Below are 72,089 nucleotides of genomic sequence, written 5' to 3' on the forward strand. Positions count from 1 at the left end.
GGTGATCCTTTATCGCCCTATCTTTTTCTCATGTGTGCAATGGGCCTCCAAAGCTTGCTTCATTCAGCAGAGATGGAAGGGCATATCCAGGGTGTAGCTATCTGTCGGAATGGACCTAGGGTCTCTCATTTATTTTTTGCTGATGATAGTATATTGTTCTATCGTGCAAAAGAGGAGGAATGCCAGAAGATACTGGATATTTTGGCTATTTATGAGAGAGGGTCTGGGTAGAAAATTAATCGAGACAAAACTAATATTTTCTTTAGCTCCAATACCACTTCAGACATGATGGATCAGATCCAAGCTATTCTGGGTGTTCCTGCCATTCGCCGGTATGAACAATACCTGGGTTTGCCAGCTCTTGTGGGTAGGGCTAAGAAACAAAGCTTTATTTATATTAAGGAAAGGGTGTAGAAGAAACTCCAAGGGTGGAAGGAAAAACTTTTATCTCAGGTTGGTAGAGAAGTGTTCATCAAATCAGTCATTCAAGCGATTCCCACGTACACAATGAGTTGCTTTAAGCTCCCAAAAGGATTGATTAAGGAGTTGGAAATCATGATTCGTAAATTTTGGTGGGGGTATAGCGGAGGGAACAGGAAGATTCACTAGGTTAAATGGGATAGACTTTGTGAGGCTAAGGAGGTTGGTGGTATGGGGTTCAAGGAAATTGAGAAATTTAATGATGCTTTGCTGGCCAAACAGGTTTGGCGGATGATTAATAATCCGGAATCTCTTTGCCATCATGTTTTCAAGGCAAGATTTTTTCTGAACTGTTCTATTCTTGAAGCAAGAGACTCTATTGTGGGATCCTATGCATGGAAGAGCATTTTGTGTGCTAGGGATGTCATTCAAAGGGGGATGGTGTGGAGGGTGGGGACGGGAGAGAGGGTGAGGATTAAGGAGGATAGGTGGTTGTCGGAGAAAACAAATGGATTGGTTATTTCCCTGCTGTCCCAAGTGGCAGCGGAGACAAAAGTTAGCTCTCTCATTGATCAGGACCAAGTTAGGTGGAGGAGGTGGTGCGAAATTTATTCCTTCCCCATGAGGCCGATTCAATTTTGGCCATACCGTTAAGCTTAAGGTGACCCCCTGATCGTATCGCTTGGAAACACATTCCCTTGGGTTTGTTCACAACTAGCAGTGCATATAAGCTAATTGTATCTTGTGAGTCCATGTCCAATGCAGGTAGCTCAAGTGTAGAAAACCATAAGAAGTTTTGGAAGAGTCTTTGGCAACTTCGGATGCCAAACAAAATCAAAAATTTTGTTTGGAGGGTGTGTAACGAGGCGCTGCCAACAAAGATGAACCTGCACCACCGGCATGTCACAGATTCTAACATTTGTGACCTGTGTGGAGAGTTTCCTGAGGATACCGTTCACGCTATATGGACATGCAAGGAGGTAGTTGGTGTTTGGTCATCCTTGGATTGGTTCCACCAATCTGTCCTTGTTCAGCCCGTGAATTACAGAGAGTTGTTGGCCAGGTTTATGCCAAGTCAAGATGATTACAAAGCTGAGATTTTTGCCATAGTTGGGTGGTACGTGTGGAATAGGCACAATGCCATTCACTTCAACCGAGCAGTCTGGCTTGTGGATAGCATTCGCATGGAGGCTGGTAGCTTTCTTTAGGAGTTTCTTCAAGCACGAGAGGTTGAGTTGAGTCCTCCACGTTCTCAGGTGATACAACGGTGGCGACCTCCTAATCCGTACATCTACAAGATCAACTTTGATGTTGCGGTCTTTCAAACTTCGAACCTGGCAGGTGTGGGAGTGATTGTTCGTGACAACAGGGGTGATCCAATTAGGGCGCTAACCATGCCTGTTCCTTTCAGGCAATTTGTGGCAGAGCTGGAGGCTTTGACATGTCAGAGGGCGGTCCAGTTTGCTTGAGAGATTGGCTTGGCTCAAGTGGTGGTCGAAGGGGACTCTGTTACTGTCATTGAGGCGCTTAAGAATGGTACGGGTTAGTTTGCCAGCTATGGGAACATCCTTGATGACATTCGGTTCCAATCAACTTGTTTTCAATATGTTGAATTTTTGTATACTAGCCGTGTATGTAACTCTGTTGCTGATGCGTTGGCTAAGAAAGCTAGTTCTGGTGTTGGGCTTCAGGTTTGGTTAGAAGATTTACCTGAAGACATTGTCCCCTTGGTGGTTAGAGATGTTCATTAATTTTGGTATTGAATAAAATGCCCAGGCTTTTGGTCTGGTTTCTCAATAAAAAAAAAAAAAAAATTAAAATGTTTTTTTTATAGGAATATTAAAATGTTTTATTATTATTATTATTTTTAATTTGAACGAATGAGAACTTTTGCTAGTGGGGTATTTACATTAATGGCCCTAGTCCTACTTTCTTTTTTCCTTTTTTATTATTTATTTTTCGAACGAATTAGGAGACACTCCATTTTCTCTCTGTCTGGGCTAATGTTGGGCCAATATGGTCTTGGTTGATGTCTAACCCTCAGGACTCAAAGCTGAAGCTAAAATCCAATGGACCGCAGCCCAATTAATTGGGTGCTTATTGGTTTGTTTTTTCAACGAGCTCAGCCCGCAAGTACTCTTTTTGGAATCGAGACTTGTTCAGGAAGTCCGGAAGTGCAAGGAAAATTCCAACTGCAATAGTAAAAGGGGGAAATTTTAATTAAATATTGCTTTGTATTTTTACCTTTAATTTTGGGGTAAGTAGGATTTTTTTTGACTTGAATTTTTGAAATTTTAGTGTCTTATGACCTTTTGTATCGCTCAGATTTATTATTACTTATCTTATCTAGTACAATTAATTTCGATTGAAAATGTATTAAGGTCACACAGAGACACAAGCATGCTTGTTTCAAAGACAACAAATACCTATATCTTTTTAAAATGTGGCAAGCAGAATCACATTTCTCCCACAAAAGTTGTTTGCTATTTAAGTTATAATGTGACCACTACACAACCTTGGTGCAATGCTCACTCCACAAGTATAAGTGTTTATGGGTTGTGGGGGGCAAGGGTTGGAGTATAAATCTTTAGAAAGGAGTTTCACACACATATACATTTAGATTATACAAAAGTAGAATTTCTATTTGGTATAAAAAACAAAAGTTATAATGTGGCAAGTATATTCACATTTCTCATTTAAAAGTTGTTTGCTATTTAAGTGATAAAGTTGTAAGATATCTAATTTATATTCAATGCACCATAGGTGCTCATTGAAGTTGTCTTGCACGATTTTTTCATTCCCTTCCAATTTTTTTCACTAAATAATGGGGTAGATTTGATGTTTCAATCACTGTTGGAACAGTGTAAAACACAGGTTGTTAAGATCTACATCCTTGTGAGATGGAGGGAGTGTACTCCAAGAGTACGCAATAATTTTTTCTCAAAACACATGCACACACAAAGAACCAGATGTTGCTAAAAAAAACGTAATTAAGAAAAAAAATTCAATAATATTTATGTGCGTCAAGATTTTTTATTTTATTTTTTATCTTGATTCTCTTCTTAATATTGTAATGGATACATATAGTGAGATAGGCAATGGGATAGTGTTTTACGCCTTGGAGCCCATACTTGCCTTAATTTAAAAATTAAAATTGATAAATATCTTACCATTTGATCAAGATTCAAGACAGGAAAAATTCAAAAGAGGTTATCTATCTTTAGAGGCAACTCGATATATTTTGAGGTTTAAAGTAATAAATTTGTAATAATTTTTTAATAATTAAATATTAATTAAATATCTCATAAACAAAATATATGAATTAAATATTATTTATTTAATATTCTATATTTTTTCTGGGTTTAAAAAACCGCCATTCTTGTTTTTTGAGATGCAAAATTGCTAGTTAAGTTTTTGTATTTAGGTTTATTAACATCTCTTTTACAAGTTGTTGGGAAAAAAATTGAATGTCATTGCACTAATAACAATTTTTTATTTTTTATTTTTTTTATAATTAAAAAAAAAAACAATTTAGGGTTTCAATTAGTTTAGATTTCTACTTACTCAATATTTTGGGGGTTGATTTTCTTGAAGGTGAGGAAAAAAAAGAAAAAAAGGCAAAACCCACCCATATATTCTTCTTAAAAAAAAAAAAAAATCAATTATCATTCTACAATTCAACAAAATAGTTTGTTTGAGTGCACTCACATGTAAGAAAATAAAAAGCTGAGAAATTAATATAACAGCGTTAAACCAAACCTTTAAACTTATAAAAATAATAATAAACCAATTATCATTTTACAATTCAATCAAATAGTTTGTTTGAGTGCACCCACCCGTAAGAAAATAAAAAGCTGAGAAATTAATATAACATCGTTAAACCAAGCCTTTAAACTTAAACTTTAGGGTTAAGTTGCATTCTCAACCCAAAAAAAAAAAATTTACATTAAAGCCTCATTATTTGGATTCTCTCCAAAGTCCAAACTATAATCTTTTGTCAAAATATGTAATGGGATATTATGGTATGTCATTCCTACTCTTGAATGAGACACTTGTGTTGGATTAAAGCAAGTGACAAGATATCAGTATCTCATATTTAGAGAGTTAGAGGGATTGAGGCAACTAGTGAGATGTTAGCGTTTCACATTTATCTCCGTGACACAAGTTGTTTTGTTTGGCTGATTGATCTTAGGTAATAATGATTAGGTGAATAATTGGGTTAGACCAAGGTGATTGGTGAGATGTTAGCACTTAGCAGCTCACATTTAGATTGTTGCTTAGAGGGAATCATGCAATTAGCGAGATGTCAGCACCTCACATTCATCTCTATAACATGAGTTATTGTGTTAGGCTGATCTTAGGCAGGGATCAATGTGTCTAAAGGCTCATTTTTACAACAGGGAATGTTATTAGGCATTGGTTACATTGTGAAAGTGAATATCAGCCTTATATGTGTAGATGTTTAAGCTACCATGTGATCTTTGGATTTTGTGACATATTTCACAAGAATTAACTATAAGATAACTCACATACTTTCAATTTTTCCTTTAAGTAAGGTATTTATTCCCCTTTTGGGCTACGTAGAACCATGTAGCAAAAGGTGTGATCTAAGAGAATCAATCATAACTTCCAATATGTCACTCACATTTCAAGTTCCAAATATTTTGGTCTATGTTATTTGCCTCATTTATCTGAATTAATTTGGACAAATAATGGTAGAAATATTTTTAATTTATTCAAATAACTTAGTTTGGATTAGTACTAGTTACATTAGTTTGGATTAGGATGAGTTATGATTAATTTTATTGATAGATGAAGTTAGAATTCATTTTTAACTATATAGAGGTTTCTCTTGTATATATTCATATGCTAACAATGAATAAAAAACAATCATGAATTTATGAATTAAAAATTGTTAGCTAGTCTAACTTGGAGGTCTAATCTCCCTCGAAATAGTCCATTTATCAAATTAGGTAGTCTTGGTTCTCTTGAAGCAACTAGTACAAAAATTGGGTCCATAACAATTGGAATTAAAATCGGTTATGGAGGACCTTCACATGGAAAGATTGGAAGCTATTTTTAATGTTTTAGACCCCAGTTGTCTCAGATCTAATCAAGTACTAGCCAAATAATTAATTAGATTAATTATGCAATATATTTGAATCAATTAAACATAAAACAAGCATAAATCAGATGAACACCAAGAATGATGACCCAGGAAAACTTTTGAAACTGTGGTTTCAAAGCAAAAAAATTGGAGAAGATTTAACCTAAACAATCATCAAGGCAACATATCCACTAAATAGAATTAAAATTTGTATAATAGACTTAACCCTAAATCTACTGCTACCTCATGTAGTACTTACTGGCATGACCACAAGTAGTTCCGAATCCACAGACTCTTCTATTTTGCATTATTGCACACAAACTCTCATGTTTGTGACTCAAAGATTTAGATCAGCAACACAAATTCTCCAGTTTGTGACTCTGAGATCTCCACTCAAAGATTTAGATTAGTACCTGTGGTTAACTGATTTCTCTATGGTTTCATATAGATCTGCATTATGGAAACAATAACACCATGTTAATCTTTCTCTATGAGCTCTTGAACTCTCACGGGTTGAATAGATGGAGGCTCAGATCTACTTTGAAAGTTCCTAGTATAGTGAGATTGAGAGAAACTTGGTTATACAAACCCTAGCTGCATAAACAATGATTTCTCTCTCTAAAAAGCCTTACTAGGGATAGCTTATGATGTCCTTTAAATAGCACAATAAACGGATCATGAATCGGGCTTGAAACGAGCAAGTTATGGGCTACATTCTCAATTGGTTGAGCTAGGTGTCAAGCTTGTAATCGAAAATCTCGATCGGTCGAGCTAGGTGTCGAGCTGGTGTTGAAGTGATAGAATCTTTGTTTTCTTGCTTTGAACGTGATTCTTTCTTGATTTGAACTTGGGTCTTTGTCTTGGAAAATAAATTACACCTTTAACACACTCAAGACTCACCAAAACAATATAAATGGATTACATTTGATCACGATTTGCCAACCCAAAAATATGGACTCTACAACTATGGTCAGTAAATTGGCTTCAGTGAATTCAAGATACCAGCCAGTGTTCAAAGAAATGCAACACATGCTCGCTAATGCTTGCCCGCTTTGATCAAATTGTGGGTTATCAAAATCATGATCAAGTAAATATCTCCCACAATTGAGTTGAAACGGGGAGATCCAACTAGGGACTAACAACCTCCAAGTTGTGTTAGGAAAACTCGAGTTTTCATCTCTCAAGCACAATGGAGGCTCACAAAATATTGGAAAATATTGAAAATCTGTAAAAATCAGTAAAAATGTCTCAAAGGGTGGACAAGTATTATCACAATATAATAAAAAAGTTTCAGCCTTTATATCTCTACGTCACTCATCGAGGAAAGTTCAATCCATGTCATTTCAATATAAATGGCTTGAAGAATTTGAGAAAACAAAGTATGTCAAATCCAAAAGATCGACATTAAAAAAAAATAAAAAATAAAAACTCTAAGAGAAGTGCTTCTTGGGAGAGGAATAAGAAGAAAAGGAAAAAGAAGAAACACCGTTGAGGACTACGTGTCAATCTCGAACGCTTGTCCATGATTATCTTGCACCACACCGTTATTTAGCATTATTTAGTAATACTCTATTGTTGTGTGGGTTTTATGGGCTTGTCTTGTGCAATCCATACTTGTGAGAGCTCCAAGTACACACACCTCTACCTTGTGCATTCCATACTTACGAGCTTTAATATCATTTGTTAGGAGATAAACACCTAGGAAATATAACATATAGAGATATACTTAATCCGAAAGGCCTTAGTGTGTCTCAACTATGTTATGAGCTCAACTATATTATATTAATTACTCATTTCTCATTATTATTCAATGTGGGACTTCATTCACACGTGTATACCCAATACAACACACAAAACTAAAATAATTTTTATGTAATTCTACCTCTTTCTTCTTGTTATCTATCATTGTGGAAGTTGCAATCGAGCGCCACCCCAAGTTTGGATGGTTAATCAAGGTGTTGTTGGATGTCTTGTCGTCCTTCAATGTGACAATGACCAATCTTAACCATTACTAATAGTAAAGTAATAATCAAAATCATCATTTTATCATTTTTTAAAAATAATTCAATAATTATAATAAGAGATAGAAAGGATTTGAACCATAAATACCAAAAAGTGTAAATTAAAATACATGATTCTTGGCCTCTCTTTATCATATTGACTATATTAAGGTTTGCTTCGATTTTCCTTACTTTCCATCCCCACCCAATAAAAGGGGCTTTTGTTATTATGACTTGGACCTCTAAGCGCTATTTAGAACTTTTGATTTGAATAATTAACCCCTAAAATTTAAGTTGATGAAAAATTAAATATTCTATTTTCATTTATTTTTCCAAATGTATTTAATTAGTGATATATACTTTTTTTTTCCTTCTTCAATAATTTGATAGTTACAATAGGGGAGGAGAGATTGAAACACTAAATGTCTTTGTTGGAAACACCAGGAAATGCCAAGTAGTTGAACTACAAGGCTCTTGGCACGTGATATGTACATATTAATAATAACATTTAAAAATTATCGACAATGTAATAGAAATTATATGTATATCAAATGATTTAATCCACCGGTATTTATTTTTCAATTATGTGAGTATTACGTGATTTAGCTTGATGACCTAAGTACACAGAGGAATCCCTTAAGGGCTGTATTTTTATAATAAGAGTGAAGTACAAATTCTTGTTACAACGAATCCAACATGAATATATTATAGGCTAAACCCAAAATTAACCATAGACTAATCATGGTTGAGAAACTTGTAGAACAAGGTTGCATTTGGGATAGCTTATACTAGGCAGCTTCTTTTACTATATAGCTTATTTTTCCTACTATTTATGAGTTTCATTATATTTTTTGGTACTATTCATGGATCCTATTATACTATTTCCGCTAATTTTTAGCTTTATCTACAGTATTTTTAGTAAAAAGTTTTCAATTTCAGTTAAATAAATTGTTTCTAAACGAACCTCAAGTATAAGACTTGATTTGCACACAAAGTAGAATTAATTAGGCTTGAACTTATACTGCATTCATTATATAGTTGTTCTCTACTCACAATTGCATTATTGTTGGGGGGGGGGGGGGGGTGGTTGCCGCAAGAAATTAAAGTTGGTACCAAGATAGATGAATGTAGTTCCCCGTTGCTGCCTTTGCTAATTCTTGAGTGACTATGCTCACCATTACATTTTACGCGTTAAGGAGATGGCTTTGAAGACTGAATTAATCTTTTTACATTTTTTTTTTGTTTGTTTATTTTTTTTTTTTTAATAATATATTTTTTACCTTTTTCATGTACAACGTTGGCAACATCATCAACCGACTTTTTAGGGACAATAATCACATGCATGATTGACCGACTTATAAAAAAGAATAGACTCCTTGACCAAAGTCTGTCCTTTAATATTCCTTAGTTACTTAGTAATTAGTACAGCTTTTGCCGTGGATCTTCAAACAAGTTCTTCTTTTAATACAATAGGTGGTACAACAAATTTCTCTGCTGGAGCAAACAAGTTCTTCATTTTAAAAGTGAAAAGTTTTGTTTTAGACCCTCCAAACAATTTATACTGTGAAATTAATAAGCTTATTGCATGAGTTTATTATATATTCCCCACAAATGTTAGTAAAATAGTAAACTTGCAACATAAAATTTTTGAGTGCATCAACTTGTGTAAAGAAAGAAAAAACCAATATATATGAACAATCCACCCTCGGACAAGTCCGAGGAAGAATTTATACTTAACTCGTGTATCATTTCATTATATTAAGAGTCATCACTTCATTAATTTCACGCTTGGATCCTACTTAGTATTATAGTTGACTTAGGAAGTCCATTCTCTTACAAATTAATTGTATTGGGCTAGAAATATTGAGTACCACTATTCTAAATAAGTTTGGGCCAATATTTTGAGCTCTTACAAATATCTATATATTATATCACATAAATGGAATTTTTTTTAATTAAAAAAAAAAAAAAGGCTTTTGAGAAGATCAACTCCTTACTCTTATCAATTTTATCTCAAAGGGTTAATTCTTCATTTTATACCAATACACTATGAGAACTCTCATAAAGAGTCTATAAAATAAAAGAAAGAGAAAAAGATTAAAAATATGAAATGCACCATTCTCTTTATCACCCAAAAAAAAAAAAAAAAAAGAAAAGAAAAGAAAAGAAAAGGTAATCACTGTTGTTCAAATGTCTAGAAAAAAGGTAATCACCGTTGTTCAAACGTCCAGAAAAAAGGTAATCACCGTTATTCAAATGTCCAATTTCACAAAGGATTCTTGAATATACTTTTAAGTCTAAAATAAACTCTAGATTTAAGTTTCAAGAATTTAGAAAAAGCGTGTTCTAGAGTATTTTTTATTAGTGTCATAATTTTTCATTCATTTTAATTTGAGATTAATTTGCATGTTTGTCTAATAATATTATGTATAAGGACCAGATTCGAGACTTAGTCCAGGATGAATGGACTTAGGCCCAAAAAGCCCAAAAAAATGAATTTGTAGAGAGTGGGTTAAAGAACTAGGCCCTAATGAATTTGACAATGACTAGTATGGATGTAGAAGATGATTAAGCAAGAACAAAGAACATAGAGCTAAATGAATTCACCGTCTGAGAAGGTAAGTTTTCATATAAATCAATTAAACAGAGTACAAGTGCAATTTAGATTGCTCCAATGCCTTTTCTCTATTCCTCCCCCCCCCCCTCTATTTTCTCCCCTCCTTTATCAATGGAGGACCTCTTACATTATATAGGTCCCTCAGGATAATCTCGATCCTACATTTGTTGATTATTTGAGCCACTACTAGAGTGCTTGTTCCATCAGACATCCCTTCTGGCCTTCTGTTAGTTGTGGTAGCCAAGACAACACTGTTCAGGGGTATTCTCCACATAAATAAGGCCAAAAAGTTAGCTGCAAGGCAATAAATGCAGTGGCAACAGCTTTCCTTTAGATATTTCCTAACTCTCATCCTACTTGTACGTTCATGAGGCACATCCCTATCACTGGAGCTTCCTCGAGGGTCACCTTGACTTTTTAGGAGACATATTTGAGTTGTGCTTAGTCTATCCGAGGAGACATTCCTCCTCGAACATATTTCACTTATTAGATTCTAAGCTTGACTTTGCCACCTCCATTTATTTGTCTTCGGATCACCATGCTTTTAGCCAGAGCCCAAGGCCCAATATGTGGGCTGGGCCCTTGACCCTACAATAGCCCCTTAAAATTCCGGTTTTCCCCTTTCATCCGAGAAGAAAAGTGGGGTTTTGATTCTTTAAGATTTGACACTTAGTAAAAAAAAACGAATAGATGTCACAGAGTGTTAACTTCCCCAAAGTATGTAGTTTGAGGAGTGGGTCAAGGACGCTCGTAATGAGGCCAAGGCTAAAGCCCTCTCCCGTGCTGATGTTGATAAGTCCTTGGGGGCCCTTAAACAAAAATAGGCGAAGCTGTCCGAGAAGCTGACAAGTCTCGCCTTAGTGCCAAGGCAGGTCTAAAGACCGTGGAGAGGCAGGTTGAGGACTAGCGTAAGCAGCTACACATGACCGAGATAGAACTGGCCACCTCGAGACAACTAGTCTTAGATCTCAAGGCTGACCTAGAGAAAGCTAAGGATGTAGCCCGGGTGTCCAGGGAAACTTCTGAGGCCGCGGTGACAGTGTCCTACAAATGTGGGGTGCTGGAAACAGAGACTCGGTTAGCATAAGAGTTAGTTGGAGTGTGTAGGGATTATTGCGCCGAGACATTGGTCGAAGCGCTTAATCGGGCGGGAGCCCCTGCGGATTTTGAGCTTAGGAAGGCTGGGAATGTTTTCATCCCAGAGGACATCCGGGAGGTCCCAGCAATGCTCCCTCCTCCTGAGCAGCTATCCACTGTCCAAGTCCCTCCTCCTGATGCTGATAAGGACCCAATAGAGGCTGGAAAAGGTAAAGAGGTTTAGCCACCGGCCGAGGCCAAACAGTCCGAGTACACGCTCACGATCAAGGATGTGGTCTCCACGGCTAAAGAAACGGAGTCCAAGTCCAAGTCCAAGGCTGTTGATCCCGAAGAGAAACCTCCTCTGGCCAAGGCATAGACATAGGATTATCTTTTGTAGTTTTCTCTATGTATTATCTTTTGTAGTGGCATTCTGCCATTAGATATAATGTACTTTCTTTTTTACTTAATGGAAAGACTTTTTCTTTTTTCTCTATGTGCCTTTACTTTATGTGTCTTTTAACTTCAATTGCGAGCAGCAGTTAACAACGACTAATCTTTTAATCGAAAGTCAACAGTAATACTTTGGTGATAATTTAAATGAATTGAATAAGTACCAGTAATGAAGAGAATTATCACATACCTCTATTAGAGACAGACAACTTTCGTTTTGTTTAACACTTAGGAAAATAAATGGAAGTGCTAATTTACCCAAAGCAAGTGGTCCGAGGAACCAGACGTAGCTAAGGTTCTGTTTAACACTTAGGAAAATAAATGGAAGTACCAATTTATCCAAAATAGGTGGTCCGAGGAACCAAACATAGCTAAGGTTCTGTTTAATCACTTAGAAAGATGTCATAGAGTTAGGGGTGTTAATTCGTGTTCGCGGGTCGGGTTCGTGTCGTGTCGAGCCATAAGTACTCTATTATATGGGTTGACCCGAACCTGACCTGTTTAGTAAATGTGTCAAGAATTCTCAACTCTAACTCGACCTGTTTATTAAACAGGTTGACCCAACTCGACACGTTTAACATGTTTAATTAATAAGTCATGTAAAAGTTAATACAAATAACCCGTTTAATAACCTGTTTGATTAATAGGTCATACACAACCTAAATAATCTATTATCAATTTCTATATATCTAAAATTAAATTACAATTACAACCATAAATATAGTAATAAACATATAATTACAACAAAAAATTAAGCAATAATAACAAAATTTAATATCTTTCTTATCTAAACGGGTCAAACAAGTCAGAAGGGTTCACATGTTGAACATGAACCCGATCCGTTTATTAAACGTGTCAGCCGTGTCGACTCGAATATGACCCGAACCCATTTAGCCTTAACCCATGACCTATTTATAAACAGGTTAGTCATGTCGGGTTCACGGGTCGTGTCAAATTTTGCCACCCCTACATAGAGTATTAATTTCCCCAAAGCATCTGGTCTGCGGACCAAAGCATGACTAAGGTTCTGTTTAAACACTTATAAAGATGTCATAGTGTTAATTTCCCTAAAACACCTGATCTGAGGACTTAGGCATGACTAAGGTTCTGTTTAAACACTTATAAAGATGTCATTAGGGATGACAATTTTTCCCCATCCCGCTTAACCCGCCCCTCCCCACTTCGCCCCGCGTGGGTTTTCCCCGCCCCGCAAAGGCGGTAGGGCGGGGATGGGGCAAGATTTTAGCCCCGCACCACAGGGCGGGGCGGGGATGGGTTTAGGCTTTTTAGACCCACCCCGCCCCGCCCCTCCCCATCCCCGCCCCGCCCCGCCCCGCCTTGCGTTACTGAAGGTTATAATTGTAAATTTTTCATATCCTAAAACCCTACTATTTAAACAAACATATTAATATTAGCATATTTTATTCTACCCAATGTGATTCTCTGCCTTTATTTTGTTAAGTGTTATACTATGAGATTTTTATTTATTTATTTATTTTTTAATGATTGTCTTGTTAAACATTTGGATATATTATTCAATTTTTTTCTAAAAATTGATTTGATTTGATGGGATAAATTTAGTTGTAATTTCAAGTATATTTTTATTAATGAAATAGGTTTCATTAAAAAAATTGTACTAGTTGTAAGGCAAATTAACAAAACGTAGAGTTTTACGGGATGGGGTGGGGCTTTGTGGGGCCCCAAGGGGCGAGGATGGGGTGAGTAAATACTCCCCATCATGTGGGGCGGGGCGGGGATGGGGCAAGACAAAACCATGCGGGGCGGGGATGAAGACCCCATCCTTCGGCCCTGCCCCGCCCCATTGCCATCCCTAGATGTCATAGAGTGTTAATTTCCCCAAAGCATCTGGTCTGAGGAGCTAGGCATGATTAAGGTTCTGTTTAAACACTTATAAAGATGTCATAGAGTGTTAATTTCCCCAAAGCATCCGGTTCGAGGACCCAGACATGACTAAGGTTCTGTTTAAACACTTATAAAGATGTCATAGAGTGTTAATTTCCCCAAAAGCATCTGGTCCGAGGATCCAGGCATGACTAAGGTTCTGTTTAAACACTTATAAAGATGTCATAGAGTGTTAATTTCCCAAAATCTTCTAGTCCAAGGACCCAGGCATGACTAAGGTTTTATTTAAACACTTATAAAGATGTCATAAAGTGCTAATTTCCTCAAAGCATATGGTCCGAGGACCCAGGCATAACTAAGGTTTTGTTTAAACACTTAGAAAGATGTCATAGAGTGTTAATTTTCCCAAAGCATCTGGTTCGAGGACCCAGACATGATTAAGCTGTTTAAACACTTATAAAGATGTCATAGAGTGTTAATTTCCTTAAAGCATTTGGTCCGAGGATCCAGGCATGACTAAGGTTCTGTTCAAACATTTATAAATATGTCATAGAATGTTAATTTTCTCAAAACATCTGGTCCGAGGACTCAAGCATGACTAAGGTTCTGTTTAAACACTATAAAGATGTCATAGAGTGTTAATTTCCCCAAATCTTTTGGTCCGAGGACCCAAGCATGACTAAGGTTCTATTTAAACACTTATAAAGATGTCATAGATTGCTAATTTTCCCAAAGTATCTGGTCCGAGGACCCAGGCATGACTAAGGTTTTGTTTAAACACTTAGAAAGATGTCATAGAGTGTTAATTTTCCTAAAGCATCTGGTCCGAGGACCCAGGCATGATTAAGCTGTTTAAACACTTATAAAGATGTCATAGAGTATTAATTTCCTTAAAGCATCTGGTCCGAGGACCCAGGCATGACTAAGGTTCTATTTAAACACTTATAAAGATGTCATAGAGTGTTAATTTCCTCAAAACATCTGGTCCAAGGACTCAAGCATGACTAAAGTTCTGTTTAAACACTTATAAAGATGTCATAGAGTGTTAATTTCCCCAAAGCTTCTGGTTCGAGGACCCAGGCATGACTAAGGTTCTGTTTAAACACTTATAAAGATGTTATTGAGTGTTAATTTCCCTAAAGTATCTGGTTTGAGGACCTAGGCATGACTAAGGTTCTGTTTAAACATTAATAAGGAATGAATAATGGAAAGTACAATGCTTTTATACAACAAAAGAACATATTGACAAATGGAACTTTCATTAATAATAATACCTTTTCTAAATCTTCACATTTTGCCTCCTCGGTTCGTCCGTCGATAAGCAACACCAGAGTTTTTGTTTGCTATAAACCCCTTTCAGCAGAAATAAAATATATATTAATTTTTAATAGTGATTTTAGAGATACAATTTTCTTTTACATATGTGTTACAAACTAGTGTGTTATCAATCACAAAAGTAATTCACACCTTTATTTTTTTTTATGTTGTTAAAGTAGAGCTAATTACATTCTTTGATACCATAGCTTTTGAATGGAGTCTATAATGTGCTTTTGTGTTAAAATCTCTTTCCTTCTCTTTTGTGTGTGTGTTTTTGTTTCTTAAAAAAAAAAAAAGTATATTCTTTGTCACATCAGTTAATATTTTTTTTTTTTTTTTGGTAATAACATATTTTAATTATTCATTTTATTGATGAGATTTAGTTTTCAAAAATTGTGAAAAAATATAATGTTACATCACTAAAAAAATTTTATGTTAAATAATAGAATAAATAAGTTTAAATAAGGTGAAGTTATCTATGCTTCTACTTATTATTTAAGATACTTCTCTTACTTGGACTCTAACTTTTGGTTGTACCAAAGTATTCACCAGTTTAAAAAGTTTAAATAATAAAATTAGAAATTAAATTACTAATTCAAAAACTCCTAAATTTTAGATAATTTTAAAAAGAAAAATGTTTTGTTCATTCACATATCTTGTAAGTATTTCTTTCCAAGTATCGTCACCTAGCATTTACTAGCAGTTTCAATGTTTCGCACACATCCCACGTTTTAATTAAAATTAAAAAAAAAAAAATACAACAATTTACAACTACACCTAGGGGTGGCAATTTGTATTCATGTGTCAAGTTTGTTTTGTGTCGACTCATGAGTATTCAACTATATAGGTCAACCCTAACCTGAAATGCTTATTAAACAGGCCAGGATTTCTCAACCTTAACACAACTCATTTATTAAACAGGTCAGTCATGTTGACCTGTTTATCAAATTTTAAAAAAAAAAAAAAAAAAAAAAAAAAAAAAAAACACTAAGTTTAGTATTAACCAAATTGATATGAATTATGAAAAACCAAAAACAAATAAATATTTTTCATATAAAATTTAGAACTAATGGGTAATTGCATCATAAATAATTATTCAAAATTAAAGCATATATCAATATGTCAAAGAAAATAAACCACAACAACTAATAAGTTTATATACCTATGGTTTGAATGATATATTGGTAAAATGTCATTTAATTAAATCAGTTAGATAGGTCAAACAAGTTTCATGTGATGGATACTAATCTAACCCGTTTATTAAACGAGCCAGTCGTATCAACTCGAATATGACACGAATTCATTAAACCTCAACTTATAACCTACTAATTTCATGTCGTATCGTGTCGGATAGTTTGCGAGTCGTGTCCAATTTTGCCACCCCTAACTACACCAATATTATATCTCTCTACTCCTTTCTTTTAATACTATTCAATTTTAGAAAAGCATTCCAACACGTAACAACCGAAAAATAAAAAATAAAAAATTTGGTGCTCCCAAAAAGAAGATGCTAATTATGTGGTTGGTTCCTAATGAGTTTTTGGTTGGTTTTTATTTTTATTTTTTGGTTACTTCACTTTTTAAATTGTTATTTTTTTAGAGAGTTTCAACTTATGACGTTCACTCCTGATAATAGCTTTTTATCATCATACTATGACACCAATCAGTTTTTGGTGTAAGCGGGATTAAACTCTAGATCTCTTATACAACTATTAGAGACTTTACCAGTTGAGTTAACTGGAACCGATTATTAATTTATGTTGAATTTGTTATTTTGCTGAAAAACCATTCCAGACTAAAAATTTCAAACATCTCACTCAAAATCTAACACTCTGATTTTTCTTTCAAGCAAACGATCAAGAGGGGTTCTTTTTGGTTCTTGACGATGAAGCCTGTGGTGGTGCGTGAATTGAAGTGAAAGATGAACATATATAGGATTGAATTTTACATTGGATTTGGGGTTGAATTTGTGGCAGGGTTTATCTTTGTTTCATTTTTCTGTTTCTGTCAGTGAAAAAGATTGTCATTGAAACAAAAATATGTATATATTAAATCGCACAAATGGAATTTATATATATATATATATATATATATATATAAGACTTCTGGGCGGGATCAATTCCTTACTCTTATAAATTTTATCTCAAAGGGTTAATTCATTTCATTTTATACTAATACAGAGTCTGACAAATAAAAGATAGAGAAAAAGATTAAAAAATGACCATTCTCTTTGTTCTCCCCCACCCCCCCCCCCCCCCCAAAAAAAAAAAAAGGTTAATCACCGTTGTTCAAACGTCCAATTTTGCAATGGATTCTTTCATATATTTTGAAGTTTAAAATAAACTTTAGATTTAAGTTCCAAGAATTTAGAGATATAATAGCGTCTTCATATGCACTTTGCGTATATTGTTCTAAAGCTCTTTTTTTTTTTAGAGGTTTAGTATCATAATTTTTCATTAGTTTAAATTTGAGATTTACATGTTTGTCCAATAACATTATGCATTTACAAACTAATGATATAGTTAGAAGTGCTATGAAGTTAACTCTAATAAATGAACACCAAAATAACATTGAAATTATATGTTCATGTGCAGATGTGTTCATTTTTTGGAATTAGCCTCATAATATTCCTGGCTATATCAATTGTGGGGGTCAAAAACTCAAAGGGATTAAAAGCTCTTGATTAGCACAACTAATTTCTAAGAAGGGGTAAGAGAAACCCACAATAGGAGGATAAAAAAAATAAGGGCAAATTACAATTTACCCATCTGTGGTTTGGTTGAAATTTAAGTTGCATACCTGTGATTTCAAATTTGACACTTTACCCACCTACGGTTTGACTGAAATTTAAGTTACTTACTTGTAATTTGAAATATCATGATGCAAGTGTTCTGTTTGATTCTTTTTTATTTGATTGAATCTTGTATTTTTATGTTTTTTGTGTTTTTAGAGGAAAGAAACATAAAAGTGAAGCAAAATCACATATTTAACCATGTTTTTAATAAATATGGGTTAAGGAAATCTAATTGAACTAATCTCAGGTGGGTAAAGTGTCAAATTTCAAACCACGGGTAGGTAACTTAAATTTCAGCCAAACTACAGGTGGGTAAGTTATAATTTTCCCAACAAACAATTAAAAGACAAAGGTGGAAGAAAAAAAACAATTTAATTGATAAAAACTGTTTCCCAAGGTACAAAGTGTGAATCAGAGACAAATACAAGTTATTTCTCTCTCTCTCTCTCTCTCTCTCAATTTTTTCAAATCCCTTCTTTTGTTGACTGTCTCCTTTAATCCTCTCCTCCTTCCTCCTTTCCAGCTGTGCATCTCTTAGCTAGCTAGATAAAAATGAATGTTTATCCCATTAGACACCTCTCCTGCCATCTTTTAATCAATTAGGGAGACTTTTAGGGTTTTTCTACTGTTCAAGCCAGCCATTCATCAGTTAATGAGGTTGACAATAGGTAGGAATACCTAATTAATGCGGAGGTAACTGTTACGTTGGGCTCTACTCCGTCTTCTTTGAAGTTGTGTCCTCAGTAAATCCGTTAATATCTTCTCGGTTGGGTGTTCCTTGGATTACCCTTGTAGTTGATCTAGATTGGTTATCACCTCTCAGGCTTGGGCTTTTCGATGTTGGGATTTGGGCTGAGTTCTCATTTCGAGAGTGTCTCTTCAGTCTTTCTTCTTTGGCCCTAAGTCCATGGGATGGCCATGTCCAACTCCCAGCATCAATAGTTTGCAAATGCATAATATTATTAGACACGTGTGAAGCACATACAATGAGGCTAGTATACCTTTAATTTCTTGAAACTTAAATCAAAAGTTTATTTTAGACTTAAAAATATATGCAAGAATTCTTTATGAAGGTAAGATATTCTTTCGCATTTGTTTACATCCATAAGTAAATGTTTGGTAAACTGTAATAGTCATTGTAACGCAATGTAATAGTTATTTTTATAGTTTAGTTATTCAGTAATTTGGTTATGTTCTTATATATTACATGGAATGTCATTCTTTATGAATAGTCATCCTCTAAAATGAGGAATAACTATTTTTCTCTAACGCTCCGTTGGTTTCGATGGAAAACTTTGTGTAAAGATAGTTTTTCGTGTTTTTCAGTGTTTGGTAGCATAAAAAAAAATGAGTTAAAGAAAACTATCTTTGGTCAACATAAAAAGTATGGTTTATTTTTAGACATTATTTTTCATTAAATTTTTTTGGAAAACAACTTTATCTCACAGCAAGCTAAATAAGGGAAGTTAGAAAATTATTTTTTAACTCATTTAAAATTGCTACCAAATATTGGAAAATGAGATAGTTTTATAGAAAATTTTTTTTGAAAAATTACTCATTTTCTAAAAACATCATTACTGAAAAAAATAGAGCGTAAAATAAATGTAATAGCTATTCCTTAGTAAGTGTAATAATTTCTAAAATTAATATATTTTTAAATAAAAATTTTCTATAAGTGCATAACAATTATAAAAATAAAAAAATTATCAAAAAATAATTCATCTCTCTCTCAAATTAAAAAAAAGTATTATTTTATAGAAAATATAATTATATAAGTAAGATAGTTTCTAAAATAGATTTTAAGTTTTATTCTATTGTGTTACAACTCACAAAAAAACTTATGAATATTTTAGTTATTTTATTTAACACAATTTTTTTTAATAAAAGATATAAATTTTACTCTAACTTAATGTAAGTATATATGTGTGTGAAGTTTCCTCCTAGAAATTTAAACCCTGGTCTTTGTTTTTCCACACCTCACAAATACTTATATTTATAGAGTGACCATCACGGCAAGGATGCGCGGTGATACACATTTTATTTATAGTAATAAAGATTATCATTTCTATCATAATTTCCATTAGTGTACTAAACTTGCTCTTATTTCAGATACATATTCATAATTAATGCAAAAATATATAATTATTAAAAAAAAAAGAAAAAGAAAATTTGTCTACGGTTTAAAAGTGAATGTAAATATTAAATATTAAAAAGTAGATATAAAAAATGGATTTTGAGAGAATAAAAGTACCATTTGTGAATGCTACTACCTACTACTGCATGACAATTGGCTGTAAATTAATTACCCTTGGGTGGCAAGATTTCCTTTTATGAACTGTCCCTGACCCCACCCATTATGTTTACGCGCTTCGCACGCCTGTGCAAACATGTGAACCAATTATTAGTCAATTGTAATTTTTTTTGAATGTATTAGTCAATTGTAATTGACAATAACATTCCCAAAAAGTAGATCGGTGCACCAAAAGTCATTTGAGTCACTTTAAACTAAAGCGTCTTTTTGAAATTGGCCACCTACTTTCTCTTCCGCTTTATGATATTGACAACTGTCCATCGAATAGATACATTTTTTAAAAATGATAATGACCAGCCAGTGCAGATGTCAATCCCTTGCAACTTTTGCCTCCTAAGCATGGTAATCTTCCTCGTCACTGATATAATCCTTTTTTTTCTCGGCTGAACGTTGAGCCAGGGTGATCTGGGCTGATGTCAACCCCAGAATTTTATGATCGATCGACGATCATAGAGCCCAAGTTCGGTGCCTATGGTCTCTGTACTCTCTATATCCTGTGCATCACCAGGATATATGATTGTCTAGCTTTCTAGATCCATTTCTGTTTTACAATAAAGTTCATCCATATTAGAGTTGTACAATAAAAACCGCTTAGACATCATTTAAATTGACCAAAACCAACCGCAAGATGAGGCACTGCATTGCCGACCACAATGGAGATGCAAGGGTGGTGCTGCACTGCTCCCATTTTTTAATACATGCACTACATTGCGCCTACTAATATATAAATTTTAATTTATTTTTAACATGAATTATATATAGTTTAATATATATTTAATATATATAAAAACCAACCAAACTACACTGCATCGCACAATGACCGATTTATTAAGGTAAGGTGTAGTGAGGGTTTTGGGCAAACCGCATTGCATGATGTGATGCTAAATATAATCCAAAACTGCACCAAACCGCACTAAATACACCCTAATCCGTATATGAGATTGTTTTTCATTTATGAAAATAATAATAAAAGATAATTTAGTTTAATTCTGCTTGTTATTCTTATCAATGTTACATACATCATGTTAGCTTAAACTTCTCTCATGGTTCGTCTGTTATATATTATTAATATGTAACTCATGCTTACACACGAGAATATTGATGAATTGCAGTGGTGCTATTGATATTAGTTTGAGTTATTAAACATATAGGACATAGTTCGATCAGGACATTTGGAGGTACTAAAATGATTCTTTCTTTCAATTTTCATGATATTGATTATATCAAATTTCTCATTATATTACTATTACATATATAATTTTAAAAATCACTATTAGATACTACATATACAATATCAATGCATAATTATTTTCTGAGAAATTCTACTAAATACAACACAAAATTAAATAATAAATTGGTCAAATAGTATCTCCTAAATTGATTGAAGATAGGTGCATGAGATCGTTCAGCTCAATTATAATTTGTTACGTTCAATATCTTCGCATCCAAAATATTTGAATAGAAATAGTATAAAAAAATATTCACATTAGTTCAAAGAAAAAATAATAACAAAAATCTAAACAATTTAATTTGTATGAAAGCTAACAAAAGAAAATTTCAATTTTGATTCTAATTAAATTTTCTCTAAACCTTATTACCTAGTTAATAATCGACGGTACATAGTCATGGTATATTACATAAATGACTAATAAATTTCAATTGTTTTTAGTTATACAGAAAAAAAAAGGCCCATAAATATAAAATTATTCAAACTTTCTCTTTCTCTAATTTTATATATAGAGTTAGGTATATGATTAGATTTTTTATGGTGTTTATTTTTTTTTTATTGGAATATATAGAGTTAGATATATGATTAGGTTTTTTTTTTTTTTTTTTTTTTTTTTTTTTTTTTATGGTTTATTTATATTGGACTCCTTGTTTTCTACCATAAATTAACTCATTTGGTACAAAGATTTAAAAACTTAAATTAAATGGGATATGTGGTGCAAAATTAAAGTCTAATTGAAATCCAATTTTTACATTGAATTAACTCACTTAGTACAAAAATTTAAAAACTTATGGTCATTATTTTGTAATAAGTACAATAAAGAAGAGGAGGGTATTGTCTCATAAGCTTAAACCTAAAGTTCATCTCAAAAGAAATATAAGCTGGCATTGTTCATACAACTACAAAAACAGGTAATTATATGCCATAAAAAATGTACAAAGTTTAGCTACAAACTAGTTGTAGCTTTACTCAATAAAATAAATATTATTACATATTTTGAAAATCTAACTATTGAATTACATATTCTTTACACTTGTAATATACATGCCAAATTTTATATCAATCATATATTATTTATTATATGATCTATAAGTTTAAATTTTATGCATAATTTTAAATTACAAAAACTTGTAATTTAAACAATTCATTGATGATATAGCTATGATCTTTAACTTTCTAGAAATTTTTGCAAGTTTGGAGGATACAAAAAGAATATGTAATATAATGGTGGATTTGTTAAAATTCACTTTCAATAAAAATATATTGAGTACAACCAATTTTGTAACCTAAGAATACAACTAATTTTGTAAAAAATTGAAATCATTTGAATGCTAAGCGTGTGTTTGGATTTGGCATTTTGCCCAATCCGTGCGTCTGTGTTTTTTTAGTGGGTCTCATGGGTACTGTTCACGGACCTTCAAAAGTCAGCAAAACAGAGATTTCTAGGTAAATTTGGATCCTACATACTATTCACTCATTTAAAAATTATTTTACTACAGTATTTTCAGCAATAAGTTTTTAGTTTTCAACAAATAAACAATATCCAAACACACCCTAAGTATCAATAGATTTGTTGCTCCCAAAAAGTAACCGTCGAAGCAAAAGTCTTTGATTTAGATGCAGAGCGTATTTGGTAATACGTAAGGAATGCTCCTAAAGAACTTTAAGGTAATTATAGAATATAGAGTTTTAATCTAGCAGTTTTTGACTTTGTTTAGCCGACTTTGAAATAAGCTTTAGTGGTATGCTAAATAGCTTTTTCTTTCCAGTTTGGAAAGAGAAACTTTGTAGATATAACTTTGGTGTCAAATTTTGATATAGTTGATTGTGAGTGGTGGGTTTAAAGTAGTGGGTCCATATGAAAACGATAAATAACAACTCACAATTAACCACATCAAATTTAGCAAAAGTTATAGCACAAAAGTTATGGTCTTAAAATAATTCCTTTAGAAAAAGCTGGGTTTGTGGAACTTTTATTCAACTATTCTTTTTGATAGATTTACCTAACTATATATATATATATATATATATATATATTGTTTCTAGAAAACTATGATTTTCTAGGAAAAGAGACCTAACAATATGGAAAACTATCTTATTATTATTATTATTATTATTATTATTATTATTATAGATGGTCGTGATGATGTTTTTATTAAATATACATTTGTCACTAGTTGAATTATTTGGATTCAAAGCGATGAGAATATGGTCAAGATTAAAAACTTGCAGATATAGTTATTTGTTAATATTATATCAATTAGTAACTTTTTATTAAATAATATTTTGAAAACTATTTTAACACATGCATGCCAAATTAGTATTAATTAGATGGTATTTACTATTTGTTCAATAAGTTTATTTATTGTAGCATTATTCTAAAAGAATAATGCTACAACTACAAACTATTTTATAACATTTTTACAAAATGTTGATGTGGCTAACCTTTTATTGGTTTTCATCTAGACTCACCATTAATATCAATTTTTCATTTACTAATAATCACTTACCACATCAGCAGTTTATAAATTTTTTTGTAAAATAGTTTATATCTTTAGCATTATTTTAAAATTTTAAAGTTTAAGAAACTTGAAATTAAATAGTTTATAAATGCAATAGTTATTGATCACTGATTATTTTGATATTCTATAAGATTGTAGGTTTGAGGATAAAAATGATTTTTTTTTTTTTAGAATAAAAATAAATTCAATTGTGGACTTATCAAAAAAAAAAAAAACTATATATTATATGTGGGGCGTCCAAATGATTTATGGGCCAGGCCCATCTACCCGGGGAGAATCCGAAGGCCCAAGCCGAGGAGGGCTACGGCCCAAGCTCGACAAAATAGCCTATGGATACCGCCGAGGACAGCTCAGTCCTCGGCAGACCCAAAGTCCCCCCTGAAAGAAGGGTAAAAACGGTATAGGACTGAAACTAGGAAGAAAGATCTAAAATATCCAGGGAAAGCTGCCCTTACTGCCATTCAATGCTCTGAACCTGACAGAGCCGCATTCTTTGGCTTTTACAACCACCCCCAACGACTTTGAATATGGACTGATGGGACAAGTATCAATCTTGGAAAGTTTAACCCTACGCGTGGACGAAGGACAGTGGACGCGAGCTAGTATAAAAGGAAAAGTAAGTAATCTATAGAGGGGGTTGGGAAAAATGGCCAAAAACCAGAGCCTCCCAGCCCACCTCCAGGAGAAAAACTCCAGGGGTGAAGGAAAACTTAAACTCGTACGAACACCGCGAAAAACCCACCGCCTATCAACCAGGGCTTAGCCTTTCAAACCCACGCTCTACAAATGATATTGTTAGGGGCCTTTTTACGTGCGAACCCAACACTGTTACGGTCCGCCACGAATTACGTCCTTACAATTGGCGCCGTCTGTGGGAAGGCTTGTGTGTTGGTATAGGATGTGGGTCGATAAAGTTTCTTCGTTATTTCTAACCGTTGGTTATAGAGTTCTAGTATAAAGTTCTGCTAGGGGCTACGTTTCTTGACTAGGGGCTTGGCTGAGGAGCTAACTCCCTTAAAGCCAAGGTCTCCCGTAAAGAGCAAACTAGGTACTTGATAGCGTTAATCGTATGGATAAACTCTAGGGGCTTGGTTGAGGAGTTAACTCCCCTAAAGCCAGGATCCCACACAGAGGAGAAAACTAGGTTTTGGACAGAACCAGGGCATTGTATGGTCCACGGACTCAAGCCTATGGGGAAACCAACTACCTGGATGAGAGAAAACTAGGTTTTGGACAGAACCAGGGCATTGCATAGTCCTCGGACTCAAGCCTATGGGGAAACCAACTACTTGGATGATGGAAAACTAGGTTTTGGACAGAACCAGGGAATTGTATGGTCCACGGACTCAAGCCTATGGGGAAACCAACTACCTGGATGAGGAAAACTAGGTTTTGGACAGAACCAGGGCATTGTATGGTCCACGGACTCAAGCCTATGGGGAAACCAACTACTTGGATGAAGGAAAACTAGGTTTTGGACAGAACCAGGGCATTGTATGGTCCACGGACTCAAGCCTATGGGGAAACCAACTACCTGGATGAAGAAAACTAGGTTTTGGACAGAACCAAGGCATTGCATAGTCCTCGGACTCAAGCCTATGGGGAAACCAACTACCTGGATGAGGAAAACTAGGTTTTGGACAGAACCAAGGCATTGCATGGTCCACGGACTCAAGCCTATGGGGAAACCAACTACCTGGATGAGGAAAACTAGGTTTTGGACAGAACCAGGGCATTGCATAGTCCTCGGACTCAAGCCTATGGGGAAACCAACTACCTGGATGAGGAAAACTAGACAGGATTGCATAGTCCTCGGACTCAAGCCTATGGGGAAACCAACTACTAGAAGGAAAATCTAAAAAAAAAAAAAAACTATGGCACATAAATCTCGAAATCCATCCAAAGAGAACTCCGCGTTAACAGATGGGTTAATACCTTGATTGCGCGGATTCCTCGGTCTACCCTCAGATCCCCAGTATCAAAGGGGTTGATGTGATACGGCGCAACATATTACCCAAAAGCACAACCAAAGCCCCTCGATACTCGGCTACCCTCTCGGACGAATGATTTAGAGTTTATCGTTCTCGGACATCGCTCTAGTATGCATCGCGCAGCACTCAGCGGTTATCCCGGTTAGTTCCAAGAGTTTAATTTATTGATGATTAACCTTGTTATGCTTGATAATATTTGTAAGTTTAAACTAGTATGAATTTGTGTTAAGACATTTTTCTGCCTAGAATGTCATTAAGGGCAAGCTTATATTTAACATTCATGCACAAAGTAGTGGTTACGGAGAAGAAAGATATGTATAGAGAAATAGACACATATTTTATTAAGACAAAGGAACAGTACAGTGTACAATGAAAAGCCGAAACAAAGCCTATATTGAAGCTAACTACGTAAGTAACGAAAAATACAAGAGAGTGAAGATAAAGCCGTGGAGGTAGCACAGAGGAGGGGTTGGCTGCTGCCTCGAGACCTTATTCCTCCTCAATGCTTTTGCGCGCCCATAACCCAGGCAGCAAAAGAACCCAACTTGGGGCCTGCACCGGTGAAGAAAAGGTGCAGGGAACCTGACCTCAGGCTAACACCATCTACAGGAAAGGTGTAGGGAGCCGGAAGTTGGGGAGCCCCCACAAAAATTTGCCTGCTACAAGGCAGACGGCGCTGATGGCGGAAATTTCTTTTTCTGACATACCAAAAATCTGGCATGACCAGAACCTGCTTCGGATTTTGGCTAAAAGAAGGAGGAATACTATCTTCCTCCTGTCAAGGCGGAGGACTGGCTTGGATCTGTGCCATCCTTGTCCATACCACATCACCTTAAGGATTCGGTGCCTCTGAAGCGGGCGGAGACCTTTCATCCCCATCCACGCCTCAAACATCTTGCTTTGAGGCAGTGGCACTAGAAAGAGAGATCGCGGATATGGAAGAAGTACGGTTCTGAAGGGAACAGGAGAGTTCATGTGCAAGTGAAGTGACCCCCTATCCCATTTATACCCAGAAATAAACCGGTGGCATTTAATTCACGCAGCGTCCCAAGGAACGCTACAGACAAAACGTCTCAGGCTCGATTTCCAACGCCGTCTGCAGCCCTGAGGTTAAAGAAGTCTCGAGAAGGCGCACCTCGAACACTGGGACGCCAAAAAGTACCGCGTGATCAAAGACTATGGAAATACCTCTTAATTTATGGGCCCAGTAAATTCGCGGCCCAGGCCCGTTCAGCATATGGGCCCAGGGACAGAACCAAGGCCTTGCATGGTCCTCGGACTCAAGCCTATGGGGAAACCAAGTACAAAAAAGAAAAAAATCACAAGTTTTGGACAGAACCAAGGCCTTGCATGGTCCTCGGACTCAAGCCTATGGGGAAACCAAGTACAAAAAAGAAAAAATCACAAGTTTTGGACAGAACCAAGGCCTTGCATGGTCCTCGGACTCAAGCCTATGGGGAAACCAAGTACAAAAAAACCAAGTACAAAAAAGAAAAAATCACAAGTTTTGGACAGAACCAAGGCCTTGCATGGTCCTCGGACTCAAGCCTATGGGGAAACCAAGTACAAAAAAGAAAAAATCACAAGTTTTGGACAGAACCAAGGCCTTGCATGGTCCTCGGACTCAAGCCTATGGGGAAACCAAGTACAAAAACGAAAAAATCACAAGTTTTGGACAGAACCAAGGCCTTGCATGGTCCTCGGACTCAAGCCTATGGGGAAACCAAGTACAAAAACGAAAAAATCACAAGTTTTGGACAGAACCAAGGCCTTGTATGGTCCTCGGACCCAGGCCAATGGGGAAACCAAATACTTGGACAAGGAAAGGTTTGAATTTTGTAAGATGGGTTACTTGATAAAAATGTCAGGTCACTTCATCCACGGCTTAAACACCATAAAAATGTTAAGACCAATAAAGTTGTGAGGAAGGTGGTGAAACGCCCCAGCATTTAGTCGTATAAGAAGGCTGTTCATTTGGTGGGTGATATATCTTCAAATGGTTATTCCTCACACGGCATCAAACCTTCGTTTTACTCCTCGGCTAGCATGGGGTAAGTACTACTTTTCACTGGTCGGCCTTATTGTGCCAAGCGTTTCTATTAAAGTTATGGCGACATCTTTTTATTATCAAGTATTTTGGTCTTAGTCTTCATTGATTTAGATGCTATATTATTGTGCCGAGCAGCGTTTATAAATTTTTAAAAAAAAAAAAGGGCATAGAGACAAAACATGCGAAATAAAATAACAACAACTTTTATTAATACGAAAAATTATTACAACGTACAAAGAGGGACTCAAACGAGCCTATACAAAATGTGAACTGCCTAAGCAACAATTACATCCGTAGTACAGATAAGTAAACTGTCAGGCGTCTTTTAAACTCGGCTTCAAAGTCTCTCCAATCTCTGCCTCAATACTGCTTATATTACGATAAGAACTTTCTTTGAAAAAAAAATGAATGAAGGAGAAGAAAATAGTAAGGAAGAAATCAATGAAGAAGATGGAGGAGATGAATGAAGAAGATGGAGGACATGAGTAAAGAAGGAGGAGAAGAAGAGAGAAGAGATGAAAAGAAAGAAAAAGGAGCAAAAGAGGGAGAAGTGAAAGCACCAGGATGGAACTGGTGCTGGGAAGACTAAGAAAGGGAGACGGAGGATAGCACCAGTGAAGGAAGAGAGGAAGAAGTAGGGGTACTTAGTCCCTGCCTCGATCCTGACTCCCAACACACTGGAGCTATACTAGGTATGTTCATAGGAGAGCGGTTGGTACTGATGGTAGGTGTTCTCGACTCAGTCACGCCGAAAGTTTGACGTGACGAGTCCCTGCTTCGGATTTTGATTGAAAGAAGGATGAGGTTGATTTTGAGTCTTCGCCATCCCTGTCCCGATCGAGCCATAATGAGCTTTACTGGAACATGGCGTTTATGGGAGGGGTCTGGCTCCTGCATCACTCGTTGTTAAGGTAAAGTGTATCACGATTTAGTTTGTGAACCAGTGGGAAAAATGAACCCTAGGGGAGGCCAAGTATTTCAAATCTCAGAAGGATGAAAAGGAATTCTTTACAAAAAACAATAACCTCCTCCCTTCCTTCTTATACAGAGGGTGGAGCGGGAGACATTTAATAGGTTCAGATCTCCAAAGGAATCTGCCAACACCAACATGCCGGTTCCGTTTCTCCACCCCATCAAAACAAACCGCCGAATTAAAGTAGTCTCGTAAATAGTGGTCATTAAAAGCACGTTTTGGGAAACCCAAACGATAAGAGCGCATCAAGCACGAAATCGAAAACTGTCTCATAGATCGGCGCATTTCTTGGACAGATGAAGAGCCGCCAGTATTATTAATGGGCAAAATTGATTGGGCCGTAGGAAGAGGTTCGGCATCACCAAAACCCCCCTTTCCAACCAAGAGGTTGGACAGCTGGGTTTTGAGGGGGCTATTGTGGGGCCCAAATGATTTATGGGCCAGGCCCATCTACCCGGGGAGAATCCGAAGGCCCAAGCCGAGGAGGGTTACGGCCCAAGCTCGACAAAATAGCCTATGGATACCGCCGAGGACAGCTCAGTCCTCGGCAGATCCAAAGTCCCCCCTGAAAGAAGGGTAAAAACGGTATAGAACTGAAACTAAGAAGAAAGATCTAAAATATCCAGGGAAAGCTGCCCTTACTGCCATTCAATGCTCTGAACCTGACAGAGCCGCATTTTTTGGCTTTTACAACCACCCCCAACGACTTTGAATATGGACTGATGGGACAAGTATCAATCTTGGAAAGTTTAACCCTACGCGTGGACGAAGGACAGTGGACGCGAGCTAGTATAAAAGGAAAAGTAAGTAATCTATAGAGGGGGTTGGGAAAAATGGCCAAAAACCAGAGCCTCCCAGCCCACCTCCAGGAGAAAGACTCCAGGGGTGAAGGAAAATTTAAACTCGTACGAACACTGCGAAAAGCCCACCGCCTGTCAACCAGGGCCTAGCCTTTCAAACCCACGCTCTACAAATGATATTGTTAGGGGCCTTTTTACGTGCGAACCTGACACTGTTACGGTCCGCCACGAATTGCGTCCTTACATTATACAATAATTTTTTTTTTTTTTTGAGAATGAATATACAATAAAAGTTGGATACTAGAAGATGTGATTATATCATGTGGTTATCTTTGTTTGCAATAAGTGTCTACCCTCATTAACAATTAAAATAGATTTTTCTTCTTTTTTTGAGAAACCAATTAAGATAGTTTATCATAGACTAAACTCTATTTCCGATATTTTTCTCTACATAAAACTATGAGTCAAATTCCAAGAAATATAAAATTATATCTCAACAAAAAATTTATTACCAAAGGTTTCAATTAATACATTCTAATTAATTATTAAGATAGTTAACTGTAAATTAAATCTTATTATCAATATTTACTCTACATAAAAGTCTACTACGAAATTTCAAAAAAATTAAATTTTTATTTCAACTAAATTCTACTAACAAAAGTTTCAAGTAATTTAAAACACATTAATATTTATTTTAATTATACATTTTAATTTATGTTTTAATATAATAAATTTACAGACTACAAACCTTACTTTTATGGAGTGGCTTAATAGATGTATTTGTTACATTTTATAAAACTAATGTAATGTGATTCACTCATTATTAATATAATTTTGATTTATTTGCTTATAATTTTTAATTAAGTCATGTATCGCATAAACATAATACTAATCTAATAAAAAAATAACGAAGTAGTGTAATATGACTTTTTTTCATGATAATTAGGTTCAACTTATACTTATATATTGTGTAACTTTTGTCCATATTACACTAAAAACCTAAAATAGGTGTTGTAACAACTTCAAAACATTGTACATGGTAGTTTGACAAATGCTAACAATCCCAAATAGGCCCACAATGATTTAAATGTAATCTTGTCTTTTGAAAAATGGCGAACTTTACCACTAATTTCTCTTCAGACTTCATCTAGTCTAGTAATTAACTTGGTCAATTTCTTTGCTAAGGACTTTTCTATGCATTATGAATTTATTGTGCCATATTTTTTGAATATTGGATATATAGTTGGAGGAAGGAGGAAGGAGGGAGTTGAATCCTGAATATCTCTTTCATAAACAATAAAATGTGTCAATTAATTGTGTTATAAGATTGTTGATAATTCATTGTGCTATATTTGATATGTTCTTCACATGCCTTATAACTAGACAAGCTTACAATACACTTAGGTGCAGTGGCGATTTTACATGTATGTCATGGGTGTTCAGATAACCAAAAAAAAAAAAAAAAAAAAAAATTATATACATAATTATTTTTAAACTAACATATTTTGTTTACACTATAAAATAATTATAGAACACCTTGACTTGAAAATCCCAAGAATTTTGGTTAAAAAAAATAATCTTACATAATCATTAATTCCCTAAACAAAAATAAAAAATAAAAAAAGAATAAAAGCCCATAAAAAAAATAAAAATTAAAAAAATTATATGGATACAACAAAACCTCACAACTTTTTCACTACACCCTTATTTTTAATTGTGGTAGATCCTAGTCTAATATTTTATTATTTCATTTTGATCTATGAGAGATTAACATCTTAGTTATTGTTGTGATAATTTCTTGTGTCCCTAGCAAACTCTCAAAATTAGCCTAAATATCAATAAAAATAATCCAAAGAATAACAAATGAACTAAATATTCAACAAAAAGCCCATTATAAAATAAAATATAAATATACATAATCATAATCATTCACATTTGTAACTAATTTGAGCAATTCTATAAAAATAATATCTAATTTCATTTTCCCTAAAAAATGATATCAAGATAATTACTATAACACCTCCAAATCCCCCCCCCCCCCCCCCCTCCCCCAACCTCTCTCCCTGTAAAAGACAAAAACACAATTTTAGTCCCTATGTTTTGGGTTATCTCCATTTTGATCCTAATGTTTTAGAACTCTCAATTTTGTCCTTGAGTTTAAACTTATTGTTATTTTTTGGAATTTACATAACTAATGGGTTGTATAGTTGTCACATTTAAAGATGATGCAGTTAATAAAATAAAATATTTAAAAAATCCACATCAACATCTAAGTGAATTAAAAAAAAATGTCAAAAAATAAAATAAAAACATTTTTTTTTAATACATATGAGATTTAGAGGTGTTAATTCTGAGTTCACTTAAAAAGAAAAACACGTTGTAGGGGTGTTTGGTAGTGTATTTTGAACAATAATTTTCAGTGTTTAAACAATATTACATGTATTTCTACATATTTTTTCACCTATATGTATTTAAAAAAAAAATACAAATAACGTTATTAAAACAACATTACCAAACAGGCCAACTTGGAAGATAGATTAAACACTTATAAATACATGTTCATTCGTCACCCATTAGCAATGCATCGGATTTAGCTCAGGGTCTAAAATGCGTTTTTGTTTTTGCCAAGAGAACTATTTAGTATTATAAACCGATAGTATCAAAATTCACACCTACTTGGATAAAAAATATTTCCTGTTTTCAGGATAAGTTTTTTTAACAGTGATAAAGTATGTTCTCCATTATTAAAATAAGGAAAAAGTTAAAGGATACTGATTTTTAAGGGAATAATTTTCAATTTTCACACATGTATATGAGTGTATAACAGTTCAAAAAAATTCTAGAATAATATCTAGTCCTTTGTCATTGTAACTATCTAATAAATATCCAAAAAAAAAAAAAAAATCCAATTTTCACACACATGTACATACGTGAACGATAGTTCTAGATTCAATTGTATGGACCCAAAACTTAGACGTGTTGGAAAAGAAAGGCCAGATTTTATTTATGGGAAACCAGTTAACACGTACATTAATAAAGTCCCAAGAACGTAGACCATGCGTTGAAGTCTTAATGCGTAAGTTTTAATGTTGAGTGGCTTCTTTGAGAAGCTCAATAACATGTCGGCTACGAAATGTTCCACTCTACATTCATCTTCTTTTCTTTTACTTGCAATTGCCAACCTTCTACCACTCATTGGAACGTGGCGTGTCAAAGATTTGTATCTACCCTTGAAACTATACAATGCCAGCTTAGAATGACAAATAAATAAATCAATAACAAAAACACACAATTTCACTAATTGCGCATATCTATTTCAAATTTTCAATCTCCTTTTCCCTTTCTTTTCAAGAGCAGTGTTCTGACCCCTTATATATATATATATATATATATATATATATATATATAAATATATATATTAATGAATTTTCATATGATTCTCGGTCAATTCGGTCAATACGACTTGTTCTAAAATTTGAATTTAAATAAATAAATAAAACTTACTAATATCACTTTTTTTTTTCTTTGAGAACCTACTATATCAACTTAATTTAAGGAGTATTCTTAAAATAAATAAATAAATAAATAAAACTTAATTTGAGGAGGACTGCTCACTACATAACTTAATAATTATCTTGCATTGCAAATATATATACAAGACAAAGTTTAGATACAAAATTATTTGTAGTCTAAGATTACAACTTTACTCAATAAAAGAAACATTATTACGTATTTTGAAAATCTAATAGTTGAATTGTATGTTCTTTATACTCTTAATACACATGATAAATTTTGTATCAATCGGATATTATTTACTACATGATCTATAATCTTATATTTTATACATAATTTTAAACTACAAAAAATTACAATTTAAACAATTTATTGATGACATAGTTATTGATCTTTAATTTTTTAGAAATTTCGCAAGCATGAAAAATATGAGAAAAAGATGTAATCCAATAGTGGATTTGTTAAAATTCACCTCCAATAAAAAGATATTGAGTAAAGTTATAGCATTAAACTATAATAAATTTTGTAACTAAATTTTGTTCGTACTCCATATATATATCATCTATAATATATGAAAAATTTTAAAGTTACAAAATATTTTATAACAGTTTTTGCAAATAGTTGATGTGATGACTGAAGAGTGGCTATTGGTAAATGAAAAAATATTGGTAATAATAGGATCAGATGAAAATAAATAAAAATTTGTCACAACAACATAACTCATAAGATATTTGAGTAATTATAAATTTATATTGTACTATCAATATAAATCTTACATAATAAATTAAATAAATGTATACAATATTATTATACGTATTTGTTTTGTTTAGTTTATAATATAATGTAAATTTTACAAATATTACTAATACGATAAAAATTAAAAAAAAAAAGTTCAAGATATATTTTTTCCAACAATCATTCACATTCTTTAATTGGTCCCATATAGGGTCCTCGTGTTTTCATCGATTTGACTGAGATTCAAAAAAGCAAGTGATGATGTGGCGCACTGTGAATGAAAAATATATGTTTGGATAATCCAGAAGTAGTCGTGCTGCTCAAGCTAATGGAAGGTGGAAATAGTAAAATACCATTAGCCGGTATATATATATCACGTCAACATGTTGGAAAATATTAATATTTATTATCAACGTGGACCATTCGATGGATCTTATTAAAGACATTACAAAAATGTATGGAGCGATCAATTTATTAATGCATTAATTATGTTGCGTGAATTCCTTGAGTTTGTTGTGTGAATTCAGAGGTCTTAAGATCAATCATAGAATCGGTCTATAAAATTTTCAAAGTGTCTCGTAAATAGGAAGTAGAATATCTAACCAAAGATTTAGACACTTCTTTATATAAAATTATATATTTAAATGTATAAAATTCTAATTTACAACTAATTAGTATCATATTGTATTCACCAAAAATTATCAAAGCAATAAAAAATATGAGTAAATGTTACATACATAACACAATCCACAAAACTTTTCACAGTTTTAAATTAATAAGTTGTTATTCTTCACCCTAAAAAAAAAAAAAAATTGTTATTCTTTATCATATAATCGCATTACTTTTTGATACGAAATAGAAATTTTACTATAATTTAATCTAAATGTATATATGTGTGAAACTTCATTCTGGAGACTATAGTTTAATTTGTTAAACCTCTTAAATTATATGATTTTAATATATATATATATTTTTTTCTTTTAAGAGCACCATTGAAATAACTCAAAATTTGGGAGGCCAACTTCAATTTTTACATGCTACATTTTTTAAAATGTAAATAATATACATACTATAAATTAATTTTTTAAAATTTTGGGGGGGCCTTGGCCCCCTACCTTTGTGTGTGGCTCCGCCACTGCATGTGATGAGGTTTCTTTACCAAGCATAAATGAAAAAAGAAATCCTGTAGTATGTTTAGGGGTGGCAATTCATGTTCACGTGTTAGGTTCGTGTCATGTCAACTCTTGAGTATTTGACTATATAGGTCAACACTAACCTGACATGTTTATTAAACGGATCAAGATTTCTCAATCCTAACACGATCCATTTATTAAACGGGTCAGTCGTGTCGACCTATTTATCATATTTTATCAAAATGAAAAAAAAAATTATGAAAAGACAAACAAATAAATATTTTTAATATAAAATTCAAAACTAACAAGTAATTGCATTACAAATAATCGCTCAAAACTAAAACATATCTAAATATAAAAAATAATCAATCATACTACGTTAAAGAAAATAAACCACAACAACTAATAGGTTTATGTACCTAGAGTTTGATGGATATATTAGTAAAATGTCATTTAATTAAATGGGTCAAACGGATTTCATATGTTGAACACTAACCCAACTCATTTAATAAACAGGTCAGTCGTGTCAACCCAAATATGACACAAACCCATTAAGCCTGAACTCATAATCTGCTAATTTCGTGTTGTGTCGTGTCAGGTTCGCGGGTCGTGTCCAATTTTGCCACCCCTAAGTATGTTGCACTGTAACAGCTGAGAAAGTTTTACTATAGACTCCCACCAGAAACACACACAGTTACAGAGAGAGAGAGAGAGAGAGAGAGAGAGAGGGATGTGATTCCTTGCTTGGCATGAGAAGCCTACGTGAAGAAAGGGATTAGTGAGAATATACAGGCTGGTGTAATATGCCTAGTTATTTTCATATTTGTTGGTTTGTACGTATATGTCTAAATTTACTAAAGCTTTGAGAGTACTCTAGGTTGACACTGCAGCTGATCTAAAATCGCTCTCTCTCTCTTTCTCTCTCTAAAGAGGTGAAATGTCCACAGAAGAATCACCTTGCCCCATCTCCACTCTAGCTTGTACCCTTTTTTCACATTAGTTTTAACTTTCCTAATAAAGCTCTTATAAATAACCCAACCCTTCTTTTAGACACATAGGAAAAATAATAATAATAATAAAGTATAAAACAAAACTTACAAAGCGCAAGATGAATTTATTCTATTGCGTACAAGCGTATACACACAAGCATAACCAAACTTACAGTCGAAGCAACCTTTACTATTTCTAGAACTCCCTTTCTTTCCCTTCTTTTATAGCCTTTGTTCTCTCGGTTTTCTTTCTCTCCTGTCTCTTTGTTTCTCTCTCTCACGCACTATTGGAATCAGCTCATGAGCTAAGAAGAAGAAAAAAAAAAAAAAAAAAAAAAGTGCGTAGGAGGAACTAAATTCCTTTCCTAATATCAAAAAGAAGGAGGTCAAGGAAAACGTGTTTTAAAAAGTGACAACCTAGTTTTACTACTACTTTTTTTCCTTTTTTTTTTTTTTTTAATAAATTATTTTGTATTTTGTTTTTTGTTTTTTTTTTTCAAGTTTCTTTAATTTCTCTATGTCGTTGTGTTGGTAGCTAAAGTGATCTCTATACTCTGAAGAACTGGAAGAAACCAGAGGGAAAATCGAGTTTTGGGATGGGCATGAGAGCAAAAACAAAGAGATGACATGGTGCAATGATTCAGACGATGATAGGGCTCTTCAGATAATCACGGCAACTTCTAAAGAAAATACAAATGTTCTCGACCCACCCAAAACCGATGATATCAGGAATACCATAACATGCCCATCATGTGGCCAGGACATAGAGTTCCAAGATCAGGTTCATATTTTTATAATTTTTTACCATTTTTTTTTTTTTTTTTTTTTGTGGTCAGCATATATATCTGTTTGTCCTCTTGTTGTTCCTTGATTTTTTTTAAAAAAAAATTTATTAGTATTTATTTTATTTAATTAGTATTATTGTTGTTTACGTTTCTTTCTTTTTTTTTTTTTTTTTGATAAATTTATGTGACTTATATAGGCCGGAATTCAAGATTTGCCGGGGCTACCAGCAGGGTTGAAGTTTGATCCGACAGACCGTGAAATTCTTGAACATTTAGAGGCAAAGATTCTGTCTGATACGCGGAAGCTTCATCCTCTTATTGATGAATTCATCCCAACACTTGAGGGAGAGAATGGAATTTGCTATACTCATCCAGAAAAACTACCAGGTGATACTTACCCTAATTAATTTGCATATATACGTTTCTTTCATCTCTTAAATTCTATGATTTTGGGACAATAAATATCTACAAGGCACGAGGTTACACTATTTATTGTTAATTCTAGTAATGACATTTAGGCTAATAGTGAAATGAGTTAAGGAGGAAAGACACCTACTTGAGAATGATTGACAACATTTTCTTTTACGAGATGGGCAAAATTTATAGGAAAAGATTTTAAATTTGGGTGCCGTGGAGCAAAATACTAGGCACACACACAATTCAAATCAATTTTCAGTACTGCCCTAAAAATTATATTTACGGATTTCTATCTCTATATCTGGAATATATGCGAATATGAAAACCTAATCTGTTGGAGGGTACGTCTCCATTCACAGACGTCATTTTTTGAAAGAAACGTAAAAACAAAATTCATGCACAAGGGTTTGCTGACCTCTCTTAACCAACTCATTTTAGTATTTTTTAAGTAAAAGCTCAAGTAAAACATCATGTTGCACTTCTACTCTATCTCTCTCTTTCTTTTTCTTTATTTCTTTATTTATTTTTATTTTGATTGGCACTTCTACTCTCTTTAAGATGCCCACTTATATCATAAAATCTCAAATAGCACCACTTATACAATGGTTTTCGAGAGGTAAGAATCTTCTCTATTTAAATGTGGAGAGTCTAGTTCATAGTTCAAATTTTATTTCTTACATCTAACTGTGCGTATGTTATTATCTTTTTAAGAATTTCAATGACTTGAAATTAAATATGTTTTTAAAATTTATAATATTTAGTCCGAATCTTGAAAGAAATTCATTTGAAATGAAGAAATTCTAATGTAACCTAGCTCAATCATTAATTTCTTCCCAATCTACTAGTTGTCATATTTGAAAAGTAACTAATTTCATTATTGTGCATTTTTAAGAATAGCTTCATGTCTTATCGAAAAAAAGAAAAAACCAGAATAGCTTCATGAATGACAAAAAAAATTAAAATTAAAAAAGCTACCTTGCAATGGCACCAAAGAAATCTTTCATGAAAAGGCACAATTTTAGTATCTTAGGGCACAAATTTACATTTTGACTGCAAGACAAAGAAGAAGAAGAAGCAAAAGATGAAAGCCTAGTGCTTTATAGAGTAAGCAAGAGATAAAAGCATTTGTTCACTTGATTTCAAACAAGTTACCTCTTTGAAGTAGGAACGCGCGTGTGCACACAAGTGTGTTTTTTCATTTAACATGTATTTAAGTTATTAATACATATATTTTTATTTTTATTTTACATTTTATTAACATCCCCAAACTCTCTCTCATGGTTGTATCTCTCTTTTATTTCATTTCTATCACATTAATGTCAAAACCACTTCATTAGGAATGGAAAAATAGCTTCAACCAGCCTTGCACCTGGCCTACCCCGCTCCCACCATGCACATGCAAGTTTTACCAAACACATCAAAGTGGGGATGAGGGCTTTGACCCAACCCTGCCTTGCCCCATTGACCTCCCTAACCAAGCCTTGGTCCCAAATTGTTTTAGGTCAGCAATGAATTCTCAACATATTAGTTAAAATTCAATAAAATGTTTTTTTTTTTTTTTTTTTATTTGTTTTTGTTATGGTCGGGTACAAGTCACTATTAGAAAAAACATACTCTTCTTAGAGAAATAGAATTACAACCCTTTGATTTGTAAGTTTCTAGACTTAAATATTATCAACCTTTTTCTAGTAAAGAGACACCTTCAGAATATGCTTAATTTCATATATTTTATTTATAGTGAATTCCAAACTTAAAAAAATAAAGAGGTTTATGGTAGGAGATACGCCTTATCCAATGGACTAGATCAAAGCTTGACCCTGTAGTAGGTTGATGGTATAGCATAAAGTTTAGTTTAAATTGATGCCTCGAGTTTTCTTTTTAATTTTAATTCTGGATTTGGTCAACTTAAATAGTAACTTGACTATCTTTACGATGTATGGCATCTTCTTTTTTGTAATTACAAGTAAGTAATTCTAAATGCTGATTGCCCAAGTACTCACTTATGATATTATCAATTAATCAATGTAACTTTAATCACAATTGTACAACCCGTTTTGTATGCATATTTTGGTCATGCAGGAGTAAGCAAAGACGGCCAAATCCGGCATTTCTTCCATCGACCTTCAAAGGCATACACGACTGGGACTAGGAAACGAAGGAAGGTCCACACTGATGAAGATGGGAGCGAGACGAGATGGCACAAAACTGGCAAGACAAGGCCAGTCTTTGTTGGTGGGGCAGTGAAGGGGTACAAAAAGATCTTGGTTCTCTACACCAACTATGGCAGGCAAAGAAAGCCTGAGAAAAGAAACTGGGTGATGCACCAATACCATCTTGGAAACAATGAAGAAGAGAAAGATGGAGAATTAGTGGTTTCAAAGGTTTTCTACCAGACACAACCTAGACAATGTGGTTCAAGTATTAAGGATTCATTGAATAACCAAAGCGTGCATGATAATAGTCCTAATGAGATTCCTATACCTAAAAACCCTACAGCTCTTTTGGAGCATTACAACACTCCTTTTATTAACTATGACTAGGGGTAGGGATGGCCATACTTATTGGGTAATGGATATCCAACCCTACCCGATTCAAATATTCTGAGTAATACTCGGTTCTTCATGAGTAGAGCTTAACCGAGTGAGGTATGGGTATTACCCGAATTGTTCGGGTAGGGTATGGATATTATCCAAACCCGACCCATATTAAAAAAAAAAAAAAAAAAAAAAAAAAACCAACCAACCCTAAACCTCTCTCACCGTCACTCACACTCTCTCTGCCTCTCTGCCTCTCCTCATCGTCTCTTCTCACCACTTCGTGTTGTGGGAAAGTTCTGTCTCTCACATATACACACATTTATTTGTTTTGGCATCGATTTTGCGCTTAATTATTGTTCCTCGTTCATCGTCTCTAGTCTTTCTACCACTTTCTTTCCTCAGGTAAATGACTTATTTTTCCCTCTTTTGCTAGTTTGGTTTTTTGTTCTTTGCTTGTTGTTTACTTGTGTTGTCTTGTTGAATTTATCATCTGGGTGTGTGTTAGATTTTGGTTTTAGAGTTTGAATTCAGCTGGTCATGTGTCGAATTTGGTTTTTGATTGAATTTTATCAATTGGGTATGTGTTAGATTTGGTTTTTGATTGCATTAAGCTGTTTGGTTCTATATGGGGATATGTCTATTTATAGAGAGGAGTGAATATGTCTAAGTTTTTTTCACAAATAGAGCATGTAAGACTTGGTAATTCTTCAAGCATTCTCAATTTCATGTTTAATGGTTGAGCCTTTCTTTAAAAACTAATAGTTTGTACTCTGTACACATTTGAAATGCAGTACAACTCTGATGTTGAGTGTTGACAAATTTATTTAACAATTGTGAATAGGTTTCTGATATTGACAAATTTCTGTAAAATCTGTACTAGGCATTTCACAAGGCAGCACTAACTTAATTTGCTTAATCTCATTCGGAACATAATTGAATATTTATATGTAGAAGGTTTCAATCCATTTTGTGAATATAATGTTGATTTGTCTTCACTAAATGGAGAATATTTTATTCTAGAGCTCAATACGATTTAACAATTTAATGAAACAATTTTTTGTACTCAATCTTATTGACCTCATCTTATCAATCTTGCATTCTCTCTTTGTAGTTGCCTACATGTCTACCAGATCCTCTGCCTCAACCCTAGCCCCAAGGCCTCCAACTAGCATGACATTAGAATCACAATGGTTGTTTGGAGAGGAAGTTAAGTTCATTCCAGTTGAGAATCCACAACAACAAGGTACTAAAAGAAGAACAATTTTAGACGTATGGAATCATTTTAAGAAAAAGAATATTGATGGGAAAGTTAAGGCCCAATGCAACTACTATGGAAGACTTATGGCTAGAGCAAGTACATCAGGGACAACTCATTTAAAACTGCACATAGCAAAAAGTTGTCCAAGTGCTCCAAGGGAAGCAAGTCCTCCGAGGGAAGGAGCAGATATTAGGAAGCAAGTTCTTGTCAAACAACACAATAGGACAAGAAGTAAAGGGATCTCAAGCCCTAGTGTTTTTAATGAAGAGGATCAGGAGGCTTCGAGGAGGGACCTTGCTTGAATGGTCTTTTGCATGAGTACCCTCTTGCAATTGTTGATCATGTTGGGTTTTGGGATTTTATTGATGGTCTTCAGCCAAATTTAAAATAGTAGGAAGAAACACATTGAAGCGAGATATCAAAAAAATTTATAATGAAAAGAAGCAGAAGACTATGGTAGAAATTGACAAGAATGCAAGTAAAGGTGCAATCACAAGGGACTTGTGGACTGCAAACAACAGCAAGAGGTTATTCATGGTAATCACAGCGCATTACATAAGTGACTCTTGGACTTTGGAAAGCCGAGTTATAAGGTATTTTTTAAGTTTGTTGGTTGTCTTCAATGGTAATCCAAGTAGTGGGCTTTTAAGTTTGAACCTAAGTATTATACTATGTGTGTGATGGTCACTGGACCCCCACACCCAACCTGCATAAATCTAAAGAAACTGATTTTAATTGGATTGGTACTTATCTTTGTAGTGATTTTCTATTACGTGTGTTGCCAAACATGTATGTCCATGGAACTTATTTAGATAAAAACCGTTGGATTAAGCTAACTAGAATAGAAGAATGGGATTTGGATTCAAGGCATTTTAAATCAATTGTTTTCATTGCTATGCTTTCAATAAAATTGTATGATCTCAAATTATGATTTGACCACCTCAAGATTTTCTTTAATCTTCTTCTATATATGCAACCATGACCAATTTAAGAAGTGGATAATAGTGGTGCTATCAAATTTAGTCTTGTTACTATTATCGTAAAAATAAGTTTGATTATTTTTAAGTATGGTTCCAGTTTCTTTTTAGTTTGCTGATTGATCTATTTAGGTGTTGCAGCTTTTAGCTACTGGTGTTTTGTTGTTTGTATAGTTTGCTTATATCTTACATGTTTGATTAAAGGAAATGTATCTCTACTTTTAGTTTGCAGCTTTTTGCTTTCTTTAGTTAACCATATTTATGTTTAATTTTTTTAGGTTTATTTGTATGCCATCTCCACATGATAAGTATTCTCTTTCTAAAATCCTTTTGGAGTGTCTTTCTGATTGGAAGATTGATTTGAAGTTATCTGCCATAACTATAGATAATACTAGCAACAATGATGGCATGATGAAACTTATTTCAGATAAGCTTCAAACTAGTTCACTTATTTTAGGTGGAAAATTGTTGCATGTGCGTTGTGCAGCACATATTCTGAATTTGGTTGTTCAAGAGGGTTTGAATGTAATTGGTGATGGTATTGAGAAGGTTCGAAGTAGTGTCTATTTTTGGGCACAATCGCCAAAAAGAACATAAATTTTTGAAAAAATATCTCACCAATCACATATTGCAAGTACTAAGGAACTGGTACTTGATTGTAGGACTCGTTGGAACTCTACATATTTGATGCTTTCAACTACCTTGATTTATAAAGATGTCTTTCCCCGTTTACTGTGTTGTGAGCCTCAGTATCAGTTTGCTCTAACTAATAGGGATTGGGAGGTAGCACAAATTGTTTGTGAGAAGTTGGGTTACTTTCATAAAGTTACTGAGTTGCTTTCTGGTACTGCCTACCTTACGACAAATCATTATTTTCCTTCGGTCTTCTGGTTGAAGATGGAATTAAATCAGTGGCTTTCAAGTGAAGATGAGTTGGTTAAGAAAATGGCAGCAAAGATGTTAGCTAAGTTTGATAGATATTGGAGTGACGTTCATGACATCATAAGTTTGGCTATTGTTTTAGATCCAAGATATATATTGATGTTATTGACATTTTATTTTAATAAAATGTATGGTAGTAAGGCTAACGAAGAAATTGACAAGGTTAAGAACCTTCTTTTTGAGTTATTTGCGGAGTATGTCATAGAAAACATTGATAGAGGAGTCATTTATTCTCAAGCTTTATCTTCTACATCTACATCAAGTGCTACACATAAACATGATGATACAATGAGGGACTATGATTTGTTTGTTAGTAATGCGACTACTAACATAGGCCAAAGGGGTAAGGATATTATATCGGAGTTTGAACTTTATACTAGTGAGAAAGTGGCACCTAGAACTGAACAATTTGATGTTTTGGGTTGGTGGAAGCATAATGGTAGTAAGTATCCTACCTTGCAACACATTGCAAGGGATATTTTGGCTATTCCTATGACAATAGTTGCCTCAGAGTCGGCTTTTAGCACTAACGGGAGATTGTTGAGTCCACATCGTAGCCGTATGATACCTTAGAAGGATGATGTGTGGGCAAAATTGGTTATGGAGCAAACTTAAAGGTGTTCCAAAAGATGCTACCATTCAAAATGTTCTTGATGATTATGAAGAAAATGCAGTGGAGGAAAGTCATGCCATGGAGCTTTCAGACTAATGGACAGGTATTATTATCCTTGATTGTCCTTGATTTTGGTCTATGTTTTTGGGTCAGATTTTAACTAGTAGGAATTAAAAGGGACACAAAAGCAGTTTTCCATTTCTATTTTCCCTTTACATTGGAACTCATCTCTTGCTTACAATAAATTGATTAATTTATGTGACATTGATGATTATTTATGTTTGTTTTGACAGGTCCTGCGCTGTTAGTTGATGTTCCAAGGGATAAGAACATTATTGGTATGTTCTCTCTTCTTTAATTGAGACTAATTTTACCCTGCTATGTGCAGACAACTGGTATGCCGGGTTTGTTAGTTGGTTGATGTGTTTGTGTATGTGAATATGAAACAATATATGGGTATTGTGAACTTTCTGTGTATGTGTTTATTGTGTTGTATCATTGTGTGTGTGTACATGAAGTTTACTCTCAATGAATGTTGCTTGTCTTGAGCCAAAAATAGGAAAATCTTTAGAAGTTCAAAACTGGAATGTTGTATATTGGATTTTACACTACGAATTGAGTTGGTGGCCACTTTTGAATGGTTTTGAGATGTGGTAAAGTGTGTACTAGGCCTTGAGCCAAAAATAGGTATGTATTAAAGAATTGGCATTATCTAGTTGATCCCAAAATTTTTTTTATTTTTTATTTTTATATTTTATAACATGGTTGATCCCAATTGTGAGGTATATGATTGCTGTTGTGTAACTCAACATTAAGATTAAAAAACAAAAAAAAGAAGAAACAAACAAAAACTAAAAGGTCAAGTGTTATTATCTTTGTAAAATATTCTACCAAAAAAGAAAAATAGATTGAGACTTGTTAAAAATAAATTCTGTGTTATTGAGTTTGAGGGTTCTTAAAGCTGTGTTGAAGTCAAGTTTATCATTTATATTAAGACAAAAGGTTAACGTGATGATTAAAAAAGAACCCATTTTGAAATGAGATTCAATGTCTAAACAATTGAGGACTATGATAGAAGAATAAAAGAATAATAAGTAGATAATGTTGTCATTAGCTAGAGGCTTTTTAATGATTCTTGCAGTAGCACTTCACAACTCTAAACAATATGAAACTTGTTGTTTATGATTGACGTCTCATGAATGTTGTTTTGAAATTTTAAAGAATTTGATAGTTCTGAAAGTTTGATTGATTGACGAGGCTGTGAGAGAGAAAGAGAAGAAGGAGCTTGAGAAAGAGAGAGAAACGAGCTTTGTGTTTAGGCAAAAAAGAAGAAGAGAGGGTATTTGAAATATTTGTCAGTTTTCTATGCGTTATTTGAGAGGGAGAATGTGTGTGCAACAAGCACATGCCTTGATTTCTTTTTCTTTTTTTCGTTTAATATTTTTATTTCCTTAGCTCCGTTCCTATTAATACCATACAGTGGCCTTATTTTAAGTGATTGTAAAAATCATGCCATAAAGGAAAATCATAATCTTTGAGTATTGCAGAGGACCTAAAAAGTTAATATTAAGGTGTACTTGTTTCGCAAAACATTGCGTCCCCTCGGGAAACATTGCATCCCTTCTTAAGGTGTATTCAATTGCATGCATTCAATTACATGAATTAATTCTAATTTGAGCTAACTCAAAACAACATGTTTTCAAGGGTTAAGTACACCCTCAAGTGTTGATTGGCACGCATCGAATGTCAGCTACTTAACTTTAATTTTCAATCAACAGTTGTGTTAGAGCCTCAAATATTTGCTTCTTGGCTTCATTAATGTTGAGTCAACTTGAGCTTTAATAAGTTAGAATATTAATCTTACCACTTTTTTTTTAAAAAAAAAAAAAAAAATACAAAAGAGAGTTTATCATATTTCAGCACCAAACAAGTTTTGCTCCAAACCCATTAAACTAAAAAAATAAAAAATAAAAAATAAACCCTTCAAATTACTCCTATACCTTATAAAACAAACCTAATCCCAACCGTTACCATCACCACCACTGCCATCTCCATCATCACCGCCACTACCACTGCCATCTCCACCCTCACTGCCATTGCCACTGCCACTGCCATCTTTATCATCACCGCCGCTGCCACTGCCATCTCCACCCTTGCTGCCATTAGCACTACTAGAGCTTGGTGGTGGAAATTTGGGAGGACGAATGACAGCTTTCACCCCCCTTGGGTCATTTTTTACCTCCATCAATTCCTTTCTGGCCTTGTCTAATTCTTCCTTTAGTCCCATCACCTCAGCATGCGTACTTTTGGTTTGAAGGGAAATTTCTTTTGCCGTTAATATTAATTTCACCGCATCCATTTCTGTCACGAAATCCCATACTTCTTTGGCAGCTTCCTCCAAAGTCTTGTCATGAATACTTATGGCTTGGCCGACTCCTTTCATCGCTATGTCGAGCACAGTTTGACCCACGATAATGGCTAATAGGCTACTTAGTAATGCCCCTCCTTGAGCACCTAGCAAATTTAACACACACAAAAAGCAAGTTAATGAACATTGAAACACATATAAACAGTATTGAACATTACAATTAGTTCTACTGTGCACAGTATAGGCAAACACAAACACTGTTTATAAACTATTTAAAAATTCTGCATACTAGATAATGAAAAAAGAAAGAAAGAAAAATATCTTCCCGTGTCAGATTTTCTTTCTTCTTGGCACCATTTTCTTTTCGTGGTGAGCTCTAAGGTTGAGTTTCTTGCTTCTTCGCACCATCTACTTTTTGTGGTGAGCTCTGTGGCTGAGATCCCTCAACTTAAAATAATAATAATAATAAAATAAATAAATAAATAAATAAGAGTATGAGAAAGAGAACTATAAAAAAAGAAAAAGAAAAAGAGATTATATAGTTTTATTTAGGGTTTAGAAAATTTATTGATCTCCTTAGTCAGCTTTTCTTCATTTAAAAACTTTTTCCCATACAAGAACAACTTAACATTTTTACCCATCCTTTCAGCTAAGCACTCTTAAACCCTCAATATATATATATATATATATATATATATAAACACAAAAAGAGTTCTTAACCAAAAATAAGAAGAAGAAGAACCTAAGGTTTAATATACCATAGGTCTTCTACTTATCTCCATACAAAACCTTCTTAAGGTTCAATCTCCATCCATCTAAAATGAGAAAAACAAAAGAGTAGAGTAAATATGTAGATAGAAAAGTATTGAAATGAGAGTGAGAGAGAAAGAGAGACAGAATAGGCAAGTTTATAAAGAAGAGAAAATGAATAGGTTTAGAAATAACATATGTTCAAGATGTACAGAGCAGTAGCTAATTTTGGTCCCGAGTGAGTCATCTTCTGAAATGACTGAGAGAGAAGAGAGTTTGATTGATTGACGAGATTGTGAGAGAGAAAGAGAAGAAGGAGCTTGAGAAATAAAGAGAAATGAGCTTTGTGTTTAGGCAAAAAAGAAGAAGAGAAGGTATTTGTAATGTTTGTCAGTTTTCTATTCGTTATTTGAGAAGGAGAATGCGTGTGCAACAAGCACATACCTTGATTTTTTTTTTTTTTCGTTTTATATTTTTATTTCCTTAGCTTCGTTCCTGTTAATACTATACAGTGGCCTTATTTTAAGTGATTGTAAAAATCATGCCATAAAGGAAAATCATAATCTTTGAGTATTGTAGAGAACCTAAAAAGTTAATAATAAGGCGTACTTGTTTGGACGTGTACATGTTAAGTTCTTATGGCCAAATTTCAATAAACATTGCGTCCCTTCATGAAACATTGCGTCCCTTCATGAAACATTGCGTCACCTCGGGAAACATTGCATCCCTTCTTAAGACATACTCGATTGCATGCATTCAATTACATGAATTAATTCTAATTTGAGCTAACACAAAACAACATGTTTTCAAACACTAAAAGACCCTTTTAAGTACACCCTCAAGTGTTGATCGGCACACATCAAATGTCGACTACTTAACTTTAATTTTCTATCAACAATTGTGTCAAAGCCTCAAATATTTGTTTTTTTGGCTTCATTAATGTTGAGTTAGCTTGAGCTTTAATAAGTTAGGATATTAATCTTACCACTTTTTTTTTTAAAAAAAAAAAAAAAAAATTACAAAAGAGAGTTTATCATATTTCAGCACCAAACAAGTTTTGCTCCAAACCCATTAAACTAAAAAAAATAAATAAATAAAAAAATTAAAAAAAAAAACCAACCCTTTAAATTACTCCTATACCTTATAAAACAAACCTAATCCCAATCGTTACCATCATCACCACTGCCATCTCCATCATCACCGCCACTACCACTGCCATCTCCACCCTTACCGCCACTGCCACCACCAAAGCTTGGTGGTGGAAATTTGGGAGGACGAACGATAGCTTTCACCTCCTTCAGGTCGTTTTTCACCTCCATCAATTCCTTTTTGGCTTTGTCTAATGCTTCCTTTAGTCCCATCACCTCAGCATGTGTACTTCTGGTTTGAAGGGAAATTGCATTTGTCGTTAATATTAATTTCACCGCGTCCATTCCTGCCATGGAATCCCATACTTCTTTGGTAGCTTCCTCCAAATTTTTGTCATGAATACTTATGGCTTGGCCAACTCCTTTCATCGCCATGTCGAGCACAGTTTAACCCATGGCAATGGCTGATAGGCTACTTAGTAGTGCCCCTCCTTGAGCACCTAGCAAATTTAACACACATAAAAAGCAAGTTAATGACATATAAATCAGCTATACCCCATTGAAACACTTATAAATAGTATTGAACATTACAATCAGTTCTACTGTGCACAATACAGGCAAACACAAACACTCTTTACAAATTAATTAAAAATTTTGCATAATAGATAATATCTTTAATTTGTTAGTATAGTATCGAGATATAGTTTTTGAATTGCAAAACAGGTTAATGAAAAAATTATTATTTAAAAAAATGATTTATTTATTTTTAAAATTTTTTTAAAAATGTAATAAACAAATAACCTATTGCAACAAGATTTTAAAAGTAAATCGTTGTAATATATGGAATTTATTGCAACGAAAATCTAGTGTTGCATAATGTTAAAACATATGCGATTCACTTGTTAGGAACATATGTCACTATTTTATGTAATTGGCTAATCCTTTGACAAAACGCACTTTACTTGTATTTGGGTAGATCTAGGATGTGTTTAATACTTCAAGAAACTTTGTTTCAAAATCAAGCGTTGAAGCCATGCAAGTCTGTCCAAGATTTAAACTGAAAAGTGCAAGTTTATTAAAACTTGACAGCTAGCTCGACAGCTAGCATTTATCGAGCTTGAAGAGCTGTTCCAGCCCCGTGGCTCGACAACTGCTCCAAAGATGGCTATCTTTCGAGGTTTATGAAAAACAAATTTTTAGTTCTGTTTTGACTCTAATCCGTGATTATGTGTTTAGGCTTTCTTTTCTCACAACCCTAGACATATAAAAGGATTATTTTTAGGGTCGTCAAAGGGTACATAAGTTGCACAAGTGTTGAGCAAAGTTTGTTTAAGAAAATTGTGACCGGAGACAGAATTTACCCTAATTCATCATTCTTATGTAGAAGTTGCTGTTTTTGTGCACCGTAGGGTTTTGTGACCAAGCATCTTCTGGATCTTCATCGTGGATGAACTGAAGAACTTTGTAACCAACAAATTTCTCTAGTTGGTGATTGAAGTTGCATATTGGGATCCGTGCAATTAGTTAATCACGTACTAGGAGTTGTGCATTACAAGGAGAGATTGTCACTACAGAACAAGTCCAATTGGGTATTGGGGTAAGGGTCAAACTATAGATTGGTATAAGGTACTAGAATTCCTTTGCTTGTAACCGCTTGTTGTGATAATAGTAGATTCTCGAGAGTAATGAGAGCTTTCTTATAGTCTCTAGATGAGAAAGTGTGGCAAGTTGTAGAGATTAGCTGGACCAAGCTAAAGGAAGCATCGGCCGATTGGGATGAAGCCAAGATCAAGGCGGCAAACTTCAAAAGCAGGGCATTGAATGCTTTGTTTAGTGTAGTCACTAATGAGGAATTCAAGAAGATATCCTCCACTGAAACTGCAAAGGAAGTATGGACCATCCTCCAGACAATCTATGAAGGAACTAAGGCTGTCAAGGATTCGAAGTTTCAGAGGCTCACTACAAGCTTAAAAGAGATTAAGATGGAGGAGGATGAGTCGTTCGATGAGTTCTATGCCAAGCTCAGGGACATAGTGAACTCAGCTTTCAATCTTAAGGAAATCATTCCTGAACCCAAGATTGTGAGAAAGGTGCTCAGATCTCTACCTGAGAGATTCCATGCCAAGATTATGGAAATCGAGGAATCAAAGGATATTGACAAGATTCATTTGATAGAACTGGTTGGTAATTTGCAGACCTGTGAGCTAGGGTTAACAAGAATTGGCAAGTCGGGTAAGGGCAAGAGCATGGCATTAAAGGCCAAGAGCAGTGATATTGATGAGTCTTCAAACGATGAAGATTCTAAGATGAAGTCCTACATTACCAGGAAATTCAAGAAGTTTATAAAGAATGCAAATGGAAAGGGCTTCGACAAGGACCGTAAGCAATCTAGTTCTTCTCAGTTCAAGAGTCAAGACAAAGGGAAAAAGCATGCTAGGGATGGCGGTCAGTACACTGTTCCCGTGAAACCTAAGTACTTTGGGTGTCAAGACTTTGGTCACATGAAATAGGAGTGCCCTACATATCTTAAGAGCATTGGGATGAGTAAGGCACTTGCTGCTACTTTGAGCAACACCGAGCTTGAGGATGATTCCGATAATGAGGATGACGGAATCCTGAATGCCTTCACTGCCATTGTCTATCCTACTGAGAGGATTGTTGAAGATGTGGATGAAGAAGAGGAATTGGTGGAGTCCAAGTTTGAGAAGATGGATGATCAAGATGATATCCATATAGCCTATGAGAAACTATACAAGCTTTCTGAGAAACATGAGAAACTTTATAGGCTGGCCACCAAAAAGCTTATAGATGTGGAACTTGATCGTTAAGAGCTTTCCATAAAGTTTGATGAAGCTAATCAGACTATTGAAGCACTGAGGTTTGAAAATAATTTCTTGGCTGAGAAGACCAAGAAGCTTAAAGTAGAGCTGTTCCAAGTCAAAGTTCAATTGGAGAGGACTTCAAGTGCAAAGTTTGATGAGATGCTCAATCTTCAGAAATTTGCTTCTGATCGAACAGGTTTAGGGTATGGTTTCTCTTCTTCTAATGTTGCTTCTACTAGTACTACTGTTTTGGTTCCTCCTAGTAATAATGTTGAAATTGAGAATAATGATGTTACAACTGATTTAGCTAATGAGAACATAGACAATGGTAGATCTATCTTAGGAGCACCCCCTAAGCAAGATAAGAAGGAAGCTAAAAACCCTAGGGTTAAGAAGGCTAACTCTTAAAAGCCTAAACAAAAGAAGCAGAATCTCTATCATCATTGTGGAGTTGCCAGTTATACTCGACCAAATTGCTATAAGTGGTTAGCCACTCAACAGAGTAACGTTATGATAGCATCTGGAAGCTAGAATCAGCTTTAATTCTCCCTTGCTCCCCTTGGAGATCTTCTCAAAGCTCTCATATTCCCTTCGAACTTGAACGGTTTCAATTCTTCCCCCTCACCGCCGAATCAAGGGTTTAATCAAAGGAAAGGTTCTTCTAAGGTGTGGAAGGAAAATGGCTCCAAGTGATTCTATCACTTTCTTCTCTCTCTTTGTGTTTTTCTTTTTTCATAACTTGTGTGTTTTGCTTTTATTTTGAGTCAATCTAGTTTTTATGCTTTGCTTTGATTAACATGTTTTTGTTTGTTTTCAGTTTTATTTATTTTGTTTTTCATATAAAAATTAAAAAAATTGAAAAATTAGAAAAATACAAAAACAGTGTGTGTTTTGTATACATTGGTACTTGTGTACTTTGGATGGCCATTGAAACAAAATTTTCTAAACTTTGTATCTTTTGTAACTTAGATGAGCATCTCTATGCACAACTAAGTAAGTGAGTTTTGTGGCTCTTGTTTGTGATGAGTAAGATTAAGTAATCTCTTGTACTTAACACTCGTATCACTCTTTTTGACGGGAAGGATTAGAAAATCCTAAGAGAAAGGCATAAATAACCATCTTACCACTGTTGCCCACCAATCATGAAATGACATCTGTATGCTTCGGCATAGCAAAAGTGCAATGTCAATGACATTTGTGTGCTTTGGCATAGCAAAATTGGAATGTCAAATGCTTAACATCATTGGGTATTTCTTTTCTCTCTCTTATATGCCCATGCATAATTTGCTTAAAATGAAAAATATAAAAATAAAAATAAAAAGCAAAAAGATCAAAATGTTTTAAATATGATTGCAAGCGTGTATTTTAGGAGATGTGAGAGTTATAGGATGTACTTCGAAGGTGATAGTCTCCATCAAACAGTTATGATTATGTGTAAGTTAAAGTGATTTTCTTATATCTCAAATTGTCATAACATGTATACACTTATGCAATCTTATGATGTTTTTCACACACAACACGCAATATTCTTTGCTATTCTTGATACATGTGCAGATACAATGTAATTTGACCATCACAAGGTTTACATGTGTTAATGTATGTTCACTAAACTGTCTTGACTCATTTTTGAAATATAAAATTAGTTAGAATTTTTTAGTGTGTGTGTGTGTGTATTTTTGGGATCTATGTGCTTAAAATTGTTGTTGAGAGATGATTTTGAGAACTTAAAATGTTGATTGGATCCTTGGTTGAGTTGTATGCTTGATTACATTCATATCTATGTTTTTCCCTTCTTGAAAAACTGTTTTTAAGCAATCTCGACAGCTTCTCGACACCTCCTCGACATCTAGCTATCTATCGAGCTTTTCAACTTCCTCTTATCGCAATCTCGATAGTTTCTCAATAGCTAGGTGGATCGATCGAGATTTCTTCTGGATCCTCGATAGCTTCTTGACAGCTGGTGGATCGATTAAGCTTGTTTTTAGCCTTTTTTTGAATTGTCTCTCGACAGATCCTCGACAGCTTCATCTGTCGACGCCTTTTTGCTCGACACCTGGCTTGACACTTATCTCGACACCTCTATCTGTCGAGATTTACTAGGCTCCTATTTAAGCATGAATCGCGATTTCCCTCTCATTTTTCTCGATCTCTCTCTCGACAGACTTGTCTTATCACCTCCCAAAACTCTCTCACTCATTCCAAATTTCACTCTTAAGAGATTTTCAAGCTTTCTCAAGTTTTGTTCTTCACTTGGTGAGTTTCTAATCTCTCATTTACATGCATTTCATGTTTTGAAACCTAGATTTTGGGGTTTTTGAAAAATTTTGGGGTTTTTCAAAATTGATGAGTTTTTGTTGAAATTTTGGGATTGGTATTTGCTTAAATGAGTTTAAAATCTCATACATTGCATCACATAAGCATTATAACAATATTATCATGCATTTAGATATGTGTAAATTGATTGTGTGCTAGTAGGATTGGATTGGGCTGAGCCCATGATGCCTTTTATATTGCATGTCACATATTCATGCATTTCCCATGCATACATACTCTCTTTTTAATATACTTGTTATATTTGAAATATGTTGGGACTTTTCTAATTGTCTCTCTCTCTCTCTCCCTCTCTTGTCGTTTACGTTAGTTGTGTCTATGGCACCTAAACGTAAGTCTGCTCCGTCTCGGAACCCTCTTTGTTTTGGGGCATCCACTTCCTCTGATCCTACTCCATCACATATTTGGTTCTGTGATGAAGATGCTCGTAAGGCCTTCTCAGAGAACTTTTCTCGACAAAGCATTCATTTTGAACGCCGAGTCATTTTGGCGGACTTCGCCAACACTGACCTACCTGATGTCATTCACAATCAGGGTTGGGAGTCACTGTATGATGTCCTGGTCACATGTCTATCTGTGCTGATCCAGGAGTTTTACTTCAACATGCATGGACCTGATTCTTTAGTATCTCTCTTTCATACTCGAGTTCGAGGTACGCGCATTGTTGTCACACTAAAGTTGGTCTCTGATGTGCTTTGTGTCCCGAGGGTAGAGTTTCCTGACTACCTTGGTTGTGAGCGTCTGAGGACTGTATCCAAAGATGAGCTCAAATATGCTTTCTGTGAACGCCCTTCTGTTTGGGGTGAGTGTCAGTTCACTTACTGTTTGGACTTTGGAAAAGGCCCTCAGTTTTTTAACATGGTTATGACTTTTGTTCTTCACCCTCTTTCTCACTATAACTCTATCACAGAGCCTTGTGCTCAATTTTTGTTGTCCCTTCTTAAGCATCTTATCATAAATTTTCCTTCTCACTTTATTCTGTCTATCTTAGATGTTTATAGGGATTCGGCGTCCCGTGATAAGCTCATCTTTCCTTTGGTTATCACGAGGATCTTACACCATTTTTCTTATATGAGTGCCATAGACTACGCTACCGTTAAACGTAGCAAGGTGTAGTTTAGGTCGAGGTAGTTTGGGTCAACAGCTCCTCCCTCCCATTCGACTCCATCTTGATCTACTCCATCCACATCCGTTCCCTCCTCTTCTACGGGCGATGTGACTTTAGGAAACATCATGGTGTAGCTTCAGCGTATGGATGCTTGCCTTGATACACTCTCTACAGAGCTGTATCAAGTGAATGTTCGTGTTGGACGTATTGCACGACGGCAGGTGGTCATGGGTGGCTTCACTCCTGAGGCTTCTCCTCCACCTCCTCCAGTGACTTCTAACTCTGAGGCCGAGGATAATGATGATGGTGATGACGATGATACTTCCGATAATGATGGAGATGCTAACTCTACTGATGAGATGTCTACTTGACACTCTTACCTTTTGTCACTCGTGACAAAAAAAGGGGAATAGTTTTGGATATGAAAGTAGTCATTCTTAGGGAGAGAGTTAGTATAGAACCATTTTGTTAGGGGGAGTGTTAATATTTGAGGGATGTAGTGAGGATTATTTGTATCTTTTTCTTTTCTCTACTTTAGATACATTTATTCTTGTACATAGGTCTTGTGACCATTATTAACATATTGTACTTATCTTCTTTATATGTTGATGTATGTTTCTTTCACCTACCCTTACATGTGTTGTTTCATTTCTCTCTTTATGCACATGTTTCTTATTACGTGTATGAAATCTATTATTTCTGTTTCACATAAAGATGCCTTGATGAGTTTTGTTTAAAGTGTTTCAAAAATACAAGTTGTCAAAATCTACTTGCCATAAACTCTCTTCTTGCAAAATTTTTCAAGAATTTGTGTTAGGATAGATTTTATTGTATTTTGTATGTTTTTAGACCCCTTAAAACACAATTGGATTAATCTAGTTAATTAGCCAAGTGATTACTTAGTCCAAATTTCAGATCTAGGTTAACTCACAATTATATAATCATATCAAAGTAAAGTGTGGAATATAAAGAACACAAAGATATGATGACCCAAAAACCAAACCGGTAAAAACTTGGGGAGGATTTAACCTAGCTATTCTCAAGGTAAACCTGAACCCACTATGAAAGAATCGAAGATTTACAATAGGACTTAGACCACTAACATCCTATTGCTACCCACCAGTAGAAACTTACTAACACGACCACGTGCAAGCTCCGAGACCATGGACCCCTTCTTTCTTGGATTCTCCAGCAAATACAAGCACACCCACTTGTGTTTCTTTTAGCTCTTTAATGCAGCAACTGAAATGATTACCAAGTTCTTGACATAGTCTTGAATCTTGGAAACCCTAAGTATGTGTAAAGGCAACCACCTTTTGATCTCATAAAAGATTCACACACACAGCATAATGGACAACCAAAAACGTGGCTAGGGTTTTCCATTTTATACTTAAGAAAAAACATATAACCCTACACGTCATATGGGCTTGGGCTAAGTTGGAAAATTCTGCAGAAAAACATTATGCCCGTGTTTCAATCGATCGAGCCTAATTTTCAATCGATCGAGCTAGACAAAATTACACAGTAAATTATGCAGTAACTTGATTCCAACTTTACATAAAACGTATATACTTTAAGCAAGTCTAAACAAGACTAAAACCTATTTTGATTATGGTTTGCCAACAATACAAATTAGAGTTCTAATACATTAATTTCTAATCCTTAGAACCTAACAAACTCTCCCTTTGGCAATCTGCGACAAAATACAAAACTAAACAAAATTGCTCAAAGTTTACATAAAAATAGCCCAAAATAAAAACATAGCCCTACACAACAAATTCAACCTAAGTACTATCTATCAGCTGCAAGTGTAGACAGCAGCACGACTGAATCAACCTGTGTATTTCATGAAACACTCAACAAATGCATAAACGCATGTGGAAAATACAAGTAAAACAAAAATAACTTCTTGATTTCACATAACACACAATAAAGACATATATCATGAATAACTCATAAATATAAATCAATAAGCAATGTGAAATAAGAAACATATATCAATCAATGTATCTCCCCCTATCATGAAAAACCCAAAAATACATCATGAGCAAAAAAAAATTTTAAATACATAATGAAGCATCTGGATACAATCTAATAGCTCCATAAGCTCCACAAGAACAAAAATCTCCCCCTAACTACAAAAATCCTCTACAAGTGTACTCCCCCTTTTTGTGACGGAATGCCAAAGGGCAATCACACATTATCAAAAGGAGGTGGCGGAGGCAATCGTCTCAAATGCTCCAAATCCGCTCACAAAGCACGAAACTCATCAAGCATGTCCACCAAAATCTGTCCATGAGCCACCTAAACGGTCATGACAGTCTCCAACATACGTCGAATGTCTGAATCATCTGAGGTAGGAGGTGGAGGAATAGCAACAGCAACAGCATCATTAGCATGATCAACGGGCTCCTCAGCCGTAGCATCACCTGTAGAAGAGGGAGGAGGAGGTGCGACACCGGAAGGCTCTACCCTAGGTCGTTTAAAGCTAGCTAAAACCGGCACCTATGGGAGCAACAATGTGAATAGGCTTAGACGCAGGAAACTCAACTAAACTAAGATGCAAAAGAATCCGATGAATAAAGATGGGGAAGAACAAAGCATGAGCAGTAGAACTACTCCTATGCACCTCAATCAAGGAACGAATAAAAAGATGAGGAAAGCTAATAGGAGCATCAGTAACTAGGGCATACAAAAATGCACAATGCTCTAAAGGAATGGTGTGCAGATGAGAGATAGGCCAAAAAGAATGACAAGCAATCCTAAAGAAAAGATAATGAATCAGAGTGAGCTTAGCAATGGTGATCCGAGGATTAGAACCCGACTGGATAGAAGATCCAGTGATATAAGACATGATGTCATCCAAGGGAGGAGACTCATCATAAAGATAGACAGGATCACGAACCACTGGTACCCTAAGGGCATCAGCCACTACCGAAGGGGTAATGGAGTACCCTACACCCCGTACCCAACTCCTCACGAGAGTGTTGGCATCATAGGACTGGACAGAGAGGTTCGAATAAAACTCTCTAATCAAGCTGGCCGGAGGTGGATGTGAAATATCCAACAAAGGTAACCAGCCCCTACGCTCAAAGTTACGCCTAATCTCAGGATCTAGCTCATCTAAAAGTACCTTTCTCTCAGCCCAAATGTTTCTCCTAAGGTTAAGCTTCTCAAACGCTTCTTGGTTTTTCTCACTCAGGAACTTCTCACTATCAAAGGTGGGGGAAGGAGAAGAAGTGGAGGTCCTATTGGCTCTTTTTTTCCTAGGCATAATGCTAAGGAAAGGACAAGACACACAAAAAAGAACCAATAAAAAACAAAGAAAAACCAAAGGCAGACTACAAGTTAGCACAAAAAAAATATAGAAATAACAATCTATATGATGCATGAATAGATAAATGTCATGATGCATGCTCAAATGCAGTGATAACAAGTTCAATTCAATTTTAGAAACACAAAATTGGCTTGAGCATAGTGTTTATAACAAAAACCCCAAAAATTTGAAAAACCACTTGTTCAATTTGTACCAAATTGACCAATTGATCATCACACAAGATAGAAAACAGTTTATAATGATCAAATTAATCAATCCATCAAGCCAATTTCATCAATTAAACTTAATTTGAACAAAACCCTCAATTCGGGTAGTTTTAAGCCCTAAAAATTTTAATTTTTCTCAATTCACCAAATTGATCAAATTAATTCACCAAGAACAGTTTCATATTGTCTCACAACAAAAACCCATTGATCAATTGTGAAAGAAAAGGCTTAAAACATCAAAATCCCCAAATATTTCAAGGTTTGAAATTTTCCCTAAAATGTATGATTTAATGCATGAATAACGAAAATAAAAGAAAAAAAAGAGGGGTATAAAGGTCTTACCGGCCTTAGATGACAAAAACCCTTGAAGAAATTTGGTTGAAAAACAACAAAAACTTGCTTTTGACCCTTGGACCGATCGAATAGAGAGAGAAAGAGTTTTGAAAAAAGTTTGAATAGTGAAGAACACGTGAGAAAGTCAGTGTTTTAAAAACTCTTATACGATTTTCAATTGATTGAAAATTAGTTTCAATCGATCGAAACACACAGAACCAAGCCAAGAAATTTTCATTGCATTTTCAATTGATCAAAAAATAGATTCTATCGATCGAAATACACAAAGTCAAGCCTAAATTTTCTGGAAAAAGGATTTTTGAAAAACAAAGCAAAATATTGCAGAAACTCCTCAAAGCATTGAATTTTGTGAACAAAATGCATGAGTATTAGATGAAATGCTTTTCAAAAACACTTGTTTTGAACCCAGTTTTCCCAAAATTAAGATGTTCAAACAATTCTCCTTAAATTTTTAGGCTTCAAGCACATTTTGCATAAAATACAAGGAATTTTCAAACTTGGTTGGCCAAACCAAAATCACACACAATAACATGTACAGAGTTTAGCACAGAGTAACATGTGTAGTGTGTGTAACTAGCAAACACTTGAGAAACATGTGAGGTGATATGTAAATAAAAATCAATCACAATTTCTACAAAATTCATCACATAGAATTTAAAAGAGACTATCACCAAAAGAGTTACCTCATATAACTCCCACATCTCCTAGAAAACAAGCTTGCAATCATATAAGTTTCTTGATTTGCCTCATAATATACACACCAATTTTATTTGAGCAGAAACTTATTAAAAAAAAGTCGAGATAATGTACACACCAATTTTATTTTTTTGATTTAACATTAAGTCCAATAATGTACATACCAATTTTAACATTTAAGCCGAGGCTATACCTTATGTTCTTTTTGTGCATGTGCTACATTTTCTCAAGCACAAAATCTTACGATATGCACTAAGGTGTTCATGATTGGCTAGTAAACAGTGATGAGATGGTTATTTATGCCTTTCTCAAAAGGTTCAAATCCAACAATCAAAAGCATGTGACTTCAAGATCAAGATCATGTGATCAAATACTATAAACATCTTCCCACACAACATGCACTACAAAGTTTCAACTAGTAAAGTGCAATAAATAACCTCATCCAAGCTAAACAGAGTACATAAACATGTTATATAAAGATTAAATTGGCCAACCTAGATTTCAAATCCAAGAAAAAAAATGCAAAATACAATTTGCCTCCCTTTTCCCTTTTTTATTTTATTTTATTTATTTAAAAAGAAAGTCATAGAATGAAATGCATTAATGTTATGCAATGCAAGTCCTAGAAACAAAATAAAACAACAAAAACAAAAAAATAACAATGGTCACAGAGAGTAGAGCAAGGAAGCACAAGGACCATGACAAAAAGACTCACTTAGATTGAGCCTTTTGCATCCAAAACTTTTTAGATGCAACTCCAGGATTGGAATAAAGGTTTAACACCTTTACCAATTCATCAATAAGTACCATAGGATCTTGTGCTTGAGGCACAGGCACTTTTGGTTTGTTTGCTCTCTTAGCAGCTTGCAGCTTGTAACAATTTGGATGAATGTGCCCAGGCTTCTCACAAAAATGACAAACCCAAACAGGCTTACCATGTAACTTGTCCTTAGTAAGGGTAGACTCTTTAGGTTTAGACTCTTTCAAATCAACCCTAATCTTCCTAGGTGGTGTAACTACTACAGATTTAGTCTTAGTCACAGAGGGTTTGACAATCTCACTCACAGGGGGTTCGGAAAAAGAAGAATGAACAAAGTTTGTGGAATGTGGTGCTGACATAGAGATGCTTTCTACAAAACCTAAGCCAGTTTTGTCAGAGGGAGACTTTTGAACACTTAGCATGTGATCTAGTTTGGAGCTTACAGACCTATCAGTTTGTTCTCTGACAACAGATAGTTCATGTTCCAATTTCTTGACTTTTTCAAGCAAAAGCATATTCTTAGTCTTCACATTATTCAAAAGTTCAGTAGCATCAAATAAATTCACAAGCAAATTTTTCTTATCAAGCTCAAGAGATACAATTTTCTTTAAGCCTAATTCAACATTCATAGCATCCTTTACAGTAATTTTGCAAAGTTTATTATAGGCTTCTTAAAGATCTGCATCCTCAAAGAGTTCCCCATCAGAAGGGTTCTCTTTAACAGACAAGCTTTCATTGACTACAGCAGTAGCAGTGAAAGCAATGAAGTTTTCATCCTCGTCACAACTAGACTTATCATCAGAAACTTCATCATCACTGAGGGTCACAGTCATAGCCTTACCCTTAGACCTCAAGTATGTAGGACATTCAGATTTCATATGACCAAACCCTTGACATCTAAAACATTAAGGACCCATAGAATTATTAGAAGGTTGACCTACTTTTTCTTTAGAGTTTTTAGTATTATTAACCTTAGTGGGATCATTCCTTCTAAAATTTCTAGGTTCAGCAGTGTTATTACCTCTTGCCTTTCTGTTATTGTTCCTAAGAAAATTTCTAAAGTTTTTGGCAAGATAGGCAATTTCAGTAGCAGAGAGATCATCATCAAATCCACTCACCTCAAAATCATCAACAGACTTGAGAGCCATTGATTTTGATTTGCTAGTCTTAGGTAGGTCCAACTCATAGGATTGAAGAGATCCTACAAGTTCATCAATAGGGATGGAGTCCACATCCTTGCTCTCAGTGATGGCAGTCACTTTGAATCTAAAATTTTCAGTGATGGCAGTCACTTTGGATCTAAAATTTTCAGTTAAAGACATAAATTAAGAGTGGATAGTATCAAGTATCAACTCACATAGACATGACATAGGATCAATCACCATCAGAAGTCGATGCACTTATTACCTATGAAGCACGGGTGTAGATTTGGGTTTGCGTGAGGGTGTGGATGCGGGTGTGGGACTCGGCAATTTTTGAAAAAGTAGGGTGCGGGTGTGGCAGGATATGTTTACTAATAAATTATTAAATATATTTTTATTTACAAATTATTAAATATATTTTCATATAATGGTAAATATATACCAATTTAAGAGCAATAATAACTACAAATAATTCAGTAATTTCAATTTAAGTTGTTTAACGTACAAATAATTTGACAAATATATAATAAGTTAATAACTAAATAAGAACTCAACTCAAGTTTTTATTTTATTTTATTTTTTTAACATGTATTTTGGTCATAATCAGTGCAACTCGGCCTAAATCGACGTTGAACTGGCGCGAATCGGCCCAAACCAGCACAACTCAGCTTGAATTGGTGTGAATCGGCCCGAATTGGTGCAAATCAGGAAACGAAAAAAAAAATGCAAATCAATGTGTCGAGTGCATATTTTAAAAAGCAATTAAAAAATATATAGAATATTGTGAAAATAATATATTATGAAGTCAGGCAAAAATCAAATTATTTCAATTATATATATATATATATATATATATATATATATAAGATGAATGTTTGAAACTTTGAATTGTTTTTTTCTTAATGATTAATGACATGTCAATTTGTAAGGTTTACATAGTAAAATTTGTAATATCCTTAGTTTCACTCTATTGATAATATATCAAATTTTTAACTTTCGTGGTTCACACTATTTCTTTTCTAGAATGGTTGTACTTTTAATTATTCTTTTAGTCTCTCTTGCAATTATGAAGCAGACATTTCAGTGATAAATATTGTCAAAAATAGATTTTGTAATAAAATAAAAGATAACTTCCTAGTAGATTCTTTGATAATTTTCACAAAATTTCACAAAATCAATCATCGATGATTTTTACGAATTAAAAAAATGTTGAGTTTCACGTGTTCACGACAAATCATTACTATATCTTGCCTCCCTCCGTGATGAGCATTGGAGAGATGCATAAAATCTCAAGTAGGAGGACAACAACATCGGCAATATAATGAAAGTTGGTATGCCTTTGTTGGTCAAATCTGGTTATTCGCATGTTCAACGCATAAACCCGTTAAGCACCTCATTAGATCGGATCAAATCGATTAGATTCGTAGGTTGGTTTGTTGTTAAAATTAGATTTCACAACAAATAGAAGATTTTTTAAACAAATTTTTTATTTAAAATTAATGGGCTTTTCTCTCTGTCTGGGCTAATGTTGGGCCAATATGGTGTTGGTTGATGTCAAACCCTCAGGACTCAAAGCAGAAGCTAAAATCCAATGGACCGCAGCCCAATTAATTGGGTGCTTCTTGGTTTGTTTTTTCAACGTGCTCAGCCCGCAAGTACTCTTTTGGAATTGAGACAACGAGACTTGTTCAAGAAGTCCAGAAGTGCAAGAAAATTTCCAACAGCAACAGTAAAAGTAAAAGGGAGAAATTTTAACCAAATAGCTTTGTATTTTTACCTTTAATTTTGGGGTAGGTAGGAATTTGATTGACTAGAATTTTTGAAATTTTAGCGTCTTATGACCTTTTGTATCGCTCAGGTTTATTATTGCTTATCTTATCTAGTACAATTAATTTCAATTGAAAATGTATTAAGGTCACACAAAGATAGAGGCATGCTTGTTTCAAAGACAACAAATACCTACTCCCTCCGTCCCACTTTGTTTGTCCTGTTTGAAAAGTCAAACTTTTTAAAGGAATATCATTTATTGTTTTGTCTACCTTTTAAAAATGCATAAGTTTCCAAAACTATCCTTAAATAAATTTATCAAAAAATTGAATTAGTAAATTAATAGGGGTATAATAGGAATATTAGTAAATTAATAACTTTTATTTTTAGAAACATGACAATATTTTGAGACATCCCAAAATGGAATAGAGGACAAACAAAGTGAGATTGAGGGAGTATATCTTTTTAAAATGTGGCAAGCAGAATCACATTTCTCCTACAAAAGTTGTTTGCAATTTAAGTTATAATGTGACCACTATGCAACTTTGGTGCAGTGGTCACTCTACAAGTATAAATGCTTATAGGGTATGAAAGGCAAAGGCTGGAGTTCAAATCTCTAGAAAAGAGTTACACACACATATACATTTAGATTAGGATAGAGTAGAATTTCTATCTTGTATAAAAAACAAAAGTTATAATGTGGCAAGTAGATTCACATTTCTCCTTTAAAAGTTGTTTGCTATTTAAGTGATAAAGTTGTAAAATATCTAATTTATATTCAATGTGATAGTTTTTAGACCCCTTAAACAATTGATTAAACCTAGGTAATTAGTCAAGTTGTTACTTAGTCCAATTAAATAAGTCTAGGTTATCACAATATAAAAGATCAAATCATGCAAAGCAGCGGAAAATAAATAAGACAATGATATGATCACCTAAGAAACCAAACCGGTAAAAATCTGGGGAAGATTTGACCTAGCTATCCTCAAGGTAAACTTGAATCCACTATCTTGAAAGAATCGAAGTTCATACAATAAGACTTACAAGCCCCCACGCTCGACTTCTTATTGCTACCAACCAGTAGAACTTACTGACACGACCACGTGCAAGCTTCGAATCCACGGACTCCTTCTTTCTTGGATTCACCACCAGCTACAAGCACACCCGCTTGTGTTTTCTTTAAACTTCAATGGCAGCAACTGAATTGATCATCAAGGCGTAGATAAATCTTCTCCTTAAAAACCCTAAGTTTGTGTAAAGGAAAGCTTCTCTAAATCTCACAAGAGATTTACACAAACCGCAAATATGAGCAACACTAAAACGTGGTTAGGGTTTGCCTTTTATACTTAGGACAAATAAGAAACCCTAAAAACGTTTTAAAACAACTAGGGCTGAGTTGGACGAATCTGCAGAAAAGCATTCTGCCCGAGTTTCGATCGATCGAGCCTGTCTTTCGATCGATCGAGCCAAGCCAAAAGGCACAATGCTTCCTGCTTTAACTTGATTCCAACTTTACATTGACACACAACTTTGAGCTAGCTTTAAACACTTCTAAACACATTGTTTTGATCATGGTTTGCCAACAATACACATTAGAGTTCTAAATACATAAAATCCGAAACTTTAGAACCTAACACAATGCACCACACGTGCTCATTAAAGTTGTCTTGCACGATTTTTTCATTCCCTTCCATTTATTTTCACTAAATAATTGGGTAGATTTGATGTTTCAATCACTGTTGGAATCGCGTACAACACAGGTTGTTAAGATCTACATCCTTGTGAGATGGAGGGAGTATACTCTAAGAGTACATAATAATTTTTTCTCAAAACACATGCACACACCAAGAACCAAATGTTGATGAAAACAGCGTAATTAAGGAAAGAAATTAAATAATATTTATGTGTGACAATATATTTTTTTTATCTTGATTCTCTTCTTAATACTATAATGGATACATATGGTGAGATAGGCAATGGGATAGTGTTTTACCTTGGAGCCCATACTTGCCTTAATTTAAAAATTAAAACTGATAAATATCTTACCATTTGATCAAGATTCAAGATAGGAAAAATTCAAAAGAGGTTATCTATCTTTAGAGGCAACTCGATATATTTTGAGGTTTAAAACAATAAATTTGTAATAATTTTTTATTAATTAAATATCTCATAAAAAATATATGAATTAAATATTATTTATTTAATTTCCTATATTTTTTCTAGGTTTAAAAAACTGTCATTCTTGATTTTTGAGATGCAAAATTGCTAGTTAAGTTTTTGTATTTAGGTTTATTAACATCTCTTTTACAAGTTGTTGGGAAAAAAATTGAATGTCATTGCACTCATAACAATTGTTTTTTTATAATTAAAAAAAAAAAAAAAAAACAATTTAGGGTTTCAATTAGTTTAGATTTCTACTTACTCAATATTTTGAGGGTTGGTTTTCTTGAAGGTGAGGAAAAAAAAGCAAAACCCACCCATATATTCTTCTTAAAAAAAATCAATTATCATTCTACAATTCAACAAAATAGTTTGTTTGAGTGCACTCACATGTTAGAAAATACAAAGCTGAGAAATTAATATAACAACGTTATACCAAACCTTTAAACTTATAAAAATAATAATAAATCAATTATCATTTTACAATTCGACCAAATAGTTTGTTATTTGAGTGCACCCACATGTAAGAAAATAAAAAGCTGAGAAATTAATATAACATCGTTAAACCAAACCTTTAAACTTAAACTTTAGGGTTAAGTTGCATTCTCAACCCAAAAAAAATTACATTAAAGCCTCATTATTTGGATTCTCTCCAAAGTCCAAACTATAATCTTTCGTCAAAATATGTAATGGGATATTATGGTATGTCATTCCTACTCTTGAATGAGACACTTGTGTTGGATTAAAGCAAGTGACAAGATATCAGTATCTCATATTTAGAGAGTTAGAGGGATTGAGGCAACTGGTGAGATATTAGCATTTCACATTTATCTTTGTGACATGAGTTGTTTTGTTTAACTGATATAGGTAATGATTAGGTGAACAATTGGGTTAGACCAAGGTGATTGGTGAGATGTTAGCACTTAGTAGCTCACATTTAGATTGTTGCTTGGAGGGAATCATGCAATTAGCGAGATGTCAGCACCTCACATTTATCTCTGTTACATGACTTATTGTGTTAGGCTGATCTTAGGCAGGGATCAATGTGTCTAAAGGCTCATTTTTACAATAGGGAATGTTATTAGGCATTGGTTACATTGTGAAAGTGACTATCAACCTTATATGTGTAGATGTTTAAGCAAAAGCTACCATGTGATCTTTGGATTTTGTGACATATTTCACAAGAATTAACTATAAGATAACTCACATACTTTCAATTTTTCCTTTAAATAAGGTATTTATTCCCCTTTTGGGCTAGGTAGAACCATGTAGCAAAAGGTGTGACCTAAGAGAATCAATCATAACTTCCAATATGTCACTCACATTTCAAGTTCCAAATATTTTGGTCTATGTTATTTGCCTTATTTCTCTAAATTAATTTGGACAAATAATAGTAGAAATATCTTTAATTTATTCAAATAACTTAGTTTGGATTAGTACTAGTTACATTAGTTTGGATTAGGATGAATTATGATTAATTTTATTGATAGATGAAGTTAGAATTCATTTTTAACTATATAGAAGTTTCTCTTGTATATATTCATATGTTGACAATGAATAAAAAACAATCATGAATTTATGAATTAAAAATTGTTAGCTAGTCTAATGTGGAGGTCTAATCTCCCTCGAAATAGTCCATATATCAAATTAGGTAGCCTTGGTTCTCTTGAAGCAACTAGTACAAAAATTGGGTCCATAACAATTGGAATTAAAATCGGTTATGGAGGACCTTCACATGGAAAGATTGGAAGCTATTGTTAAGGTTTAGACCCCAATTGTCTCAGATTTAATCAAGTTCTAGCCAAATAATTAATTAGATTAATTATGCAATATCTAAATCAAATAAACATCAAACAAGCATAAATCACATGAACACCAAGAATGATGAGCCAGGAAAACTTTTGAAACTGTGGTTTCAAAACAAAAAACCTGAGGAGGATTTAACCTAAACGATCATCAAGGCAACATATACACTAAATAGAATTGAACTTTGTACAATAAACTTAACCCTAAATCTACTGCTACCTTATGTAGTATTTACTGGCGTGACCACAAGTAGTTTCGAATCCACGGACTCTTCTATTTTGCATTGCTGCTCACAAACTCTCATGTTTGTGACTCAAAGATTTAGATCAATAACACAAACTCTCCAATTTGTGACTCTAAGATCTCCACTCAAAGATGTACGTTTTTAGACCCCTTAAACACAAACAGATTAATCTAGTTATTTAGCCAAGTGATTAACTTAGGTAAATTATACAGATCTAGGTTAACACAGATAAATCATATCATTGAAATAGTGCGGAAAATAAATAACACAACAATATGATAACCCAGGAAAACCAAACTGGTAAAAAACTTGGTAAAAAACCAAACTGGTAAAAAACCAAACTGATAACACAACGAATGAAAGAATTGAAGCTTACACAATAGCGACTTAAACCACTAGTATCCTATTGCTACCTCGAGTAAGAAACTTACTACTATGACCATGTGACAGCTCCGAGTCCATGGACTACTTCTTTCTTGGATTTACGACAACCACAAGTACTCCCACTTGTGTTTCTCTTTAAGCTCTTTGTGTAGCAACTGAAACGATCACCAAGCTCTCAACATCAATCTTGAGATTGGAAACCCTAAGTATGTATGAAGGCAAACACCTCTAGATCTCACAAGAGATTCATACATACAGCATAAACAACAAAACTATAAAACGTGGTTAGGGTTTTTCCTTTTATACTTAAGGCAAAACATAAAACCCTACACGTCAAATGGGCTTGAGCTGAGTTGGAAAATCTACAGAAAAAATAATCTGTATGAGCTTCGATCGATTGAGCCTTGCAAAAATTTAATAGTAATTTTCTGCAATTATTCGATTCCAACTTTACATACAAATACTTTGAGCAAGTCTAAAACAAGACTAACGTTTTGATCATGGTTTGCCAACATTACATAATGAAGTTTTAATATATTTAAACCTAAAGTTTTAGAACCTAACAAACTCCCCCTTTGGCAATTCGTGACAAAACACAAAATAAACAAAATGCTCAAAGTTTACCAAAACAGCCCATTACAATAACATTGCCCAACAAAAACAAATTTAATCTAACTACTATCTATCAGTTGCAAGTGTAGATAGCAACACGACTAAATCAACCTGTATATTCCTATAACACTTAACAAACACATAAACGCATGTGTGGAAAATACAAGTAAAACAAAATAAATTCTTGATTTCATATAACATAAACTAAAAAATATATATCATGAATAAACTCATAATTATAAATCAATAATCAATGTAGCACAATGTGAAACAAGAAACAGAAATAAGAATATAATGTCTCCCCCTATCATATACAACTCATAAAAAATAAAGACATCAAATAATAAATACAATATGAGCCAAAAATAAGTACAAAGTGAAGCATCTCAATACAATCTAAAAGCTCCAAAGCTCCCAAAAAAAAAAAAAAAAAACTCCCCCTATCTCCATCCATATGTGAGTCTTTTTATGACGAATTGCCAAAGTGCAATCACTCATCATCAAAAGGAGGTGGTGGAGGTGACCTTCTAAAACTTGCCAACTCTGCATGCAATGTTTGTAGCTCGGTAAGCACGTCCACCAAAAGCTAACCATGAGTTGCCTGAACAGTCATGACAGTGTCCAACATACAATGAATGCTCGAATCATCTGAAGTAGAAGGTGGAGGAGTAGCAGCAGTAATCGGATCAACAAACGCATCAATAGCCGGATCACCTGAAGAAGGAGGAGGAGGAGGAGGAGGAGGAGGTGCACCAGAGGAAGACTTTACTTTAGGGCGTTTAGAGCTAGCTCGCATCTAAACAGCCCTTTGCTTAAGAAAGGTGGCACCTATGGGAGCTATAATATGTATGGGCTCAGACCCAGGAAAATCCTCTAAACCTAAATGTAACAAAATTCAATGAATAAAAACCGAAAAGAAAAGAGCATGAGTAGAAGAACTACTTCTACGAACCTCAACCAAAGATCGAATAAAAAGATAAGGAAAACTCATATGAGCATCTGTGACAAGGACATACAAATATGCACATCTCTCTATGGGAATAGTATGCAAATGAGAGATGGGTCAAATTGAATGGCAAGAAATCCGGAAAAAGAGATAGTGAATCTCGATCAACTCGTGAGAAGTGATTCGAGGATCAAAACCCTACTGGATAGAAGTCCCAGTAAGATATGACATAATGTCATTAAGGGGAGGAGACTCATTGTAAGGATAAAAAGGATGCTGGACCTTAGGCACCCCAAGAACAGAGGCTACTACCGTATGAGTAATGGTGTACTCTTCACCTCATATCCAACTCTTCACATACTAAGTGTTGGAATCATTGGAGTGGACAGAGAAGTTCGAGTAAAACTCTCTAATCAAAGTAGTTGGAGAAGGATGGTCAATATCCATCAAAGGCAACCAACCCCTACGCTCAAAATTTATCCTAACCTCCGGGTCATGCTCATCTAAAACTACTTTCCTCTCAACCCACACAGATCTTAGAAGGTTTAGCTTCTCATAAGTCCCTTGGTTTTTCTCACTTAGAAACTTCTCACATTCAAAGGATGGAGCAAAAGATGAAGAGGATATCCTATAGACTCTAGTCTTCCTAACCATGATGCTAAGGTTGGAAAAAAAAAAAAAAAAAAAAAAAAACCCAAGGGTAGACTGCATCAGACACAGTTAGAGCAAAAACAATATAGGAAATAACAATCTATATGATGCATGAACAGTATTAACACATGATCCATGCTTTAATGTAGTGAGAATAGTCCGATTACACTTTAGAAACACAAAATTGGCTTGAACATAGAATTTATATCAAAACCCCCAAATTTTGAAAACCCATTTTCAAAAATCCCAAAAAAATTGATCAATTGATCATTACACAAGTTAGATAACAGAATATAATGATCAAATTTATCAATCAAACAAGCCAATTTCATCAATATATGCTTAATTGAACAAAATCTCCAAATTGGGTAGATTCAATCCCTAGAAATTTCAAGTTTTCCCAAATCAACAAATTGATCAAATTAAACCATAAAGATCATGTTTATATCATTCCACAACAAAAACCCAATGATCAATTATGAAGGAAATCAACAAAAACACCCAAAAATCCCAAAATTTCATAGGTTTGACATTCTCCCCTAAATGCATAAAAAATGAAAATAAACTAAAAAAGGAGGGGTAGAATAGTCTTACTGGTGCTAGAAGACAAAAAACCCTTGAGAAAAATTGAGGGAAAACGACAAAAAAAAAAAAAAAAATTGGATTGAATCTGGACCGGTCGAAGAGAGAGAGAAAGTGCCTTTTAAAAAGTTTTGAATAGTGAAGAACACGTGAAAAACTTAAGTTTTAAAAAAACTCTCTAAATGATTTTCGATTGATCGAAAAACAAGTTCGATTGATCGAAAAGTACATTCGATCGATCCAGCATCAATGGCGCATCGATTGAGCTAGGCAAATTCAAACCAAATTTTTAATCGCAATTTCGATCGGTCAAGAAACAGGTTCGATTGATCAAAAATTTGGAAAAAACAATTTTTTGAAAAACAAAGCATTTTAATGCAAAAACTCCTCAAAGCAAAAAATTTTATGAATAAAATGCATGAGTATGAGATGAAAAGTTTTTCAAAAACCCTTGATTTTAACCCAGATCTTCCAAAAACAAAATTTTCAATCAATTTGACCTCAAATTTCAAACTTTAGACACATTTTGCATTAGAATCAAGAGACTTTTAATCTTGGATGGCCACAACAAGATCACACACAATATAATGTATCAAGTTTAGCAAAGAGTAACTTGTGTAGTGTGTGCAACTAGCAAAAGCTTGAGATACATGTGAGGTGATATGTGAAAAGTAATCAATCACAATTTCTACAAAATTCATCACATAAGTTTGAAATTGACTATCACATAAAGAGTTACATCATATAACTCCCACATCTCCTAAAATAAAAGCTTGCAATCATGTAAGTTTCTTGATTTGCCTTATAATGTACACACCAATTTTATTTGATTTGAAATTTATTCAAATAGCCAAGATAATGTACACACCAATTTTATTTTAATTTGAATTTTATCATAAGCTAAGGCTACACCTTATGTTCTTTTTATGCATGTGCTACACTTTCTCGAGCACAAAATTTTATGATATACACTAAGGTATTCATAATTGGCTAGTAAACAGTAATGAGATAGTTATTTATGTCTTTCTCTTATAATTTTTTAGTCCTTACAATTACAATAAAAAGCATGTGACTTCAAGATCAAGATCATGTGATCAAAAACTATAAATAACTCCCACACAACATACACTACAAAGCTCAAACTAGTAAAGTGCAATAAAATAAGCTCATCCAAGCTAAACAATATACATAAACATGTTATGTAAAGATAATATGGCCAACCTTGATTTCAAATCTAAGAAAAATAATGTAAAACACATTTTTCTTCCTTTTTCCTCTTTTTTTTTATGGTTGTTTTTTTTTAATGATTGAAAAGAATAACAAAAACAACCTAGTATAAGATGCATGAAAGTTATGCAATGCAGATCCTTAAAAAAAACAAAGAAAGCAAAACAACAAAGAGGAATGGTCATAAAAAATAGAATGATGAAGCATAAGGACCATGAAAGCCAAAGATGATCAAGGACACAAAATCACACTGATTACTTGACGAAGTATCTCAAACTTACTTCTATCAAGAGGTTTGGTGAAGATGTCAGCATTCTGACGTTCAGTAGGGATATACTCAAGAGTCACAATCTTTCTTTCAACAAGATCCCTAATAAAGTGATATCTAATCTCTATATGTTTAGTCTTAGAGTGTTGAACAGGGTTCTTAGATATATCAATGACACTAGAATTATCACAATAAACAACCATGGTGTCTTGTGTTATCCCATAATCACCCAAAAGCTTTTTCATCCAAAGAAGCTGTGAACAACTTCTAGCAGCAATATATTCTGCTTCTGCAATAGACAGAGAGACAAAATTTTGCTTTTTACTCATCCAAGTAATAAGATTGGCTCCTACATAAAAACACCCACCAGTGGTGCTTTTTCTATCATTGGCATTTCCTGCCCAATCTGAATTAGAAAAACCAGCAAGAGACAAGTTTGACTCTTTGCTATAGAACAATCCATAATCACAAGTTTCACTAACATATTTTATGATTATTTTAACAGCATTCAAATGTGAAACTTTAGGATTAGATTGAAATCTAGAGCATACACCAACACTAAAAGCAATATCAGGACGACTTGCAGTTAAATACAATAAACAACCAATCATGCTTCTGTATAATGTAACATCAACAAACTCACCTGATGGATCATTGGTTAACTTTGCATTAGCAGCCATTGGTGTTCTAGCATATGCAGTCTTGTCAAGTCCAAATCCCTTGACTAGATTTCTAGCACACTTAGCTTGGTTGATGTAGATTCCAGAATCCATTTCCTTCACCTGCAATCCCAAGAAATAAGTTAGTTCACCAACCATACTCATTTCAAACATCGCCTTCATTTAATTTGCAAAAGATTGAATAAGAGAATCATTAGTAGCACCAAAAACAATATCATTAACATAAATTTGAGCTATTACAAAATAATCCTTATCCTTTCATATGAAGAGAGTAGTATCTACAAATCCTTTTTTGAATCCATGCTTAGTGAGATAAGCAGTTAACCTATCATATCACGCCCTAGGAGCTTGTTCCAAACCATAGAGGGCTCTCTTCAA

The 72,089-nt window shown here is 34.2% G+C and overlaps 1 protein-coding gene and 1 long non-coding RNA gene across 2 annotated transcripts; both read left to right on the forward strand.

The window, feature by feature from the left end:
- The first annotated feature begins 36,116 nt into the window (after window positions 1-36,116).
- Window positions 36,117-39,827, forward strand: LOC115991613 (NAC domain-containing protein 73-like). Its single transcript, XM_031115433.1, has 4 exons — window positions 36,117-36,302; window positions 36,429-36,674; window positions 36,876-37,065; window positions 39,175-39,827. Exons 2-4 carry the CDS (start codon window positions 36,516-36,518, stop codon window positions 39,633-39,635), a joined length of 810 nt encoding a protein of 269 aa, XP_030971293.1. The 5' UTR covers window positions 36,117-36,302; window positions 36,429-36,515; the 3' UTR covers window positions 39,636-39,827.
- A 1-nt stretch (window position 39,828) lies between these two features.
- LOC115991615 lies at window positions 39,829-44,052 on the forward strand. Its single transcript, XR_004092247.1, has 4 exons — window positions 39,829-40,034; window positions 40,744-41,483; window positions 42,146-43,525; window positions 43,716-44,052. It is a non-coding gene; the product is annotated as an uncharacterized LOC115991615 (long non-coding RNA).
- The last annotated feature ends 28,037 nt before the right edge of the window (window positions 44,053-72,089 follow it).

The sequence above is a fragment of the Quercus lobata genome, chromosome 5, assembly GCF_001633185.2.
Source record: "Quercus lobata isolate SW786 chromosome 5, ValleyOak3.0 Primary Assembly, whole genome shotgun sequence".
Lineage (NCBI taxonomy): Eukaryota > Viridiplantae > Streptophyta > Magnoliopsida > Fagales > Fagaceae > Quercus > Quercus lobata.

What these genes read in the sequence shown, in the direction of transcription:
- LOC115991613 (XM_031115433.1), top strand. Translation starts at nt 36,516, where the DNA reads ATGACATGGTGCAATGATTCAGACGATGATAGGGCTCTTCAGATAATC. An exon ending in ACATAGAGTTCCAAGATCAG is followed by an intron (nt 36,675 to 36,875) that starts GTTCATATTTTT and finishes TGACTTATATAG; the next exon opens with GCCGGAATTCAAGATTTGCC. An exon ending in TCATCCAGAAAAACTACCAG is followed by an intron (nt 37,066 to 39,174) that starts GTGATACTTACC and finishes TTGGTCATGCAG; the next exon opens with GAGTAAGCAAAGACGGCCAA.